Source organism: Sphaeramia orbicularis, chromosome 16, assembly GCF_902148855.1.
Source record: "Sphaeramia orbicularis chromosome 16, fSphaOr1.1, whole genome shotgun sequence".
In the NCBI taxonomy this organism is placed as follows: Eukaryota; Metazoa; Chordata; class Actinopteri; order Kurtiformes; family Apogonidae; genus Sphaeramia; species Sphaeramia orbicularis.
The window spans coordinates 41,582,865-41,654,953 of NC_043972.1; the positions used below are offsets into that span (position 1 = coordinate 41,582,865).

General features: G+C 37.4%; 2 protein-coding genes across 2 annotated transcripts; one reads left to right on the forward strand and one right to left on the reverse strand.

The window, feature by feature from the left end:
• Positions 1 to 2,098: 2,098 nt before the first annotated feature.
• On the reverse strand, positions 2,099 to 54,346 carry fhl3a (four and a half LIM domains 3a). Its single transcript, XM_030159219.1, has 6 exons — positions 54,137 to 54,346; positions 16,361 to 16,526; positions 15,190 to 15,364; positions 10,945 to 11,114; positions 7,707 to 7,893; positions 2,099 to 3,563 (listed from the first exon to the last, which is right to left on the reverse strand). The coding sequence occupies exons 2-6, from the start codon at positions 16,514 to 16,516 to the stop codon at positions 3,412 to 3,414; spliced, it is 840 nt and encodes a 279-aa protein (XP_030015079.1). The 5' UTR covers positions 16,517 to 16,526; positions 54,137 to 54,346; the 3' UTR covers positions 2,099 to 3,411.
• Positions 54,347 to 67,137: 12,791 nt separating this feature from the next.
• On the forward strand, positions 67,138 to 71,581 carry utp11 (UTP11 small subunit processome component). The gene is made up of 8 exons (XM_030156983.1): positions 67,138 to 67,316; positions 67,515 to 67,576; positions 68,191 to 68,293; positions 69,019 to 69,135; positions 69,307 to 69,400; positions 70,859 to 70,989; positions 71,089 to 71,199; positions 71,284 to 71,581. Exons 1-8 carry the CDS (start codon positions 67,257 to 67,259, stop codon positions 71,365 to 71,367), a joined length of 762 nt encoding a protein of 253 aa, XP_030012843.1. The 5' UTR covers positions 67,138 to 67,256; the 3' UTR covers positions 71,368 to 71,581.
• Positions 71,582 to 72,089: the final 508 nt, after the last annotated feature.

The window sequence follows — 72,089 nt, forward strand, 5'->3', positions numbered from 1 at the left end:
TATTAACCCATAAAGAACAAGTGCTACTTTTGTGGCAGTTCCCAAATGAAGTTTTCTCTCTATATTTACCATTCTTTAGTGACTTATCACCATCTATTACAATATTATCATGTGTATTTTGCATTTTTCAGTGAAAATCTGGTATTTTCCTATATTTAACTTACTGATCATGCAGATGTCCCTAAATGATCTGACTATATTCAAAAGTTATTAGATAAAATCAGAAAAAAAAATTGAAAAAAGTGACTTTTTCAACAAAATATATCATTAACTGATCATAAACCAAGTATCTCCATCCACTGTCATTAATCCAACTCCATGGGTTTTACTGGTGAATCGATGTTGTAGAAGATGACAGTGTTTCCACGTTCACTACGGAGCCACTGAACGTCCAAAGGGGTCATATCTGATGACCATGAAAAGATGACAAACTGTATTTTACGCCAGTTATTTACATGGATTGATAGGATTAATGGATCAACAGGTATTAAACATTTTACATCATGGTGGTGGATGTTTGGGTCTTTAAGGGTTAAATATTTAACAGAAAAGCAGTGTAGGAGTGCAGTTCCAGTACTCTCAGGCAGCCTTGTATATACATATGAAGGACTTGTAAAATATGTATGTTTGTGTTCTTTTTGACATTTTTAGATGTCTTTAATAAAACACATTAATGTGACATTGTTAGTGTGTTGAGTTTTGCTTCCACAGAGCATGTTAGCTGAGTAGGCAGCCCTTCAGTCCATCCCAGGACACATTCCTGTTCAAGTGCATTCATACCTGGTATCGGGGCTGGTAGTATGTATTTGGATCTGTCAGGATGGATATTTAATGCCAGGTCTGAACTGGGCCACAGACGCCAACACAGACTTTCATACCCTGCATAAATCTCATTGAACGTCGAAGGCTGCTAGGGAATGTATTTTAAATGCTGCATGTGTTTTAGGTGTCCTTTTACTCATGTATGTGTTTTTATGTGTCTGTTTGTTTTTTTTTTCAGATATTTTTGCCTTTTTTTTTATCCTATTCTTGTCTTATTACTGGGACCTGAGTACACATTTTATTCTTCATGTGCAAAATTGAATGGATGACAATCAATGAACCTTGAAGACTGTAAGTATTCTGATTGCCACATATTTTTTTTTCCACTTATTTTCTAAATAAATGCTCCCCGACACTGAGAAAACTAATTTTGTCTTAGAAAAAGAGGTAGAAAGACCTTACTGTTATAAAATGAGACTTGACAGTGGCATAGTTAAAAGTCACATGCAGCTTATATGTTGTATGTGATGTTACATTCCACAGTTAACCAACCCACTGCTACCCCTGTGACCCGTCTACCAGCCGCCACCTCCACATCTACACGTGTGTGTGTGTGTGTGTGTGTGTGTGTGGAGCTGACCCCCCAGTGAAAGTGCCATGGAGCAACTCCAGATGTGAACATCCTCCTCCTCCTCCTCTCTCCCACACTCTTTTCTCTACAACTTCCACCACCAGTCACCCTCCCTCCCTTCCTCCCTCCCTCCCCCCCTCTCTCTCTCCCTCCCTCCCTCCCTCCCTCCCCCATGCAGCTACAAGTTTTCCATTTCCTTTTTTGGTGAAAAAATCTGAAACTTAGGCAGGGAGGAGGACATTGCACCAGCGCCGACAGGAGAGCGTATCTGGCCTTCTGCGTATGCATGCTTCATCAAGTTGATGAAACAGTCAACTCAGCATAAACAACATGTGACACGACATTCAGACACTTGTATACACAGTGCTTGCTTGCTTTTTATACTGACTCTGTGACACAAATTAAATTATCTTATACTCTAGTAACACGTACAGAAAGTTTTACTCCCCTTTTTATTACACACACACATGGTTTCTCTGTCTAGCACTTTCTCACACTCACACACTGCCAGGCTCTTCCCCCTGTGCTCTGTGGATTCACACACACTGATCTTTCCTAGAAAGACTTTTTTTTTTTTTTTTTTTTTTATAAAACACACCAGAAGGATTTTCTCTGACTGAGACAGTAAACACAAGCCCAGAAGAAGGTATGATCTCATAAACTAGTAATGTATATTTCATTCCAACCACAAAGACACACAAAATATAAAAACTGTCCACAGAAGAACAGTCAGTGTACGTTTATTTAATAAGACTTCACAAATAAAACTAACCACTGTAGCTTTAAGCCATTTCAATTATCATCTGATTTACAGTATGTTCATACTGGTATGACCACGATGGCCTATTTTCCATCTTGAAATGCACATATGCCAACTCTGACTCACCAGCATCAAAGCTGAAATATTGACATGAATGTATACTTTATCATTTTTTCACATAAATGTTACACACTAACAATGAAAATTACAAACCTTAAAAGCAACATAATAGTTACTGAAGCAAATAATCGCAGAGGAAGACATGCATATTCCAGCATTACACAACATGTAATGCATTCAGCTTCTTTTGGGATATAAACAGTGATATAAAGAGTCATTAAAAAAAAAAAAAAGCCAAAAAACAAAAACACAGAAACAAGCAGAAGCTTTGTGTAAAATAAACATTATTACAAGTTTATCAGAAGCTGACGCATGACAAATAAAAGTGGTCTGTGAGTTTTGTGCATGCCTTTGAATTGTGATTTTATGTGCACGTAACAATGGAGCAATATTATCCAAAGTGCAATAGATCATGACTGAATACATTTAAGCTTAATCAGCTTTTTAAATTGGTATTTTCATTTTTATTGATTTTTTAAAAATGTATTTTCTTTTAAAAACGGTCAAGGTTTTCTCTACAACAGTGTCACACCTCCTTCTATGCCGTTATATACAGCAACATGTTGCAACAAAAGATGCACAAAGTTAAGACATACACGAGACAGATAACTGACACGAGAGAAGAAGCAACATTCAAATGCATGAAGCTACAGTCAGTTATAAGAGTTACAATTACAACAGTAAAGTCCACCACAATTTGAAAATACAGACTGACATGTTTCCATACTATACTGTATCAGTGTTCTGCGTCTTCTCCTCAGAGCCTGACCTCTACCTGAACTTGTAAATTACGTATATATAAAATCAAGGAATTTCTTGCAAAGTTACTAGCACTTTACTTTTCTTTGGTTAACATACAAATGATGTTATTCTTAAGGCACTCCATAAACTATCTTTCACAAAATATTTATGTTTTTGTTTAATGAATAAATCTTTGTTACGATTCATGCAAACAATGCAACAGCGAAACTCATCCAAACAGGGACAATATAGAACCGAGCTCTTGATATAAAATGACCTGAGAGGCAGCATTAGCCTGTGTTAACTTCCTCTGTCATATCTTGGGGTTGTGGAAATGCTGTGACAAGGAGTAAAAGGTTAAGTCAATGTGAGAGTGAAGGGAGGGGAAGTGGGGGTCTTATAGGCTGGTGTGGCAGTCACGGCACAGGATCCTTTCGCCGTTGGGGAAGAAGCCGGCCCCCACCAGTGAAACAGAGCACTGGGTGCAGGTGAAGCACGGCTGATGCCACTGGCGATCCTCAAATGAGATGTACTTTCCTCCTCCAAAACCTGCGACACAAAAGCAGTCAGAGTTTAAAGTATACAACTGACTCCGATTCTTTATTACCCCGCCCCCCCGAAGGGGAGTCAAGAGGTATTTGGTTCAGTTTGTTTGTTTTTTAACACTCTAGCAGCAAAACTGTTTGTTGAATTCATACCAAATTGGGTTTATAGGTTGCCAGTTACCCAGAAGAGATGTGATTACATTTTGGGAAAAGTAGGTCAAAGTTAAAATTTGTAATGATTTTTTTCAAAAACACTTTTCCCCATTTACTTATAATGAGCAAAATTTCAAATGTCTGTAGCAGCAAACCTATTGGTTGAATTCATACCAAATGTGGTTTATAGATTGCCAGTGACCCAGAATAGATGTCACTACATTTTGTGCAAAGTAGGTCAAAGTTTTTATGAATTTTTTACATCTTTTTTTCCCATTTCCTTATAATGGGCAAAATTTATAGTGTCTGTAGCAGCAAAATTCTTGGTTGAATTCATATCAAATTGGGTTTATAGAATACCAGTGACCCAGAATAGATTTGGTTACATTTTGGGAAAAGTAGGTCAAAGTTTCAATTTTTTATGAATTTTTAAATTCTTTTTTCTTCTCCCATTTACTTATAATGAACGAAATTTCAAATGTCTATGGGAACATCAATGTCGTTTCCATTTATTTCAAACTTGGCACTTATATAGAGGCAATTCATATGTTGACATCAGGACATGCATAGACATCATGACATCAGCTGGATCGATGCCAAAATAAGCTACGATACGTGCAAGGAGTGGGGTTTGTTGTGCCTGGCACCACTTGTTACCTCCACCAGGAGGTATTGTGATCACTTTGCTTTGTGTTTGTTTGTTTGCGTGTTTGTTTATTAGCAACTTTATGGGAAAACTATTCTAACCATCTTTACCAAATTTTACCCACAAATAGGCCGAGGCCCTGGGACGAACCCATTAAATTATGGGCCAAGTAGGCCAAAGTTCAAGGTCACAGCAAGGTCACAAAATCTACAATTTTCCTATCTCTCATCATTGAGCAATTTTCGAAAATTCATAAAAAATTCAAAACGACTCCGATTAGCCTCCAATTTGATACACCCATAGCTTATAACAATATCTTGTATCTGGCACAAAATTGTCCACATCCACTGTGGCATGTGGACTCTGTGGACATTTCAATTTAACATTGAAAATCCCATTTACGACACATTTTTCATTATAACTCAACAAATATTGATTGGAATTTAATATAATTTGACATCCACATGACTGGTACCAAGCTTCAACTTCTTCTGTTGTATGGAGCCACCTTAAAGCTGTTTAATTTAAAAAGACATAGTCAATCCACACATGCACACCGTTCGGGATGCTTGGCGGAGGTTTGCGTTCTCTGAACGCGTTTGTATTGTGTTAGAATTGTGGAAACCAGAGAAGAAAGAAAAAGTTTATATTAATTTACCATATAATGTGCACGTGAATATTCCATTCCACTCAAATATCTCAGACACCTACTATCATTACTGACAAGCCACCACTGTAAATTAATGACTGAGAGTTGAAAACAAGTAACTACTCAAAGTGTTTAACAAAAATTTCTTAGTGTGTCTAAAAACTCAGTAATAAAGGACCCATTTAATATGAAACCCACGTCAATGGTACAAGTAGTAACACAATAGAAAGTATAGTTAGCGTAGGCAATAGTCAATGACTTTATCTATCTATCTATCTATAGTAAAGTAAAGTAAAGTAAATTTTATTTATAGAGCACTTTTCACAGACAGAGTCACAAAGTGCTTTATCAATTCAAATCAGAATCAAATTAAGTTTACAGAGACCCAACAGAATCCTTCAGGAGCAAACACTTGTGATTGGTGACAGTGGCGAGGAAAAACTTCCCTTTAACGGGCAGAAACCTCGAGCAGACCCAGACTCCTGAAGGATGGCTGTCTGCCTTGACCAGTTGGGGTTAAAGAGAGAGAGAGAGAGTAAAGGAGGAGAAAAGAGAGAGCGATAGAGATATAGAGAGACTGGGGGGGGGGGATGACACATGGAGTACGTTATGATGAATACATAGAGTGTAATCAGTCTGTGGTGGTCCTGGGTCAGGTGGGAGACTAAAAAGCCTTTTTGAACAGGAGGGTTTTGAGGTGTTTCTTAAAGCTCTCTACAGAGTCTATCTATCTATCTATCTATCTATCTATCTATCTATCTATCTATCTATCTATCTATCTATCTATCTATCTATCTATCTATCTATCTATCTATTTTTTAAGTGATACAAAACACTGAAACATGCTCTTTTAGCTGTAAACAGAATCATACCACTCAACTGTAACAAAACACATAATGTACATTAAAAACAATAAGGCGAAAATGGGTCAATTACTGTCTGAAAAACATTTTTAGCCTTCCAACCTATTTCATGACATAGTTACTCTTTTTGTGTTGTGTTAGTATGACTTTACATCATAAAATTTGTATTATAAATAATCAACAGTACCACCTCCTTTAGTTTGAAATAATATATGAAAACAACAGTAACACAACACAGACTGCAGAATTGGCTGGTCTGTTAGGGAACTTTGGAAGGTTTTAGAGCAGCTCAGGGCTCAAATCTGTTTGAAATGACTGTATGATGGTAATAAAAAGAAGCAAAAACTTTCTAAATATAGTGTAGATGGAAATGGATACTGAAGTTTTAGGTTAGCCTTTATTAGGTGATAAAACCAGCACAAAAACTCAGAACCTCATGTGGATCTGCACAAGCGTCTTGTAATTCTCTGTCATACAAATGTCCCTGAACTATTCCTGTCCCACATACTTGGATATTCAACTACTAATCACCTCTGTCTCACCTTCTTTGACTCTGTAGCCTTTGTCAGGATCATGCAGAGGGCAGAGTTGGACTCAAAACGGGTGAAAAATAAACTAAAAACAAGTGGTCCCAGACACAACAAACCCCGCCCCTCGCACGTATTGTAGCTTATTTTGGCATCGATCCAGCTGATGTCATCATGTCAATGCATGTGCTGATGTCAGCATATCAATTGCCTCCATATATGTGCCAAGTTTGAAGTAAATTGAAACAAAATTGAAGTTTTTATAGACATTTTAAGTTTCGCCCATTACAAGTAAATGGGAGACCAAAAAAAAGATGAAAAAAATTCATAAAAAATTTGAACTTTGACCTACTTATCCCAAAATGTAATGGCATCTAGTCTGTGTCTCTGGCATTCTATAAACCCAATTTGGTATGAAATCAAACAATAGTTTTGCTGTTATAGACATTTGAAATTTCACCCATTATAAGTAAATGGGGGGAAAAAAAAGATTTTAAAAATTCATAAAAAATTTTAACTTTGACCTACCTTTCCCAAAATGTAACCAGATCTATTCTGGGTCACTGACAATATATAAACCAAATTTGGTATGAATTCAACCAATAGTTTTGCTGCTACAGACATTTGAAATTTTGATCATTATAAGTAAATGGGAAAAAAAAAGATATTGAAAATTCATAAAAAATTGGGACTTTGACCTACTTTTCACAAAATGTAATGACATCTATTCTGAGTCACTGGTAATCTATAAACCCAATTTGGTATGAATTCAACCGATAATTTGGCTTCTACAGACATTTGAAATTTTGGCCATTATAAGTAAATATGGAAAAAAAAAACATTTTAAATTCATAAAAAATTTGAACTTTGACCTACTTTTCCCATCTATTCTGGGTCACTGACAATCTATAAACCCAATTTGGTATGAATTCAACAAATAGTTTTGCTGCTGACGAACAAACAAACAAACAAACAAACCAAAAACACTACCCCTTGCCTCCCCTTTGGGGGGTGGGGTAATAATTATCTAGTACAATGTAGACCACTTCAGTATCAGTCACCATGGTTACACACACAGATTATGTCTGACACAAGGTGCTGACCCCTTTTTGCTTACATCCTTCACATAAACCCTGTTGTTGACCTCATTCACTGGGGATGTAAAATTAAAATGCTGTGTTTTCCCTTTAGCTACACAGTAATAAACTAGTCAAAGAGAATGGAGAACTATTTGGGGCTAAAACAAACATCTTCAAGGCTCCAGTCCTGAACAACCAGACCAAGTGACGCCAATTGGATGTAATGTTACCTGTGATGGGTTTGGTGCAGGCCTCACACTTCTTGGCGTACAGGCTGCCGAAGCACTTAAGGCAGTAAGGGCTGTCATCTCGGGAGGTGAAGTGTTGACCGGCCAGCTGCGTCTTACAGCTGGTGCACACGAAACACTCCTTATGCCACGGCTCGTCTCGATAGGTCACACCACCTTTAGCCAGGGTCTGAGGACAGGATAGGTCAAAGGTCGAGTAAATTCCTTCAGTTTTTAATTTATTCTATGCACAGATTTGCAAATACAGAACTAATGCTGCCTTCACATGCTATTAGGAAGATGATCCTTTCCACTTGAGAATTTGAAATTACCAGTGTGTTGTGTTCAAGTGCTTTTGTTGTTGTAGCAAAATGAAAAATGGCTGACATACAATTTATCGTGACCTGCTACTTCGGTAAAACAGTTTTGGACGTGTTAATTCATCTGCTACAGCATATTTTTTCATTCGTTCATTCATTCTTCTTCGGAAATTTATCCTCAAAAGGGTCGCAGGGACATGTATACACTGACAGATATAAAGACGAACAACCAATCACTCTCACATTCACACCTATGGGCAATTAAGCTCAACCCTTTAACCCACAGGTGTCAAACATGTGGCCCGGGGGCCAAATCTGGCCCGCTGGAGGTTCCATTCCGGCCCGCAGGATGAAAGTGCAAAAATGAATCTGAACAGTCCAGGTTGTCCAAATCATTTTGGTTTAGGTTCCACATACAGACCAATGTGATCTACAGTAAAAATAACAACACAATAAACCCATAAATAATGACGACAAATTTTCTTTGTGAAAATTTATGTGGAAAAAATGTAAGTAAAAAAAAAAAACAAAAACATTACACTGTGAAACTATTTACATTTACAAAACTATTCTTTCACAATAAAATGCAAATAAATACATAAATAAAAACAAAGATGAACAACCCCAATTGTGCAATTTTAACAATATTCTGCCTGTTACTAAATGTTTGGTGCATTTATGGATCCACTGTGATCTGTAGTTGTGTTAATAATGAGAGATGTAATATAGAATGTATGTAGAAATTGTTCAAATTTTAGTTCCAAACTCCAAAATTTTAACAATATTCTGCCTGTTACCAAATGTTTATGTAACATTGTGTGTAATGATCATGTACAAATAATAAGTCGAGGCATAATATTGTTAAAATTACACTAATTTTTCAAATGAAATTTCTGTTTTTTCAGGTTATTCACATCTTTTTTTGTAAAATGTAAATGTTTTCATAATTTAATTGTTTTTTTGTTTTTTTTGTACTAAAACAAAAAGAAAAACTAGGCTTTGACATTATTTATAGGTTATTAAGTCATTATTTTACTGGTCTGACCCACTTGAGATCAAATTGGGCTAAATATGGCCCCTAAACCAAAATGAGTTTGACACCCCTGCTTTAACCCCTGAGAAATTATTTCAATGATGCTGTGAATTAGCATTTGTTTCAGTGTCATAAAAGCTGCTATGAGTATGTGCTTGTGTTCCTTTTCTTCAGTGGTTTTATTTACTGTGTGTTTTCAGCGTCAGAACAGGGTGGAATAACAGAAAAAGACAAAGAGAGGAATTGAAGTTTGACAAGTTTTGACTAAATAAGGCACTCAGAATGTACAGCCATAAGAGATTTAGGATGTGGAACATGAACTGTGAACTGGAACACACGGAGCAACAAGTATTTGAATTTGGGCCCAATAGTTTTTGTTTTGTTTTTTTTTTCTAAATCAGTCCAGCTGTTTTTTGGTGCCTGGTTGAACTCCAAAAAGCAGTTACACAGTCAAAACTCACAGTAAAAACACAGTTACAAAAAAGAGAAGAGAAAGAAAATAATGACAATAATGCAACCAATAGTAAAACCAAAAACTGACAAAGAAAATGGTGTAAGAAAAAAAAAAAAAAAAAAAAGAAAAAAAAGCCCAAACTGTCTATTTTTAGAGTGAGTCTGCCACGTTCACCACTCTGTGTTTTACCCCCACATTCCCCAGGTGGCAGAGAGTGTACTGAGCATGCTCAGATGTCTATAGAAAGAACAAAGTCTATTCTATCAGCGTGTTTTGATTTTTTTCCTATTGAGCAAATGGTTGAATTTTTATGACTATTTAAAATAAATCATACATACAGAACGCTCACCACAAAGATGTCAGGGGTTAAAGGGTTAACTAATGAACCTACTAATGTACGTCTTTGGAGGCCGGGGTACTCGAAGAGAACCCACACACACAGGGGAACATGCAAATTCCACTTTTTTTATGTAAAATAGTTTTTTTTTTGCAAATTGCATGTTCTATAAATGTGCTAAATCCACTGTTAAGAGCAGCAGAACTTTGAAGGGGTCATATTTTGCTAAACCCACTTTTATTAGTCTTTGGTTCATTTATTTGTGTATTTGGGCCCTAATAGTTCAAAAAGTTTGATTTTGAACCCTCTAGGTGCTGCAAAGCTATCTTTATATTTATTTCGAAAAAATTGAGTGGATTTCTTCAAAACCGTTTGAATTCCTGCATAATTTTACATGTTGTAACTAGTTTCGTCACACCTTTTGCACATATAAGGTCAAGACTTCCCAGGGACGTTTCTCTGAGTACAACATAATTTTTTATCAGCAGCAGCAGCAGTTGTAGTCCATACTGAAAATATGTCCAAACTTCGAGCCAATTACCTAAAATGTTCAGTTGTTGGTTGAACGGGACAGAGCAGTACAGGCAACAACCTGGAGGGGGCGGGGCCTGAAGTGGCTCATTTGCATTTAAAGGGCCAGCGCTCAAAACCACCTTTCTGGTGTCATTACTCAGAAATAGGGTTGAAGATGGACCTGTGGATTTTAATTAATGAAGAATTCAGACCCAAGCATAGCATTTACAGTTTATGTAGACCACAGGAAAATGTTTTAAAATGCATAATTACATTTAAAAAAAAAAAAAAAAAAAGGAAAATATCGCTCCTTTAATAAAAACAGTGTTTATCATTTGCGATTAATCCCTCATTTCTCTCCGCCATGTTGAAAAGTTCACAGGTTATTTTCATCTCGACAACTTGTGCATCAAATTTTTGCCCAGTTCCCCAGTGGAAAATACGACATGAGGGCGCGTTCATGTGCAATTTTCAAGTTTGTAAGTAGCATTGACCGTAATTCCCATAGCATATGAATGCAGCATAAATACCACACCTGCTTGGTTTTTTTGACTAAAGGTGCCACCAAAATACAATTTACTGACCTTTTTACAGCGTGTGCATCGCGGAGCGAACTTGTCCTCATAGCAGGGAACACAATAGTGTTCATCCTTGTCAGGGATGAAAGACTTGGAGCCAATGGGCTGTTCGCAGCTGTGACAGATGAAGCAGCCCTCATGCCATGTAGAGCCTGCATATTCCAGCTTCCTTGTACCTAGGACAAAAAGAAAAACATATTAAATGGAGGTGGGAGAGAAATGGAGAAAAAAGGATGGAAAGAATGATGGAAACAGGGGAAAGAGTGAGGCATTTTTTTTTATTCTTCTGAAGGGGAAGGCCATTTCAGTATTTTTTTGGTGGTAATTTCATTGAACTATGAAATAATATACATGATTGCATGAAGGCATATAAAACTTTTTTTTTGTTTCAGTATGATTTGTTTTATTTTTAAAGATAATACCACAGCCCCCACATTTCTTTCCTACTGCTGGAAACTGGAGGCAGGCGGTTCAGAAAGGGATAATGCCATTTTCCCTCCGTGTCCCCAGCCAATCCATCTTCTTATCCCCTCGCCTGTTGAGTTTTTTATTATACTGTTCGGTTTATTCTATGGTGACACAGTGGTTTGTGCGGGGCTGACATTTTACACTACTGCTGTCTGTAGATTACTAACATGTCACTGCTTCAGGCTGTGTGCTGTGATGTTTCCAGTGACAAACTGCAAAAATCCCCCCTAAATTTCCACGTTATACACTTACAGGAATTAGAGTAGCTCAACAGTATTAACTTCTCGGTAAGTGCGTAAGAGTCGGATGAGTGTAAAACTAAAAAAAAAAAAAAAAAAAAAAAAAAACCCCCACTAATATATGTAAAAGACTTCAGATTTCTAAAAAAAAAATATATATATATATATTTTGCAGAATTTAAGACTTACAAAGTTCATTTGCATTCAATGAACTTCATCCTTAGACAGAAAATAGGTCAACGCCAGCTGGAAACAAAGTAAACAGTATATCCTCTGCTTATACTCTACTGTTGCACTCTCTCTTCGCCTTATATGTCCTCTGGTCTGTGTGTCAGGTTCAATATACATCCGTTTCTTTAATGCGAAGATTTCCAGTTGCTCTGTGCATCAGTGCTGGCAAGAAACTTTGCAACACCACTATATTTATTGTAAAAAACAAATTACAAACAGTTTAGCTGAAATCAAACTCAGATGACGCTCCACATCACCAGGAATAAAACAGAAGTGCCGTTTGTGTCGCAGGATTTTCCATCAGCATAAATTAAGCGAGAACAAAAGAACAGAACCATTGTCTGTGTGAGAGAGCAATGATACAACATCTGCATGACCATCTCTGGAAATGGGAGCATTTCAGCAGCTTTATCAGATCAATCTTTGTAACCAAAACAGCTTAGGAGGAATCCATTTACATGGTTTCTTCATAAAGTTGTTTCTCTTCTCATGACATTGACATAAACCACTTCAGCTTCGCATCAAGGTTTTATACAAAGATAAGTGCTCATGTCTGTTTTTGAGAGTCTAGATGTTTTCAAATGGTGTCAAACGGATGTCTATAAAGTTTTACTATTGAGAGGTGTAAGAAAACTATATCTGAGATGTCCCAGGCCAACAGTGTATGGAAAAAGACTTTTGGAAACTAAAAAGTTACAGATCACTAGTGACACTGGTAGAAAGAAGTGGTTCCATTTCTTTACAGTAATGCAACTTATTACATTGATATTCTGCACATCAGATATTTTTTGAATGTTTGGGGCTCTTGTCCACATGTAAATGGTGGTTTATGTCACAAAAGCTGGGATTTTTAAGGGTTTTCCGGAGTGACAATGCATAAACATTGTTTGTGTGTATCTGTGTGGACATGAAAAAAGAGGACATTAGAAAATGATGCCATCACACTCCAACACCCAATATAGTTGCTTTTTTTAATGAACAAGCACCTTAAAGGGGTCATATTTTGCTGAACCCACGTTTATTAGTCTTTGGTACAATTATTTGTGTATTTGGACTCTAATAGTTCATAAAGTTTGAATTTGAATGCTCCAGGTGCTGCAAAGCTATCTTTATACTCATTTTGGCAAAAATCGATTGGATTTCTACAACCTGTTTTAATTCCTGCTTAATTTGTTACGTTTTATAACTAGTTATGTCACGACTTTTGCACATATAAGGTCAAGACTTCCGACGAACATTTCTCCAAGTACGACATAATTGTTTGTCAGCAGCAGCGGTTGTGGTAAAAACTGAAAATGTGTCCAAATTTTGAGCTGATTACCTAAAATGTTAAGTTGTTGGTTGTATTGACGACCACAAGTGGCTGAACGAGACAGAAAGCATGGTAAACAACCTGGAGGGGGTGGGGTGTGAAGTGGCTCATTTGCATTTAAAGGGCCAGCGCTCAAAACCACCTTTCCGGTGTCATTACTCAGAAATAGGGTTGAACATGGACCTGCGGAGTTGAATTAATGAAGAATTCAGACCCAAGCATAGCATTTACAGAATATGTAGACCACAGGGAAATGTTTTAAAATGTATAATTCCATTACAAAAAGCAAAATATCACTAAGTATCAAAAACAGATCATATATGAAGTCAGTGCTACAGCAGATTAAGGTCAACAGGGACACATTTTGGATACGGACACATGTTCTAATTTGTGGTGAAATCTGTAAAATATAAATAACACACTTGGACACCCCAAACCTACACTTCAGGTAACTTAAGTTTATAACTTACGTAGTTTATCACTTATAACTTATTTAACATATATGCTACTCAAGTTAAATACAGACTAAAGTGTCTGCATCTGATTCATTCAGGATTTACAAGCGTGTTCTCAAGATATTTTATAAAACAAACAACATGATTGATTTAAAAACCAAAAAAAAAAAAAAAGAAGGAAAATAGATGTTTAGAGAAATATTAAATGAGGACATGGCATACATTTGTACGTTGTACATTTGTACGTACTAGTTTAGTGAAGTTTGTGTTGGAGTCTGTGTTTTTCAGGGACCTGTTTTGGCATTGGCCAACTCCATTTCTGAGCAACAACTGTCTCGGTTGCCTATATTCAGGATAACAGCCTGTATTTTGTTTTACCTACAAGTATAGGATCAGCCTTTTCTAAACCCCCCCCCTCTCATATTCACTCCTGAGATCTTTACTGACCCTCTTCTGCAACAAACCAGTGGCTCCCAGCACAATACAGACCAACACAAACTTCATTTTAACATTTCACAATTAATGGTGCTCATTTGTGCACATATGCAGTTGTTGTACATGTAATTTTTACGTTAACAGACACCAGTTTTAAGTTAACAGTAGTGTGTGCAGTACATGGCTGTTACTATACAGGAGCTAAAAAGAGGCATTTAGTGTATAACAGCATCCTTTGGATTTTTGGCCTATTCCCTTACATAGATACCAGTCTACAGGCTCTTATCACACATGCAGGCAGCTGAGTAGGTCAAGGGGGAGCTATTTTTTAAAAAATAGTACGTGATGATATGTTCTTACTTTGAAAAACAACCAACAAAAAAAAAACTATGAAATTTAATGCATTTAAATCCTGCAATGTTTTCCAATACTATTTAGCTTGCTTTTTCCTCTTAAAAGGGACTTTCTTGGCTTTAACTTGTGCCTCATGCACCTATGAGACAAGTAAAAAGGGAGTGTTACACTTCCTGGAATATGTGCTGCTTTATGAGGGTTAAAGTTGCTACAGAGGCGTTGGAATAACTGCCTTTCTTATCTCTTGTTATCATCAGTCTGTTGGCAGTGCTCCAGTCCTGGGGATCTGGTTTGCAGACAACAACTCAAGCAGACTCGCAATTACTCTGTCACATTGAATTCTCGATGCTGCTCAAACCTGGACCCTTGACTTCATCATCCAGGACCCTTTGTCTTTGTGTTTCTGTTTTCTAAGACCTCTTTCCTTTCTCTATCGGCTCGATCTGTTACTTTATACTTTCCACTGGTCTCTGCCTCCTGAAGTTTTTCCACATCATCATTTTCCAATATAATTTGCCTGTCTATCTTCAAATTTGAATTTGTACATGACATGCAAAACAAAACGTGAAGGCCTGAATATTAGTGAGTAAACTGTATACACATTAACTTTATATAATATTATTATAAAATTTTCCATCCTAGATTTTTCATTTGGTGGAACAAAGCAGTCAGACAGACAGACTTTATCTAAATATGCAAAGCTTGAAACCAAAGTCTCCACTTTAATCTCTTCTAACATTCCTGTTTCTGCATTTACCTGGCATGACGATCTTGTCACAGGCTACGCACTTGGACGAGAACTCGTTACAGTAGCAGTCGTTGCAGAGCAAAGCATCATCCTGGCTGGTAAATGGTTCATCTGCCAACGAGCGGTCACAGCGGAAACAACGAAAGCAGTGCTCGTGGTAGTGTCGGTCCTCGTAAAACAGCTCCTGATGAAGGTGTAAGGGCAAACAAGAAGCATGCGAGAGGTCATTTATGCACTTTTTAAGCATGTCCTTAAAACAAAACCCCTGCACTGTTTTCATTTCCTAACACTGACACGGACGAGTCAAATAAGGTAAACACTGAACAATGCATACGTTTCTTGTTACAACTGAAGTGTGGGCTCGTCTGGGTCACACTGACACATGAGACGTCTACACAGCAATAACCAGTACGTTGTATATACACACACTATGCTTTTGTGCATGTTTCTGTATGAAAAAAGGTCTCGTCAAGGATGCGAGAGAACTGATTTGCTACAGGGCATCAAGCGGAGGAAAGGCTGTTTTTATTTTTTTGTCCACTGCCCATGAGGGTGTTGATAACTGATTGGCCTCTTTAGCAGAACAAACTACTCAGAAATGTGGCGTGCCGTATACTCTAAACTCATCTAAGGAGTGTATGTTGTTTGCAAATGAGCCACTTCATGTTAGTGTTTTCCAATAAGAGAAGATTAAATTTTAACTTGATTGTGGCCAAAAAAAAGAGACATACCCTCATGCTGCAGCTTTACAGTTTAAGACAAAATTAGCCCATGGGCTTATGTGGACTTAGTGCAAATTGCCTGTGTAATTACACGTTAAATTAGCCTTTACAGTGTCTTGCCACACAAAATATATAGAACATGCCTCATTTAACAAGAATTATGCATTACTAACATGACATAACTTCTGGTTTAGCTATCCAAAGCCATGTCAAAACATAGTAAAAGATAGCTTTGGGCTAATTAGGGAAGATTCTTGACTGGCTTCATATGTATTTAAACTATTGACATGTGTCTTGCAGTGGGGAATGCCTCAAACTGGAATTATATGCCAGTGTGTATCATAGATTATAGATAGTTTATGCATTTAACACTGTTGATTTTAAAAATTCCATCAAAGCTAGATTTAAAAGTTTGTATGATGATTGCACGTTTGATCATGTCAAAATAATTGCCTCACCCTTGCATCATGGCCAATAAGTTCTTTGCACTCATCACACGTGTTTGAGAACAGGCTGTCGTAACATGGGACGCAGTAGGGACTGTCATCTGATTGGATGTACTTGCGGCCGTACAGGGACTCCTTGCAGTTGTCACAGTCAAAACGGTCAGCCATTGTGAACTTTCTGCAAACACAATAGGAAAAACATATTTGAGGAATATGACAAATACCACAAACAAATCCAAAAGAGGACAAAAGACAAGGACATGAACAGGGGGTTGAGTGAGACATACAAGGAGGAGTAGGAAAATGAAGGCGTGTCCCAAGGAATGATTCAGTAACCTTCGCTAACATGGTAGTTGGACATCAGTGAAGACTTTCACTGCCAATATTTATGTAGTAAATATTTCAGCTTGTACCAGCAATGGAGCTGAGCTCAAACAAAACACGTAGCACAAGTGGGAGCAAGTGGAAAAAGAAAAATAGAGCGCGAGAGAGGCAGCAACATGAGAGACCGTTCAAAATGCCTATTAACTTTTATTGCTGTGTGATGAAAGTGTGATGGATGCACGGGGAGGGGACAAGAGCAAGAGCTGTTACTGTTGTTTTTTTTCTTTGATTACCACAAGTTGCTGTCAGCTCCTCCAAATCTGCAGCCTAGAGATTAATGCAACACACATACTGAGCCTGTGAGTGACTAATTTGCATTAGAAGTCATCACACACACCTGTACAGTAAATATTTATGCGGCAAGAACCTACTTGCGGATAGCGCGCAGACCACCAACAGATAAAGAAACCCCATAAAGCATGTGTATGTGTGTGCTTGTGTATGTCAGACATTTGAAGCTGTTTGAACATGACTTCTGAGTCACAGACAGGGGTTCCTTTCTGCATAAAAATAAAACTACACGACACACAGACACAGAGGTATACTGCAAAAGTATGTTTTTTACTGTACGATAGGCCCCTTGATCAAGAGCACACAACAAAGTGACAGAGTAATATTGTGAGAGCATTATGGCAACAATATCAGGTTGCCAAAACATTACAGCATGACTGGAGGAAAGCCCAGTGATAAGTGATACGGCCCTCTGGCAGTGCACACTGTTGGCTATTCATTCCCACCATCCAGTAATAATAATCACCACTGATATAATAATCAATCACATTTCAGACCGAACCCGTGCTGCCTGTCTTACACAACCACACAAACGCACATGCGAGTGGTCAGACGGCACGCACACATTAGCACAAAAACATGGGGTAACACAGAAAAAATGAACAAAGAATAAAAGCCAAATCACATAAGATCCATCATCAAAGCAAACTTTTCATCCCAGACTCTCATGTTTCATGTGTCTCAGCCCTTTGTGAGACAAAAGCTCTTAATGAGTCAGGGTGAAAAAGTCAGCATCCGACTGATTTCACCTGCTCGTGCTCGTCATATTTAACCTGATGACACAACGCCGCTTCCTAAAACCTGGAGGCACCCTCAACCCCCACCACCACCACCTCCTTCGACAACCTTAAGAAATAAATTAGCATGTGTTAATGTTCGACAGCCCCGCAGCCGCGTGTGTATACAATGTCTCCCTTCACTAAACCACCGTATCTCTCTATCTAAAGGCTGAGAGGAGACATTTTTAGTGTCTGATGTCTCACATTATAGCATCCATCTGGAGGTCATGGCAGAATATCAGAATAAGCAGCTGTGGTTGGCTGAGCATGCAAGTCTGTGCTTTAACGTCAACATGAATATCTGTACAGTCGACGCACCATCCGTCATAAAATTCCAACATTGTCATCAGCCCATAACCGCAACGTCAAGATTAGAACAACAAAGTATAGAGTTGAAAATGTGCACTATGACCTTAATGCTATGTGTGGTGCCAGGTACGTACAGGTATGTGTTGCTTTTGCTTGCCAGGTAAAGGAACGAGACGAGGCATGACTCAAAGCCTGGAAGCCAGGGCTATGACGTCTGCTGTCAGCTATCATTTCCAAAGTAAATCAGCCAAGTATTTATTGTCCTTCTCAAATCTAAATCATCTCAATATTAAAAAGGCTGCAGAACAGAAAGGAGGTGATGTAACTTCTTTACATGTCCTTTTTTATGTACATGTCAAGATGTAGATTAAACTAACAAACGTCTGGGATGGAATACCCAGCATGTTCCTCATGTTGCTTAATCTCCTCATTACAAGTCTCATGCAGCCTCGGCTTGTCTACAAGTGTTTCTGGGCCACCAGAAAGATCTGCGATTGAGCAAGAATAGGTAGTTTGCAAGCAATCAGGTAAGATTAAGCAACAGAAGTCTCACCAAAATACAGATGGGTTGGGAATGTTCCGCTTAATCACAAAAATTCCAAATCCTGACACAATAGAAGGGTTTCACATTAGGTATCAGAAAGGGTTGTTCTGATTTCCAAGTCCTGTAGTGTTTCTATTTCAGAGATTAACTTTGTGTACCAGTGTTTGAATGGCTAATGTATTAAGAGAAGAGAAGAGAAGAGAAGAGAAGAGAAGAGAAGAGAAGAGAAGAGAAGAGAAGAGAAGAGAAGAGAAGAGAAGAGAAGTTCCCACAGGGCTTTGTATCTACTATTGTACATACTTAACTTCCCGGCAGAAGTCTATCTCCATCATGTCCAGGACCTGGTGACTAAGTACCCCACTCTGGGTTAATAACGTTCCAAAATACCAGGGCTGTGACTGAATTCCACCCCCTGGGAAAAGTGTGGGCTTGAAGGAAATCACCACTGCCTCCACAAAGGACAATGGTCTAGAAATACTGCACAGTGTTTAATTATAGTATTGGAGCAAGAACAAGTAAGCAGTAAAGTATTTCTTTCTGTGTAATGAGCCACATGGCATTCATCTATATAAAAAAACACCAGAAAGTATCAAAAACGAAATCAAAAGTAACTGTTTATATCTGTATAAAAGACCCAAGGGCAGTCTTGATAGGTCCTAAAGTAAGTTACTACAAAGAGAGAAGGCATGATTTAGTATTAAACTGTAGTTTACTCATGATCCCTACTTTGTTAGATGTATCTAAAGTGCTTCTCTATAAGAGGATGTCTGTTGCTTTGTCTGCTTTATATTTAAAACACAATATTTCAGAGAGGTGTCATAAAATTCTTGTAAAGTCAGGCACTAATATTTAATTACTGTAAGATCAAATAAGTAGAACTTCCATTAAAATATTGAGTGCACCAGATGTATTTTAATTTGTCAAGGTATTGAGATTTACATTGAACACAAACAAATACAGATGAACAGTAAAGCCATTGTTCTTCCTATGGCTCTCAGTCATGGTGCAGCTCTACAAAAATTCAAAAATAAACACAAATAGGCCAATAAACGTTGCCATACACACATTAAGTCAAAATTAACACTAACATCACAACCCCACTGAACCCCTGCACATAAAAATAATACATTTTCAGCAACATGCCCAATACCCATAATGCAATGCAGAGATAAAAAGGTGTGGTCATGACTAAAACTTAGTGATTTAAATCCATTCAACTGAAACTTTTTTGTACTTTTGACTATGTCTACAAATTAGTAGAATATACTGAACATTTTATAGTAATGGAATATAACTTAAATCATTTAAGTACATTGCAATTAAAGCATTTTAGTAAATACAAAGTCCGGGCTTACAATGTATAGGGGCAAAAATGAACTGAAAAAAATGGTGGCAAAGGGACTATCCTTTTTTTGTGAGCATGATGTCTCAGAAAGGTCTTGAGGAAATTTCTTCCTTCGTCATGTCATGAGTCACTCGGTTCTCTCAGTTCTCAATAAACTGTTCCACCTGCTGTTTGGCTTGGCTTCTTAGCCAGCTGGCTAGCGGATGAGCATGAATGAATGGTTTTCTTAAATAAAGAGACTTAATTACTATGTACAATAACTTTTTAGTTATGTAAGAAAGATGGTTAGTATTTGCTTATTCAGAGTTACAGCAGTGAGGGGTCTGATGCCTTATAAGGGACCCCTGGCTCCACAGAGAACCCCTGTCCTAATTCAAAGGACATATTTTTTAAACTCAGAAGCCTTTCATTTTGTTCAGTGTAAACACAGTCATGTAGCACCACTACAAACTCCTTAGCACATTGTTTACTCTTTGCAGCTCTTCATTATTGTGGGATGTGCAAAAGCTAGCATCTTTTACTGGGGCTGAAAACAGACGTTGTTTTTTGCCCTTATTTGTTTTTACACATGCAGCTATAAGATAACAGAGGATTGTCAAGGCTACTTTCTACTAGTCATCACAACTCTTCCTGATTGACATCCTGGGTGAAGTTCAGGGCCAGTCGTGAGACACCACACAACAACAGGCCAGTGCAGGCGGGCAGACTGTATGCTGTTGCTGGGCAACATAGTCATGGTTGGTTACTGAAGGGCTAGCAGATACCCAGTGCAGCCCAGTCCCACAGGCAGGAGAGCTAATCCCCAGCCCAAACTTTGCTTACGCTCTGCTTGATTCCAAATGAACAGTCCGTTCAACCAGCTGGGAACAAGCCTGACAGCTCTTCCCTTCTTTCCTGCTGTCCATTTGAAGAATCTGCTTGTAAAATATACAAAGGCTAGACAAAGCACTTGACATCATGTTACATCAACAGAGGACAGGCGTTGTCCTGACTATAGCATGTACGTGTCACCACAAATGTCACTTGGATGTCCCTAACAGTCATACCAGAGTGACCAATTAACTCACAGCCTCCATTGATTATACTACTTTTTAAAAAATAATTCCTCAAATAAAACTCTACTATACTTCATTTCTTCTTATGTAAAAAATCGGAAGTGGAGTAACTGTATCCCCTCTGTTAAGATAACATGACTAGCATAGGAAACAGCATCAGAATCTGCCATGTATTGGCAGACAGATTGCGTTTTTCATTTTTTACTGCAGAGTGAGAAAAAGTACAAATGTTGAGGTTATTTTGAAGTACATCTAGTAAAGTCAAATCAATCTTATTACATTCCCTTCATCACAAATGTGTTTAAAGGGACTATATAGTCTATATACTGTATGTGTGTGTTTTATGACCAATACCTGAAGAAGTTCCCTTTGAATAAGGAACCCAAAAAAGAACCATGAGGGATTCCTCTTTCCGAATGCAATGGAATGCAATGTTTTATGTAGGACAGAGGTCTTGTCTAGACATAAGTCTACACATGGCTCCAGTTTGACTGAGAAACGGCTATATATGGGCTAAGTTTAGGACTGTTAAATCTGTGGTCACCAACTAATTCACAAAGCATTTAATAATAATAATAATAATAATAATAATAATAATAATAATAATAATAATAATAATGGATTAGATACATACAGTGCTTTTGTAGGCACTCAAAGCGCTTTACATTGAATCCATTATTCATTCACTCCACAGTCACACACTGGTTGTGGTAAACTACATCTGCACCAACAGCCTCTCTGACAACCACCCAACACTCATACACCAGAGTGAGTGACCTAAAGAAGTAGCTGCTACAAAAACCTCTTAATCATCATTAAGTGTCTGGAGGCAAGATGGGTGAAACGTCTTACTCAAGAATACAACAGCATGTGACCACCAACCTTCTGGTTATTGGATGACCAGAACTACTCCTGAGCCACAACCATTTCTAAACCAAAAGTACAAATGGATGAAAAATTACTGGAAAAACCAACATAAAGAGTTGGGGGTAAGGATTACATCACCATGAGCCACCAGAATAGCTTCACTTGTCTTGGCATTGATTCTACAAATCTGGGATATTTAATCATCTATGTCAGTGGAGACCACTGTCTAATATATCAGTCCAAATCATCCATAGGTGTTCAGCTGGATTGAGGTCTGACGACTGTGTATGCCAAACCACATACAACCATTCTTGTGCTATATGTGCAGGGCCATTGTCATCCTGAAAATGACCAATTCTACTAAGTTTTTCCTTTTATTGTACACCAGTCTGTATATGTATAAGCAAAACATTATCTGAGAATTAATAGGCAACGGAGTACTAGGGCAACTGCTCAGTTTGATAGTGACTACTGCAGCTTTATCTTCAAATAAATACACACAGATGTGCTGTTTTATTGTGCACAGTGAGGACTGATTTACCTGAAAAAGAAGTAGCTGCAACAAAAACCTCTTAATCATCATTAACTGTCTGGATCTTTTGGCAGGAAACATAAGAACAAAGCAGGGGAAGGAGTGTGTTGTTGAGCAGGTCCTTTTTAAAACACACAACTTCCAGTGTCCCAGAGAGAGTGATGAGGAAATAGAGGAGAAATCAAACAACAACCAGCAAAAGACAAAGGATGAAACTAAAGAAGGTGACATTTAGAGGCAAATGAATGCTGGAGCAGGATCTTAAACCAATGACAAGTCTTAAATCAAATTAGAGGAAAAGTGAAACGGCTGTGTTTGGATAAACACATACCATCACACTGCGCTCTGTCTGGTGCCTGGACATCTTCCAGGTGCAGTAAAGCTCCTTGGCTGGATTTGAGTTGAGGAAAAACTACAGAACTGGACACTTGAGTATATCATTTGAGGGCCTGGTTGAGCATATCAAAAATAAAGCACAATGTCAAAAACACACTTCAGAAAATTTCACTGGTGTCTCTGTCCAGTGGCCACTTGAAAGGAGCCTGATGGAGATGTCGTCTGATCTTATTTATTCCAAAGTCTAGTGACCGTAGAAGAGTTTCCATTTGGTGACTAAAAGGCAAAACCACGAGTTGCACGAAACTTTTTTTAATGGTTCAGAACTAATGTTTATGACACAACGTCAAAGGGATTACGTTGATGTTGTTTTTCAAGAAACTGGCGACTGAGGTCACGTCCTTTGGGAGACCCGTCAGGATCAAGCACATTTTCCAAGACTATTCATTCCACATGTAAAATTACATCAACATGACTAATTGTCTTCATGGCCATCATTTAAAGCGGTCAAGTCCATTCAGGTCACAAAACAACAACAGATGCTGAAGATATTTGTTATGTATATGTCAAATGTTTGGTGTGCGGTTCCCGCTGGCTCATACTGCATCAGATAAATGAAGTCCAGTAATCAAACAGACACACTGAGCCAATGAATGTTATCACAGGAAGAAGAGGAAATTGCTCATGAAAGAGAGATAATGCTGCAGCCCTATTCATAAACACACATGCCTGTTCAAAGAAGTACTACTCATTGTGATATAATAACATTTTTATTTAAATGTTAGGGAAGAATTCTGCTTACTTGCTGGTACTACAACATATACTACAATACTGTACATGGCAGTTCAGCATCATGATGTTTATTGCAGATGTGACGCTGATTCTAAACCAGAAAACCAGAACTGCAATCATCCCCATGACATTTAAGCAATCTGTGGTCATAAGAGTTTATATGATGAGGTCGGCACGTAGCCACTGTTAAGACGCTGTTGGTAAACAATGACTCTAGTATGAGTGTTGTTATTTTTGTGTTCTCTCTATCTTGCATCAGTAGAGGAGAACCTGGGCCACCCACATTTTCAGGTTACAAAATGAGCCTGTGACTGGGTCAAATCCAACAGATATTAAGGGTTCCCTATGTAACACAAGTGCATACTTTTGTACTCATTTGTTTGTGTTGGAGTCAGTTTGGTGCTTGGAGCTGGTCATTTGTTGTATTTAACTCACTCTATTCTTCAGTTAATGACTTTCTCTGGAGCCTGAATCCATGACAACATCTTGCAATCTCATTTCTACGTAACGGACTTTAATCACTTATTTCATGAAAGTCAATAAATGACCAGCTTCCAGTTTAACACAGACTTCAACAAAAAACTTCTATTAATCATTTATGGAAATCTAGGTTTAAAATGTGTATTTTAAACCAACTATTAGGAAGTCCTAGAGTACTATGTGAGTTTAAATAAAGCTCAATCTATGTGGAGATGCCAGCATACTCAATTAAAATCAATGAATTTGCAAGCTAACTGGTCATAATTTCAGTAATAATACAAGGGCTAAAGATGACATATTCCAGTCTGACTGGTTTAACTATTGATAACAACATAAGACTAACCTGTGGCTACTTAAGATTTAATAATAATAATAAATAATGGATTGGATTTATATAGCGCTTTTCTAGACACCCAAAGCGCTTTACATTATTGACCCATTATTCCTTCGCTCTTACATTTCCCCTCTGGTGGTGGTAAACTATATTTGTAGCCACAGCTGCCCTGGGGCAGACTGACAGAAGGGTGGCTGCCAATTTGCACCTACTGCCCCTCTGACCACCACCAAATATTCATACACCAGTGTGGGTTGCACTGGAGGCAGGGAGGGTGAAGTGTCTTGCCCAAGGACACAACAGACTGACTAGGACAGAGCGGGATTCAAACCACCAACCCTTCGGTTATTGGACGACCCGCTCTACCACCTGAGCCACAGCTGCCCCGCTGATTTGGTCACGTATATCAATGTGAGCCAATCAAATCAGCTCCTTGAAGTTGCCAAACATTCCCTTAATGCTTTCAACTATTAGTCTTGTTCTACAGCAGAGTGAATTTATTTCTTAGCTATGATGAGAGAGATCAGTTACATGTTTGGTGAGTTTTTACCTTTGGTTGTGAGGATATAAAGGAGAAGAGAGATATGAATATGAATTTGTGTTTGGTCCAAGGTTCAGCTTCATGACAGACTGTAGAGCTGCCAGAAATGGGTCTCAACTGTCACAGCATCTCAGACTGTCACTTGTCTCCAAACAATGGTCATTTAATTAATGTTAGATGTAATCAAGTCAGGTCATTTTGTAGTCTATGGTTAAGACATCACACATAACCACAGAATCACAATCTGCTCATTCTGGAATCAACAGTTTTCCAAAAAAGTGTTGTTTATTCAGGGAACTAAAGCTACTTCCCTCATGGGAGTCCATCCAACAGATCAGACACCTCTTTTCAAAGACCTCAAGGATGCATTGTGGTTATAACTAAAGATTGGCATCTTGTGTCTTTAGTCATAATATCATTAGCATAAGCATAAAAGAGGGTGGCAAATCCTTTTTGGCTGCTCTATGTTCCACAAATATGCTACATTGATAGGTAGCTAGCTACTTCAGTTAATTTTTGTAGACATGCTTGCACCGGGACCAAGTAAGCATATAAGAGGGGAGAAAATAATTTTTTGCCTGCTCTGTGTTCCTGGATGGAGTGCTACATTGTTTGTTATCCAGGCAACATGGTGGTGCAGTGGTTAGTACTGTCGCCTCACAGCAAGAAGGTCCTGGGTTCTATATGTGTTCTCTCTGGGTACTCTGGCTTCCTCCCACCATCCAAATGCATGCATTAATAGGTTAATTTGTCATCTAAATCACCCATATGTGTGAATGTGAGAGCAAATGGTTGTTATGTCAGCCCTGTGAGGAACTGGTGACATGTCCAGGGTGTACCCCACCTTTGCCTGTTGGTAGCTGAAAAGGCTCCAGTACACCCCACAACCCTCTCGAGGACTAAGTGGTTTGGAACATGAATGAATGAATGAATGAATGAATGTTTGCTAGTTTGCTAAGCAGTTAGCTAATTAGCTTACATATGAAGATCCTTCTAATGGAAAAAAGCTCTGATTTATCCTACAAGTCCTTGCATTATCATAAAAAAAATCATTTTAAAAAAGGCAGCTATTTATTGTTAAAAGTAGAGGTTAAAGAAAAGTTTATATTTCTGCCTAATTTAAAGCTAGTTTTAGAGCTTGCTGCAACATAATTTAAAGTAAACCTGGGATTTTATCAAGTTTAAAATTTAACCTGTTTTGGTGCAACCTAAGAGTAGGAGGCTGCAGCAAACATCTTCAATGAGCTAGTCGTGGCAGGAAAGGAAGAGGTGGGGATTCTTATGAAGGCACCTGAGTCTGTTCCTACGTGGGAGCCTGGGTCAGATTTGAGGATAGAGTATAAGCTGCAGGACCAGACACTGGAACGCTAACCTGTTATTGTCCCTGAGCATTTAAACACCGCCTGGTGTGGAGTGGGAGGCGACAGAGGGCTCAAATGAAAGCCAACATCATAAACATAAAGGAAGAAAATGACTACCTGCTGCAGCAAATGTCACCATGGCCTTTGTAATTTGTCCTTACTGGGCAACTTTTAATGACCATGCAAGTGTAGGGATAAGGCCTGATGTCTTTTAATATTAGTCTTGATTCTGTTGTGTGGTGCATTTAAGAAAGAGAAAAGCTATCAGTGAGTAGCTAAAAGAACCTTACGTCAAATGCACTGGACACAGTTATTAAAAGGATTTGATACAGCGATCTAAATGTGTACAAAAGAAAACACTGTTTAGCTATACTTTAAACATAAATTTGTCAAATCTGACATTTGCTTGGCAATTTCGCATCAGGGGACGTGCTTGTATGCATGTACAAATAATAACATTTTAAAGGACAGTGCAGCTGAAAATGTCACATCTCATCTCTCGTCTTCCATGAGCCTGTCTCAATCCCAGTGTTCCACAATACTCCACCAACACCAAACAATAACATTGCAATTACTCTAAATCATACAGTACTGTCTTAACCACCATGAGGGAAAGTTCGGGACTCAGGAATGAATCTGAATTTATTTTTATATCACTGTGTGGATGGCCAAAAGACTACATTTTTGGCCTACATTTGTCTTCCTTTGAAGAAAAAAAATGCTGCCATACATTAGTGCTTCACATCTGGTTTGCATTGGAGAAAATATGCAGTCAACTCCTGTGTGCCAGTGGAGGTTTTGGAGAGTCACTGCTTGGAGAATGCAAGAAAGGTTGTCTTTTTTTCTTCTTCTTCTTTTCTTCTTCCTTCTTTCTCTGTGCTGGTATTTGCCGGTAAATGTTTAGATGGCAGAGAGAAAAATGGAGCGAGAGTGAGAAAAGAGAAAGCAAATTTTGAAAGAAAGCAAGAAAAAAAAAAAGACTCTTGACAGTCCTGCTAGCTGATCTCTGGATACACTTTGAGGTGGTAAACAATGTGGTGAGAAGAAGGCAAGGAATGCAGAAACAAAGGAGTTAAGGAGCATGTGTGATAAAAAGCCTTAAAAGCTGATGCCTGCTGAACAAAAATGGTAGAGTCACACAGATAAGCATATTGTATAATAGCAGAGTGAAAGCCAAAAAAGGTGTTGATAGATCTCAGGGTAACAGTTACATATTCGCGGGGTCTCACTCAATACTTTGGAGTGGTGCTGGTTTTTGAATAAATAATGTAGAGTAGGGTTGTTGTAAGGCCTCTGAGCAGCCATATGGGAGGCAGAGTATATTATTTCTCTTTGAACAAACATAGTCATTAATCCTTGGAACCCCTTTACTCAAGTTTCCCAGGGCAGATTTGTGCCCAAACATGGCTATCTTAGCCACTGTCCTGCTATCTTCACATCCTCCCTGTCATCCTCCACCCTGTGATCCAAGGGATAGGGCATCCCTTTGAAATCTGAAGCTCTCACTGTCAGTAGAACCACATCTCCATTCTGACACCTGTTTTGTTTGTGGACCTGCGCGCAGTTTTCAAGTAAATACACTGAATTTTAAAACATACTGGATGCCCTCTGCACATTCACTTCACATGAGCTGCATAGTCCAGTCTCTGTTCAAGAATCAGCTAAGAGAGAACAAGTAAGGTCAGGGTACTTTCACTTGCAAGCCAGCTGATTCAGTTACTGGTTCGTAAGCCCCTGGAGCGGATGTTGTTTTCGCAAGACCAACCAAGCTCCAGAGAAGGGAACAGAAAGTGCATTACTGATGCAATACCTTCAGTGGCAAAACTTTCTGCCTTTCCTGCAGTTTCGGAAGACACAGCAATATCTTGCAAGTCACTACAATGGAAAATTACCTTGGAGCTGCTCCTATAAATAAAACAAAAAGTGCTTTAAACTGCCGTAGCTGAAAGATTTAAGGGTCAATTTAGCATCCTCTATTTACACAAATCCTAATGTGGATTGGAGGTACATGGATTTGAGCTGTTGCTACGGAGATGTGGACTGTGTAATCTGATAATGGAGGAAGAGGATGACATTTTGATGGTTTTACGTATTTTCCTGTTGTAATCTTAACATTTTAGGTGCCTAATTTTGGCACAACTGTACGTTATAATGTATTTCAGTATGAATTAATGCTACGACATATTTCAAGTCTCATAAAGTTTTTATAGCTTATCTGTAGGCTTTAAACCACACTGATTACCCAAAGTGTGGTTTAAATCATCCTGTTCATTGGGGAAAATCCTTCCGTTGTACAAAATATGTCATATCAACATGTCTGATATCAACATTATACTGTTTTGACTAACCCAGTTGCAGGATGTGCTTAGAATGAATGGCAACAAATCCAGGACTTTGTATTTGAGTTTGTGACAAATCATAGTTTGTCAGGTTTACACTAGAGATAGACGGATAAATCAGTGCTGACAAAGCATTTTACAAACTCAGTATTGGCAGAACTCAGGCTTCACAATTGGAATGACTGGTTTTGTGGAAAGTAAGAGTTATAAAACAAACAAATACAGCTAGAATGACCTGTTTTTCACAATTAGCTTAATGTCAGAGTTGTTGATTCATTGGATTGACACTGATGTTGTGACACAGACTTGTTTAGACAGGTATTTGACTTAATATAGCGGTTATCCTGTTTGCAATAATGTCAGAGATTCTCAAAAATTAGCTGTTTAACTATCAGTTTATTCCTGCTATTATTACACTGCAAAAATCAAAATCTTACCAAGTGTATTTTTCTCATTTCTAGTCAGATTATCTCATCACACTTAAAACTACAAGCACTCGGAGAGCGCAGACCTCTGCCAAGGCTGATCAGTGGCCCCTCCTGTGGGCCCCCCCACGCTAAGGAGGTTATGTTTTTGCCAGGGTTTGTTTGTCTGTCTGTTTGTTTGTCTGTCTGTCCGTTAGTCTGCAACATAACTCAAAAAGTTATGGACAGATTTTGATGAAATTTTCTGGTCTGCGCCCCCCCCCGTGGGCCCCCCCACCCCCGATCACCACCAAAATTTAATCATTTCTTCCTTATCCCATTTCCAACAAACCCTGAAAATTTCATCAAAATCTGTCCTTAACTTTTTGAGTTATGTTGCACACTAATGGATAGACAAACAAACAAACAAACAAACAAACAGACAAACAAACCCTGGCAAAAACATAACCTCCTTGGCGGAGGTAATAAGACATAATCACCTAAAGAGTAACTTTTCAGTGAGATATAAGAACTTATTCTTAGACAATAGATCTTGAAAATCTTATTTCAAAAAATCTTACCAAGATAATTTTCATTTGTTCCATTGGCAGATTTTTTTTTTTTTTTTTTTTTTTTTTTTTTGCATAATTCAAGCAATTTTAAGTGTGATGAGATATTTTCACTAGAAATGAGAAAAATACCTTTGGTAAGATTTTGATTTTTGCAGTGTAAAAATAGCAGGAATAAACTGATAGTTAAAGAGCTAATTTTTGAGAATCTTTGACATTATTACAAACAGTATAACTGACATATTAAGTCAAATACCTGTCTAAACAAGACTGTATCACAACATCAGTGTTAATCCAATGAATCAACAACTCTGATATTAAGCTAATTGTGAAAAACAGGTCATTCTAGCTGTATTTGTTTGTTTTATAACTCTTATTTTCCACAAAACCAGTCATTCCAATTGCGAAGCCTGAGTTCTGCCAATACTGAGTTTGTAAACTGCTCTGTCGGCACTGATTTATCCATCTATCTCTAGTGTAAACCTGACAAACTATGATTTGTCACAAACTCAAATACAAAGTCCTGGATTTGTTGCCATCTAGATCTTGAAAATCTTATTTCAAGAAATCTTACCAAGATAATTTTCATTTGTTCCATTAGCAGATTTTTTTTTTTTTTTTTTTTTTTTGCATGATTCAAACATTTTTAAGTGTGATGAGATATTTTGACTAGAAATGAGAAAAATACACTTGGTAAGATTTAGATTTTTGCAGTGTATTATATCGGCTGATATCAATTAACGTGTACTTGACGCAGTAAAAGTGCTTACATTTGGGGAAAGATTATGGTTTGGTTTACATTTTACTAAATACAATGTGGGCCAGTATTTATCACATTTTAGCCAGATTTATTCTGTTTTAAATCAAGCTCACACATGTTTTCTTCATCCTAAAGGAGCGCCTTCTCTAAATAATCATTGTTATAAAGTCACATATGAACATAATTCTTGAGTTCAAAAACACTTATGTTGTACTGTATATGCTACAATGGCACGCTTTTAACTCTTGCAAACATAGTGGTGTCAAAGCTGATAATAGCTGTGTAATTATTTTGACTTAAATGTGTCCTGACTGCTGTTAACACACTCTCTTCATAACTATTATTAACCCACAAGGAGAGAACGCCAAGGCTAACTGTAAACTAAAAGACATAAAGTGGCCCCTGCTGACCCATCATTCCCAGGTGGTCTCTTGCTAATGTTGCTGAGTCAACACAATAAGCTTGGACATCAAGGTACTGGGCTTCGGTTTCACAGGCCACACACACACACACACACACACACACACACACAAATCTCAGTTTGCCACACAACTGCGCAGTGCACACCCACAACTGCTAGCAATTATTTATAACTCATTCAGACTTGCGGCTCGTGGCTGCTGCAGTGGCACCTGACCTTGAGGTTAATGCCCAGACAAGAAGGGTTTTTCTTTCTTTTCTGAAATACACATCCCGACATCCCCAGACATGAATATTCAGCGTGTTATTGTAAGCAGGTGGATGTTTTCCAATCACTGTGTGCAGAAGACGTTCACCATTAGCAGCAGTGAGAACAATCCACATTCTCGACAACAGCTGCGAATTATCTTTCACGACCGCAGCAGACCAAAATACTCACCCCTCTCCCTGTCTGACTCCGTAACCCTGAGAAAATGGGTTCATTAAAAAAAAAAAAAAAAAAAGCATTACGTTGGCTCGAGAAACCAAGGTAGACTTGCCAAATGTGAAGGGGATGAATATCTTAGAAGTCATTTCCAGTATATGCTGCCATTTTTTCCTTTCTCAGGCGCATCTCCCTGGCAACGCGTAAACAGTGCCCTCATTCCACAGGACTATAAACCTCTTGGCAGTGATGTTTAACTCTCGTTTCATCCTGTGCACTGCTTACTGAGGGCACAACCCCGGAGTTTTATATGGGATGCTGTGGCCATGTGAAAATTGGGGTTTTGTCCCATAAAAAATTGTGAACTCATATTATTAGTGCATCCTAAACATAGAGGTTTTGGTCTGATTTTGGACTTCCTGACTATGTGGGAAGCCAATGAGGCAAATCAAGTCAAATTTGCTTGACATAAATGTAACTGTTCACCAGTGCATAAAGTTAAATACGCTGTATGAACTTTCTGCCACAAGCGGTCTCTCAATCAAAATGGTAATAAAAAAAAAACTATAAAATTATTATCATGACGTAGCGTACAATCATGGGAGTTGTTGTTCACCACCATTGTCAGTGAAAACCTAACTGATGTGACAGTCTACAGATGAGGTCATGTATTATCACATTATATTACTTATTTTGGCTTCATTTTGAGCAGTAAAAAGCATTAACATTAGATTTTAATAGAGTGCTTTACATGTTCAGTGTGAAATATTAGTGACATATGAAGGTGAAGTTGTAGATTGTCACACAATCAGCCCTGCAATAAGCTGGTGACATGTCCAGGGTGTACTCCGCCTTCAACCATAAGTAGTTGGGATAAGCTCCAGCAACCCCTGCGACCCTAGTGAGGATAAAGTGGGTTCAGATAATGAATGAATGAAAGTTGTAGATTGTGAACATTTTCTCTCCACTACAGTGGTGGAAAAAACAAGAGAAGGCTGTCGTTAGAGCCAGTGTTTGGTTTGGCCATTCTGGGAAATGGTGGTGATGGTAATGAACCTTACCACCTAAAACAGGAAAAATAAGCAGTCTGTTCTCAGCTACAATTAGTTATCTTATTAGTTATTTTAAGTTATCAAACATTTATGTTGATTATATGCTAACAAAAACATAATAATAAATACTATAGTCCATTTCTGCAGTTAGATTCTCCTAAATACCCATAAATCTCATTGACCTTGGACATTTTTTTTAAAAAAATAATAGTGACACTGATATGACACCACTGACAAATAAAATGAGTTGTGACACTGAAGACAAATATGGATTTCTTTGAATTTGACAAGTATGACAAAATATAAATGCATAAATGCAAAACAACTGAAGGCATCATCTATTCGGATGTTGTTTTTTTGGGGGGGAAATGTTACATCAAATGGCTTTAAATGCATGTCATTGCATGTAGAGCTGCAACAGATATTTGAAAAATTCTTTTGAGAACTAATTATTTGTAGTTCTGGACTGTTGATTAGTAAAAAAAAATCTGCAGATCAAGTCCCACAGCACAGAACAGGTGTGATAATGTGACCCGATCTGTCATACATTTCTGTTCCTTTTCCTGTCATGAAAACACGTCTTCTTCCTTTATTCTAGTATTTACGGTGACAGCTAAATGCAGGTTCATTTCCTTCTGGGCTACGACCCCTTTGACCATGTGGTGCTGACAACAATGAGGAGTGAGTATGCACACATTTCCTGTTACCCCAAACAGAGACGCCTCTGCAATTTCTCAGAAAAATGGTTGCACACTTTTGCAAACACACAGTCAGAATGAAAAATGGACATATTACGTATAAACACAGTGACACAGTCCTGCAGAGCTGCACAGAGACAACCTTTGCAGCCGTGTGCAAGAGCAGTCACATAGTATTATGTGGCATGCACATACATGCACATGTGAACACATCAGCTAAGGGTAGAGAGGGGGATCAAACAAGAAAATAAACACAGCAGCCAGACTGGGGGACAATGGTCGACTTGTGCAGGAAGAGCAGACACAAGGAGCAGCCACACACACACACACATGGTTTGTTTAGATGTCTTTGTGGGGACTTCCTGTTGAGCGTAATTACTGCTCATATTCTCAATCCCGGGCTTTTCAGCTCACATAAATGAAGCAGATAAGATCAAACAATTTGATGTATTTAGGAAATGACTTTCAAACAAAGTGGTAAGATCTTGGTAATAACAATCCAAACACATGGAGGAGATGATGAATTCAAAGCAGACTGTCGCACTGGGACTGACTACTGCCAAGCCACCCGCCTTAGTCTTCAATCCTCACTCGCGGTGCAGAGGATGGGGAGCTTTACTTATTCAAACAATGATGTCATCATTGGTGAGACTACTGGAGAGAGAGGTTTCAACTGCAAAAGAACGATACAAATCAGTTTCCATTCTGCTGCAGATACTATAAATTTCCCCTGATAATTCTGCCTACTGAGGCATAAAAAGAAACCCAACTGGACTGTGTTGGAACATATCTCTGTTGACCCAATTTTTATGATCCCAGAGAGAGAACACCCCCTTTTTCCTCCTTGTCATTCACTTTGACCTTCAAATATCTCACTGAGAAGTTGCATCACATGTCTGTCGACCGCCTCGTTGGTTCATTTTTGTTTTCTGCAAACCAAACACATGCTGATGAATTGCCACAAAACCAGGAAGTGCATATGTGAGCAGTACACTAGTGGAGGTTAGTGACCTCAAGGGTCATTTTCTCCCCCTTCGTCATACCGCCAGGAGAATGTCCCGGCTCTGAAATGCAGCCGGCAGGCCGTGTGGCTGGAATGAGCTCACTTCAAAGGTGTCCATAAATCATGCTGCCATGTATCCCAGGGCTGCCTCCACTCTCTGCATATCCCCCAGTCACTCCACCACCTACCCTTTTCTCCTTTTCTCTACCATCCTCCAGTCAAGATTTAGGCCTTGTGACTTCACTGATTCAACCCATTAAGTAAAAGGTTGAAGATGGACGTATGTACAAACAGATACATACGATCTCAATGTTCTTTCATTCAGAGATTTTCTGAATCAAGAACCAAAATAATTTTAATCAACTTAAGCGTTTACTGTAGCTTTTCAGTTACGTCTCTCAAAAATCTCATATCTTTTTACCTCATCTCCTATTTACATTTATGCAATTAGGTTAGGCATTGGGAGCATTGACACTTAAAGACAAGCAAAAGACACCTGGACTTGGTTTAATAAAGACATGAGCAAAAATATGAGAAAAATAAGAGCAAACTAAACATCTCTAGTCATCAAATGTATATAGAAAATAAGTGTTAACCTCTGATTAATTACTGTGCAGCTCATCTCACCCAAATGTTAAATTGTTCTCTATGAAACCACTATACTTTATTGACAAAAACAGAAAAAGTGTCTCTTTACGTCATTTTCATGTGATGTAATTAGTTACAGTAAATTAGTCGCCCACAAACTGATTAATCAAGAGTGTTTCTGTGAGTTAAATGCTGTTTTTTATTATTTATTTTTTAGTGTCTTGCGTCAGTGACAAATTACATTGAGATCATTTTACTCTAGAGACCGGATTGGTACCCTTTATACAGTTTTGTTCTATTTAACGATGGCTTACGTGTCATGTAGCTGTTTATTTTGGCTACACACTCTCACATCCGTATTGCTAAGTTTGACATGGAGTATCCTTGCAGCGAGCAGGTCATAATGACTCAATCATCACAGATGGACTGGGGAATAGTAGTGGTACAGCAGATGTAAACACGTAGTGACCTTTAACTGATTAGCCTGGTATCAAGAGAGAATGCTCACAATGGTAGACGTTATATCTGAGTGGATTTATCTGAGGTTCATTTAAGTCGCGAGGAGAGCTGCAAGTTCAGAAATCCTATAGCTAGTTTCTTGACTTTGCCAGAAGAGACCTGCAATCCGTCAGGTCCTTATCTCCCAATGTCACACAATGGGATCTCTTTATCATGCAGCCATGCAAAACACCATTCATCTTCCCCACCTAATTCATTATCTGTGATAAAATGCAAAGTCGCAGCTGCAGTTGTTAAATAGGGAGACAACATAAAAACAGGTGCTTTGGTAAACACTGATAGCGTGGTTGAATTATGTTGCTTCCCAAGCAGACCTGTCTATCTCTCTCAATCTATTAACCAGAACTCTCGTCTGACCCCATTCTGCATTTTTTTCTTCCCCTCTTTCCTATATGGTTGAATTGGTGGATTGAAGAGATGCAGGAAAGCGCTGAAAATAAAACAAAAAAAGTGAAAAGTAGAAGGTGCAACGTTCTTGTCATGGCTACAGTCTTCATTGATAAAATGAAGTGTAGGTTTCTGTCACAGTATGTGTAGATTAAACAGATATATGGCTCTGTGTTGTTTACTGGACTAGCAGGATCCACTAGATGAGGGTTAAAAGCTGCAGGGAGCAAATGTACACACAGTGCTTTGCAGAAAACATGTAATAATCCTCTGACAAATCACCACAAGCATGACGTGGTATAACCAATAACCAGCATCATGCATGACTCTTTCATACTATGGGACACATTTTCTTCTTTTCCTTCTTCAATTATCATTAAACAGTTTCCACTTACCAGAGCTGAGAAAGCGTGTGATGGGATGAGGGATTTTTTTTTTTTTTTTTTTCAAAGGGGGGTTAAATACTTCCATAGTGAAGTCATGGTGCTTGTGTCATTCGCCCTCTGCTGTGCTTTGCTCACCGTCTGGCCCCCATTTTACCCATTGATCTAATTTCCATTGCCAACATTGGATGTGGTTCTGTTTGAAGCTGGATGTTTAGAACCATTAAAGCAACAGCAGAATTGCTAACGTATGGAGGATCTTAAGAAAAGTATAGAGGAAAACAATTTAGTGATGTTTGCCAGACTTTTGAGTGCAACATAGCAAAGACTGTAGATTTTGGATCAGCGTCCAATAAAATGGGAAAATATGGTGTGATTTACACACAGTGTTAACAACATTCATACCTTCTAATATGGGGTAGTTCTGAGATGCTTTCAATTAACAATGGCTAACAAAATGTGAACTCTCTTTCCCTTACAACATACCAAATATGAGGTCGTCTAAAACTATTAAAGGGTCAAAATGTAAAATATATGATGTTTGTGTGCCTTAACCCATGGCGACAAAATTAATCTACTGATCTAAATTGTTTAATATCTGTTGATCCACTAATTCTATCAATACATGTAAATAATTGGTGTAAAATACAGTTTGTCATCTTTTCATGGTCATCAGATATGACCCATTTGGACGTTCGGAGGCTCTGTAGTTACCGTGGAAACACCGTCATCTTCTACAACATTGATCCACCAGTAAAACCAGTGGAGTTGGATCAATGACAGTGGATGGAGACACTTGTTTTTATGTTCAATTATTGATATTTTTGCTGAAAAAGTCACCTTTTCTTCAGTTTTCTCTATTTCTGACATGATAACCCTCAACTTTACTCTGAACTTTCATGAACATCTACATGATCAGTGAATTAAATATCAGAAAACACCAGATTTTTATTGAAAAAATGCAAAATACAGGGGATAATATTACAGTAAATGGTGAAAAATCACTTAAGAAAGGTTGAATATAGAGAAAAAAAATCATTTGGGAACTGCCACAAAAGTAGCCCTGGGTCTTTATGGGTTAATTAAGTCTGAGTTGTTGTCGTGCTCGGAGCTGGTGTTTTGTTGACACTATCCAACTCCACTTTTAAGCGAACCATAATTACACTGTACACTTTTGCAGCTATGAAGGAACAGAATAGAAGCCGTGAAGAACTTGAGGAGCGACCATATGGATTTTAGCAGAAAAGTTCTCTACATACAAATCAGGGTTAAGGCTTCCATAGTGATTGTAAGTACCTGAGACAGTTGTTAGCTTAGAAAAGTGGTCAGCTAACCACAACAACCAACCACTTCTTGGTATAATGAACGTTTAAAATTCAGAGTTGTGTTTTGAAAGCCTTTTGGATGCCATATTGTTTGGAGGGGGGAAGCCACAGTTCACGTCAGGTCACCATTTGTATAGCGTCATTGTGTAGACTGTTCACAGACACGTGTCACATTTGCACTTTACTAATGCGGTCAGTCTGTGTAGGTGGTTTGGCTGACCGCCTCACACATATACATACATCAAACTGTCACTTGAAATTGGACTGTGTTTCCGTCACATAATTTCTATCATTGATGCATTGACTACTGGGACTACGCATTCTTCATTTCTAAATAAGATACATTCAGGGCACCCCGCTTTTGTCCATTGGTAGCCAGGGTGGGGTCACCGTATCACCACAACCTTCACAAGGACTAAGAGGTTCAGAAAATAGATGGATATATACAACACACTAACTGCAATGGGTAAAATGTCTACCTGATGAATTTTAAGACTGAAAATACTAGAGCCAGACCAACTAATTGGCCCATCTATAGTGTATCACCGATTAATCAATATGCAACCGATGTATTTACTTTTTTTTTTGCTGCACGGAGATTCTGTCGCTCCGCTCCTGTGTCTGTGCTGCCTGGAGAGTTAAAGGAATAGTAAAGCGTTTTCACTTTCACTTTGACAATCACGGACTGCCACCCCCGTCTGTGCTCCTCCTGTGTACTTCACTGTTTCATTCTGCAGGTGGGTATTAATACTGTGTATTAATTGCTGTTTACATTTTAACCCTTTCATGCATAGTGGTCACTACAGTTGACAGCTATTCTACAGCTGTTCTCTTGTATATTCATGGATTTTATTGTTTTAGTTCCATATCAGCCAACATTGTGGACACCTATGCATAATCCCATACACTGCAATTCATACTGTTACTGTAATTTTGCTGTTCTTGATAAACTTGATCTGCACTAACATGTTTGAGTGTAAATCAATTGCTTGTTCTTGTTAATTGACTGTAATTAACCATTTTTCTTAAACAAAAAGGCTTTTTTTGGCATATTATCTCCATAAAGTGAATAATAACTAATATTAGAGTATGTTAAAATGTGACAAAAAAAATTAATTTCATACTTTTCACACAGTGTATCAGTAATTACGTTTCTTTGCTTCAAAAATTAAATGCATGATGCCCAGCTGAGTGGATATTTTTGCAGCTCCATGTGAAATAAGTTCATAAAAATTTTTTCAATTGCATTATTTTTTTCATTCCTAAAGAGGAATAAAAACACTCAGAAAAAATATCTTGATTAGGGTCAAAAAACGGTATTCAAAATCTCTCTGACGGGACTTTTTAGAGACAATTTGACTCACATTTTTACTTTTAAATTCGTTTTTGCTTTAGTTGGACCATAAGGGATTATCCAAAACAAGGAAGTACTTTATATTGAAGTAAACATTGGAATGGCGATCAATTAAAGTTCGCTCTCTGACGGGACATTACTGTGTTTTGACCCATTAAGGTTCTCATAATTCATGCATGAAAGGGTTAAAGAACGATTTACCAAACAATTTTTTATGTCACTACTTCTAAAATATAGACTCACATCTTTTCCCAAAAGTCTGCTCTCCCCACTATAAAAACTACCACATCTACAACTGGTGGTTCCCCACAGGTCACATACTAGTCTAATATAAGACTATTATACAGCGTTTTAAAGTTGTGTACATTATCTTTGTGAGATAAACAAAGATGTAACTTTTAATTCACATGTCCACCATTATCTAACATAAGACTATTGTATCTTGTGTATATCAATGTTCTTATTTCATATATCAGCCAATATATCGGATATCGGCTGATATATCAGATATCTGCTTTTTTTAGCCCCCAATATCAGTATTGGCCCCAAAAATCCCATATTAGTCGGGCTGTAGAAAATACCCCAACAGCTGCTTCTTTTTACCACCAAAGACTCAATGATTCAGTCATCTGTACCTTTTTCATCCCAAATTAAATAGCTTCTTTCCTCTACCTTACTATACCATCTGTAAATGTACTTCTTTACCACTGCAGAAAGTTCTAATGTGCATACCCACCAATGCTTTTCCAGCTGTGGCAGAGACAGCAGGGCTGTATGGCTGTGGGTTGGAGTTGGACTACCCTGAAGCCAGACAATTTAATGAAGTGCATTAGTGATTATGTTTTTGTCATTTTATCCAACTGTACTAACTGTTAAAGCAGGCGATGCTTACATCACAAGCCTGAAATTTTTCAATATGTAGTTCAATTATTCTAAATTATGTTTCCATATTTACACTATTTCATTATACTGAATACCACGGAATAGATGTGTCTTCAATAGACCTGGATATGAGGAAAATCTACGATATGTGTTAACATCGCAGTGACAGAAGGACTGCTACTGGTTGTTGACAGCTAACTGGGGTTTGACTCCATATATATCAATTATTCACATAAATGATGAGAATATTCATGTCGCAGATGATGATAAACCTAATCCTCAGCAATATGTCAGTCAGCACTAGTTGTATACATACGTATTCCCCATATACAATGGGTCATACACCTTTCGACCTCTAGTAATGCTGATATTAGGCATTAAATTGCTTAAATCAAGTGAAACTGTCTTTATAACTACTTTTAATATCTTGGTGAGATAAATAAGAAATATATTACTTAAAATGAGACAAAATTCTTGCATTTTTTATTTCTGACAAGAAAACCAATATTGTTAAGCAAAAAAATTTGCATTATTGCCTTGATTTAAGAAAATTATCTTACTAAGATTTCAGTTTTTGCAGTGTACTGTAGCCTATATGATGAGGGATTCTTTACTTTTTTTAATTAAAAAGTAAATAATCCAGAAGCAAATGGGTCTGATCAAGCTGTAACACGTGGACACATCTGGTGTTCAACAGTCTCCGTCATGTAAGCAGAGTAACTAATATGCATGTATTATACATATTTGAGTAGGTTTTTATAAGCACTTTAACATTATGTACAAAAAAATTTGGGAAGATAAAATTTTTAGGTGAAAAATGTCAAATTGCTTCTCAGTAACACGTGGACTTAAAATGGACATCATTTTTTTAAGTTTTACGCAAACATTCAAAACATGTGGTTCTCAACAGAAATTGATACCAAATAGGACAAAACCTTTTAGATATTATGTTCACCTATGCTGAAAATAAATTTTGGAGTAAAATATTGAAAAGTCTCTGTTTTATTGACATGAGAATGTGGTAACACATGGACAGGTTGCCACAGTAACACGTGGACGACTCTTTACCGTTGTATGAATCACCCAAAATGTTGACTTATTTTTTAAAACAAAAAGCCAGATATAATCACAATGCTTTATTTAATGTATTTAATACTAACACAGTTATTTACAACTTGTGCTGGTCCATACTGATAGAAGTAAATTACAAATAAAGGGTAATTTCTCTGTAACAGTTCACAGATAGTCTTTTTAAATGTGACCAGTGTATGAATTCACAAACTTCATCATTCAGAATTTTAATTTCTCAAAGTAATAAACAGTCTTTTGCATGTCTTTTTGTTAATTTAATGCAGCCTATAGCAGAGGGTTCGGAACTTCTCCTGTACTGTATAAGTGGTATTTTAAAAAGGATAACAGTTCCATAAAATAGTGATGTTTAGCTAAAAAATGAGCCCACTTGATAAATGATGTGTGCATATTTACTTTTTCATGGTGATGTTCACTTTCACTTGATTGGACCCAAATATGTATAATTCAAATTCTAGAATATTCTGACCTCCAAAAAAGTCTGTGTTAAGCTCATGTGACATTTTATTTCTACAGGGGATTCAACATAGGCTGATTATGCTAAATAACAATAGAAGAAACACAATAAAAAAAAAATAAAATAAAATAGAACCCAGCATTGTTTGGTCCTTGATGTCTGTGAGTAACTGTGTTGAATATAAATGCTCTGATCTCCTTCTGGTCTAAGTTATGTCCAATTACTATAAAAATCCAGAGCCCAATATATGATCGGCCCCTTGTGAACACACTGTAAAACGCAGCAGTGCTTCAACCATTATGATCTCACTGCACCGTTTTCAAGAACTTTAATTACATAAGGAGGCCAAGTTGCTGACAGATGCATTGGAGAGTCACATGTGTACATATTGAATGCATATGTTGTTTTAAGGGTAAATATTTGTTGGAATTTCTGAAGACGAGTAGGAAGAGGTGGAACACACGAAGTAAGGTACACACCGAAAACTTAGATTTGTCTTCGATTAAGTCCTGCTGTGACAGTTTGATGACAGATGTGCCCAGAGGCATTAGTAGCGTACTCGGGCCACTCCTCTCTCCATGTCATCCTCTCATTCTCTTTATTACGTTTAACTGAACAAGCCAAGTAATCCCTCCTCAGTTCTGTGTTACTCGTCCCTGTCGTAAATCATAGTCATCTTCTCATCGAGGAGCTGGCGTCCTTTTATAGCCACGCCAAGGACACTTTCTGCCATTTATGGCTCCTCTGAGGTGCCGTACATGGGCCAGTATCCCATGAAGGTGAGAGAACACAGGGAAGCATCCTCCTCCTCTCTGAAGTCGACAAGGAACATTGACATCTTTACAAATTAGTACCAAAGTGTGCCCAAGCGGTGCCAAATGCACTCTTCTGTGTGTGTTTTAAAATGGGGCAAATGTTGACAACAGTTGAATTTACAGACTCGTGGCTGTCATAAATCCACACCTCAGTGTACGTAGCAAGTCTGGCTTGTCTCAGCCTGTCTCCTCAGTACACTATTGTCTCTCCAGCAGAACCATAGAGGGTGAACGGAAAGTGTGAGTGCCTGTAAATACAATCGATCATAAAAGATGATGATTGAGGGTCACGCTGGGCAATATATCACATTTTAAAGGCGTATTGATCTATTGTCAAACTCCAGACAAGATGACACAATTCCATTTATATTGATTATCATATCAGTATAGTTTGATTTTGTGTACATAACCGGACTGAACATATTTTTTCCTTTATATGTTGACGTTTTGTCTAGCAGTATATTTTCACACAGGGTAGAGGGGTGGTACCTTTGTCCTGTTATTTGTCCTGTTTATTGCTATTTGCACAGCTGTGTGTTTTGTTAAGCAGGAAAGGAAAATGTGTAATTGCACTTTGTTATAAGTCAGTCTGATAATGTTGAAAACATATCCAAGGTTGTAGATAATGATATATTAATCTATTAAATATAAGCTTTTTTTTTTTTTTTTTTTAAATGGGTGCTTCTATTAAACTGGTACCTAAAAATTAGACAGAGGGGCAGATGTAGACTAATGTTATGAAGCAAGTTTGGAAGCACTTTGGGTCTATTTTAAAAATAAATATATACTGAGATAAAAGAGAAACTATTTTTTCAGATAAAACACATTTTTATATTTTTTTCATATTATTTCTGTACAAAAATCCAAGCGTAACACGGTAAAAAGGACACGAAAATTACGTGTTTCTATTTTTTTGAATATGTCTTTATTCGCTCACAGGTACATTTTGGGAACTGAACAAATTATGCAAGGCAGAGTGTTTCACAAAATGACTGCTGTTGCAAAATCACTCACAATTTGTTTGTGTTTAAATGGACAGGTAACACGAGTGGACACGATGGGTTACACACGAAACCTGGAATGAGACTGAGATTCATGAAAAACCCACATATCTGGATTAGAAAAACCACTAGATTTAACACAGTGTCTTTATTTATTGTGGTATATAAGACCATTTACAGCCATGTTTTCCAGATCAAATGCACTGACACCTAGGTAGCTTTTCATGTCCCAATTTTAACCCCAATATTTTATTAAAAATTAATTAATTTTGGAATGGCTCAGTGCAAGAGTATAATTTTTCTTGCATTTATCTGAGGTCATCATTAGGAACATCCTGGGGGGAAATATGTTTAAATTTCTCTTTTATTATTGGGGTCTAAAAAAACTGGCAAAGTGCCAGGTACCAAAATGAACCCAGTTTCATAGAAGCACCCATACATAATATTTAATCTGCATGATTTTTAGCTGTAAATCTTAAAACAAAAAAAAAAAAGGGTAGGAAACCTCATCATTTGATTTAGTTCCATTTAAATGCACAGATAAACATTAGTTATTCCTGCTTGCAATTTTTGGTCCCAATTGCTCAGCCCTAACTGTGAAAAAACTGCAGTACAATGGAGAGAGTGAGACATTCTGGATAAGGCCTCTCATTCTTGATCATTCCCTTGTTTCAGCTTGCAGAGCAGGCATTTTAACAGTGTTTACTTGTAGTGAGGGGGGTGTTCTCTCACAGCTGCACTCTAAACAAACAGACTTGTATTTATCAAAGATGATATAATACACATTCAGTCTGAACAAGTAACAAGTCTCCATGTAGTTCAACAAGTTGCGTCCTTCCGTGTATTCCCAGGAGCGCAGTTGCGAAACACATAACAAAAAGAACTGATTAAAAAAACTGCAAATACGCATTTGAATAAAAATGTTCCCATACCGAACACCAACACCTTGCCACACACCCACACTCATGACTACACTTCCTCTGCCATGATGTCACAGCCGAGGTTCATTCTTTGCAGATGTGGAAACCAAGCCTATTAAGTCTTTGGGAAGCAATCAACATTAATGCAGTTGGCATTGTGGCAAATTTACAAGCCCTATACACATGCAGACGCATAACTAATGCAGCAGGGGGTGAAGGTGTGGATACAGTAGTGGAGTGGTGGAACAAACAACCTATGCATCCAGTGCCAAGACTAAATAACCTCTAAAAGACATCTGTTATGAGAACAAGGGTCTGCTGAAATATCATGGAGAAATACTTTGTTAATGGCCCGCTGTGTCAGGGGTTTACAATGTTTTGAAAGGTGACATTTCAAGCCTCGGGCATTGTTGCCTTGTTTGAGGCCTGCTGTGTGTCAGTGCATGGTTAAGGTGCTGCATGGTCTCAAAGTATTGCCCAATTAAGCAAGAACATTCAAGAGGCAAGATGATGACTCTTCTGCGCCCACTAAAAATAATCTGCTCTGTGTAGGCGGCTGATTTCCACTAAATAGATGAAGAGCTACTCATAATGTAGCTATTCTTTACAAGAAATCCAGCGTAAAGTACAGAATGTAAGATTAAGAATGTGATGTTAAAGCCTTTACTGAATCTACAGTAATGAAATGAGGTAAAAAGCGATTTAAAAAGACCCATAACTGAAGGTCAGTGACTACATTCCCTTACAAAATTTCCAGTTTTTGCCATTGTTCCAGTTGTAGATATTTTAACTCATAAAGATCCAAATATCCACCAACGACCAAAAAACCATCTTCTAATATAAATGTTTAATACCTGTTGATCCACTAATTCTATCAATACATGTAAATAATTGGTGTAACATACAGTTTGTCATCTTTTCACGGTCATCTCATATGATCCATTTGGACGTTCAAAGGCTCCGTGAAAACACTGTCATCTTCTACAACATTAATTCACCAGTAAAACCCACGGAGTTTGATAAATGACAGTGGATGGAGTTTGTGGTTTACATTCAATTAATGATAGATTTGACTGAAAAAGTCACTTTTTCTTCAGTTTTCTCTGTTTCTGGTATAATAACCCTCAACTTTAATCTGAGCTTTTATGAACATCTACATGATCAATGAATTAAACACAGGAAAATGCATGATTTCTACTGAAAAAAAAAACACTAAATACAGAGGATAATATTATAATAAATGGTGATAATTCCTTAATAGAGAAAAAAATCATTTGGGAACTGCCACAAAAGTAGCACTGGGTCTTCATGGGTTAAAACCTGCTGATATCCAAGTCTTAGGTGTAGGTGTGTTTTCTCTTTATGACCACAAATGTAGGCTTTTCTTTTGGCGGTGCATCTGTACCGCAGCCTTGTAAATCGCTGGATAGTTGGTTTCTGTACAATGAACTACACTGACTGTAAATAGGCAAGAGACTGTGTTTGCATAAACTGCCGTAAAACCCCAATTAAGATGCATATTCCGAATCCTCGCTGTATACATGTCCAAAGAATGCTCCTAAAATCTGCGTAAGTGTGGCGTATCCCACATGTCTTAACAGAAGAATGCTCCATTTGGAAAAAGGCCTAGTTCAGAATATCAAATGTATATGGAATGCAGTGTTTACATGAGCCATATCCAATTCAGAATACTGTCATATTCAGAATAATAACAGAATATTAGTGTGCATGTAAACATAGTAATTCTCTCAAAGTGGGTATTATACAGAAGATGATCCCTCACTTTTCCCAGATATGAAGATGTGGTGTTACAGTATGGTGCCTTAGTCTCTTTACTTTGTCATATTTCTTCACAGAGACATATTGAGATGAAATTACACACCTCCTGCAAAGGACAATTTATTTTCTTCTAACATTCTTGTGCGTCTGTTAACTATAGGTTATCCTATGATTTAGCCATTAGCCACAGCCCAACATAACCATTAGTTCTATGAATTCATATTACACGTTACCATTTGTAGAAAACCACTGCAATTTGTCCACAGACTTTAAGTTTATGGTTCTCTCTCAATCCTCCCGTCTTCTTTGTGTTTGTTATGAAGTGCTTAATTGATTCTGGAGGCCACTTTGCTGACAATATATACCCAGTTGTCATCCTTATTTATGGACATTTCCAATGTTATTCCCTGTGTGGGATTTAATGACTTTCCCAGGATACCATCTCCTCTAGGTGCCAATTTATTGACCAAAGACTAAGATTTAACAATTGTTAGAGATTTACATATTTTTTGGCGCCAGTAATGCTTCCAACCCACAGCTAAGCTTGAATATTTCCTAGGTAATACAAGGCAGACTTATCTGAGATCAGCTGAATCTGAGAACCGGAGACCAAAACCCGTATCAGATACAAGTCAAAGTATGTGCAGGGTTCGTACACATTTTTAAAGGTCAAATTCAAGGACTTTTCAAGCACTTTTAGGGGTCATTTTCAAAATTTTGCAGCACAGCACCTTATTGCTGGGGTAAAACACAAATCTACAGAAATATACATACCTATGATCATGATTAGTACATTGTATTCTGCTATACACATCTAAAATTATGCTTTATTCACCCATAAGTAGCTGGGACAGGCTCCAGCGACCCCCGTGACCCTAGTGAGGATAAAGCAAGTTCAGAAAACGAATGTAAGAATAGCAAAAAGTTTAAGAATTAAAGGAGAACACAAAGTTTTATCCAAAAAAGGGAAGTCACTTGGTGTTCTTCAAACAGTGAGCCAAAGATGAAGATAAAAATGTACCAGGAGTCGACCTAGGAGCACCCAGTAATTTTCTTTTTTGACATAAACTTTTATTTTTCTAAATGTATCACCTCTCTGTAAGTAGCTTTGGCTTGCCATCTAACCTGGCAGAGTTAATGTTAAAAATAAATTAATTAATCACATCACAGAGTTGTAATTGCAAGCACTTTCAAGCACTTTTCAGACCTTGAAAACACAACACTGAAATTCAAGCATTTTCAAGGATTTCAAGCACCTGTACGAACCCTGTATGTGTTGCTCACCAGCACACAAATTGCACCTTCTTATCAAGTCCTGTGAACCTGTACATACCGAACACTTCGGTCGTAGCATGACGTTACCTTCCTCCCTTTAGGCGAGGGTGCAGAGAAACAGTCACATCTGACTCACACGTTGCCTTGACACAAGTTCAGAACATGACCAAATGTGATGATGCAGCAATGAATCCACAGAATTCCTGCACCCAAACAACATCTGTTTCATGTGAGATGGCGCAGAGGAAACAGTGATAAGCTACAAGGGGGACGTTCACTCTGTGGTTCTGTTTATTCAACTTGTAAACGCAGAGAAGAGGTGGTGAAAGAGTGGACCAGGTAAAGGTGGGGTGAGAAAAAGTAGTGCATTTTCTTCCCATAAACCTGTAATTACTTTGTATTAAACTAGTAAGTGTGTGGTTATGAGGCAGCTGCAATTTGATGCTTACAATTTGGAGTTTCCTTTGAAAACAGCATTTCCTTTGAGAGCAGCAGGTAAGTGCTAGGTATAGACCTGTAATTGTATCCCTAAAGGAATGTAATGACCCCATTAGCACAGAGTCAGTTACCCTTTACACCCTTTACACCCTTAGCTTCCCTATATAAATTTATGTCCTTTTTATATGTAAACTGCACATGGACTGAACACTGTAGTAGAGTGTACAAAAACTGAGAAAAAGGAAGGGAGGAAGTATGATGCAGGATGACTGGATTGTGAAAAAAAAAAAAAAAAAAAAAAGAAAGGGGGGGGGGGGGGGTATTACCTCCCACAGGGCCCCTAGCGCAGAGGATAAAGTTTCAGACGTTTACCAACAAAGCATCCATGGAGGAAGTCTTGCGCCCCTCACAATAACACCGCAGCACCTGGCCATCCACATGCAGGAAACCTGAGGTCACTTCCACCCCTTTTAGGGAATGTAGACACACTCCTGCTTCCAGCCACGTGCCCCCCCCAAAACTTAATGAAGAGGGGGCTGGGAAAAAAAAAATACGGAGACACTAATTATGACTGAAAAAACATGAATAAGTAGGGACCTAGTAGAAGTAGTGTATGAGGCTACGTTCAGACAACAGGTCTTAGTGCATTATTCGAAATTTTGGGTGAAATCCGATTTTTTTTTGCGTGCTCATTTGTATTACACGTTAAATACGACTTCCATTAATTTTGAGTATGAACTGAATGCGACCCTGAAGTGACCCTGCATGCGCAAACGTGGTCCTGATGTAATACGTGACCACGCAGGCACGCACTGTGTTGCAGAAGTGACACTCCTAGGATGCAGAATTGTGATGTTTATCGCATTTCAATAACGTAAAGGTCGGACAAGACTGAAGTCGCATTGCAAACTAGAAAAGCACTTGGAGAGCTCAGACCTCCGCCAAGGCAGATTAGTCTCCCCCCTATCACTACCAAAATTTAATCATTTCTTCCTTGTGCCAGTATTAACATTTCCTGAAAATTTCATGAAAATCTGTCCATAACTTTTTGAGTTATCTCACTAACAGACAAACAGACAGACAGACAAACCCCGATGAAAACATAACCTCTGCCGTTACACTTGGCAGAGGTAATCACATACATATCAGATTTAGGACCCCATATGAAAGTGGCCTAGGTTGGATTTGAAAAATTTGGATTTGTATTGTTCAAACTGTCTTTAACAGATCGGATACAGGTCACATATGAGCAAAAAAATCGGATTTGGGTCACATTTGCCTGCAGTCTGAACGTAGCCTTAGATTAGGTTGTAAAGCCACCAAAGCAGAAAGAGTTTCACTTTTGCTCTCATGTGTAACATATATATTTTCTAGTTGTTCTGAATAGTGGAAAGGCAGATTGGGTTACGTACTTTAATTCACTTTGGAATAACGCTGTGATATCCAAAATAAATTCACCACAATATCCTAATACAAACACAAACTAAAGCTATAATATGTAACAATTCAGCATTAATGTATCTAAAAACAAGCATGTGTTATGTATTTTGCTTCATAACATACTTATTATATCAACGTTCTTTGAAATTAAGAGGACTCTGTAAATCTATTCAACATCCCATTTCATCATGTTGCCTGTGAAAGCTATCTATTATTAATGAGATTAAAATTTTACAGGTTCAGTATGTGACTCTAGGTCATGCTAACATGCTTACGGGAAGTTTATGTTGAAGTAATTTTTGAGTTGGTGTTTCTACAACGCAATATTATGACTCATGTGAATATAGCCATATGCCACTTTTAATTGGCGTGTTATCTGTACGCATTATAAGCTTTCTGCATGTATGTTTATGCCACATCAAATACCACGTACTGAGGGTTATGGTTAGGGTTATGTGAACCGGAGATCTTGGCGTAAATTGACATGCAGTCAAATGGTGTTGAATAACACACGAAAGGTCAAAAGTGCATACGTATAGCATGCCAAATGCCATAAGAACTGGCGTATCATACAATGTGATTTAATGAGATCAGTCTGTTTCTAAGACATAATTATTTTTAGTATATTTTTGTATTTTCTTTATTACCCTGACTGAGACTCTGCTGAAAAACCACCAAATTCAAAGACACTGGAATAATGAAGGGATCATATACTTAGTACTCACTAGGCTACAATGGAGTATAATTCATCATATATGGCCAACAGTTTCAAACTCAGTGTCTTTTTACTTGATTATAGCCTTAGACAGAATATGATGCTAATTTGCTCAGTGTCCTTTGGCAGACAGCTTCAGAAAGGCAAACGAGAACTGATTTAACACAAATGTGAACGGTGCTCCCTAAACACCTGCAAACACTTGACCCCCGATTCTTCTCCATTATTGTTGGCCTGGTTTCAAAATGATGCCAACTCCCAACCCAGCCACGAGCAGGCCGACTCATTTAGCTGCAGTCCTGCTGCAGTTTGGAACTGGCTCTGGTCCAATCAGCACGCAGGACTAACCTTTGGAAAACACTGAGACCTCTAAAGAATGTGACCATGGTCAATGAAACAGAGGGAGAGAGGAAGAGGAAAAAAGCAAACAAATACATTATACAGCCTGTGGGCTCTGTCAAGGCAAGCTTCCCAGATGCTAACGAGGACAGAATGACTGGTTTTTGGCTGCTAGAGGGATTATTTTTGCCTGTTACCATGACAAACAGTTTGCGTAAAAATAACCTGTCAATGGTGGATGCACAGCAGGATGCTTCAGAAACCAAATTCCTCTAAGGTGTAATTTCTATAGAAACAAACTAAATGTTCTTAAACCAGTGTTTCTGCTCAGATTGGGATTAACCTCAAATGGATTACTGTATTATACAAACTATAAACACATCTACAACATTCAGTGGAGCAGCGACAGTAATCACATGTGTGTGAACGACACCTCAAATATCTGAGTAATGTGACATTTATCTCATATAAACTCAATACGCTTTGAAGCACCAACCAAGCCAAACAAATGAGTATGTAGCTATTGGGAGAGTTGGAGCCAAGGTTATTATCGTTAACGAAAACTAACGAAATGACAAAAACTAGAATTGTAAAAACATTTTCGTTAACTGAAATAAATAAAAACTAGAATTAAAAAAAAAAAAACGATAATTAACTGAAAATGTATTGTGTGCCTACAAAACTATGACACTTCACAGTCCGTCACTTGTGGTCACTTATGGTTTCCAGTCGTCTTCTGGTCCCCACTCTACCTGGAAACGTGGAGACTAAAGTTGGGAGAAAGCAGCAGAGTCCTGTCTGGGATTTATTTGAATACGACGTAGAAGAAGAGAAAAGATATGACAAAACTAAAATTAATACTAAAACTAAACTAAAACTGAGCATTTAGAAAAAAAATCAAAACTAATAAAAACTAGCAAACCTGCTCTAAAAACGAATTAAAACTAACTGAATTCGAGAAAAAAAAGTGCAAACTAAATAAAACTAAACTATAATGAAAAATCCAAAACTATTAGAACCTTGGTTGGAGCGCCAATAAAGGGGGGGTAAACATGACAAATTCATGGGGCCCAGCATTTGTGGGGGGCCCAGAGAGAAGAAATTGTGAGAATTTCGTGTTAGATCCGATGTGTAACAGAGGTTAGAAGTCGGGAGTCGGACGTTCAAAGTATGTTAAGTTTCAGTTTTGTTTCACACTATCTTAAGTGACGTTATGTACGGACCACACCCCCACCACCTACATACCCCTGACAGATTGAGAAGATTCTGAATTTATGACGGGTCCACAACGTTTATGGTTTCAAGGGGCCCACAATTGGTAGCGGCGCCCACATGGGAGAAGTTAAGCATTTCAGGGTTAGCTCAGATGATTTGATGTGAGGTATGGAAGTGAAAGACTGTACTGCTGTTGACAGGACCAGCAATAATGATCATTTAGCCAAAGTCCAATCCCACCCTAAAACTCTATCAATATGAGCTGTTGAACATTTTCACCACTTTATCGTGTCAGACAGCCTTTTCTGAAAACAAGGAGTTACGTCGCTTTCCTCAAAACCACAGCAACTTTACCTAGAAGAGCACATAACTTATAAGTGTCGCTGTGTTAACCTGGACATTAACTACCATGAAAAACACCAAAGTTAAACTGAGGTGACGGCAGACTATCTTTTCCTGTGTCCTGTGAGATAAAACTGCTGTTTTTGTCACAGGAGTCTGGGGACATTGAGGGAAGCTAAGTTAGATACGATGGTTTTGGTACATTTAAAAAGGGCTGTCTAATACCAAAGTAAAGCCATGAAAACACTATAGTACACATACATTCACAGTGATTGTTTTTTAGATGTCTAAAATACTGTTTTACTGTGCCTGTCCACTGTTCCCTGTTCTCCTTTCTACTTATCCAAATTGGGGCCATACTGGCTACAGTCCGATGCAAATAATACAACCTGATACAAACCACTTCTGAATTAACCCCTGAAACAGTCAGAAAGCTAGTGTTATCTCCAGGATTTAGTAGAGTCCAAGAAGTGGCAACAACTGAGTGAATATTTACCAAAAATCAACTCAAGGAATGAAAGTTTTGAATAATAATGACCAGAAATGTCGCTTAAAAACAAATTGTACAATATTTAGTTCAGTTTGCAGGATTCAGAGATGTTCCTTAATAAGTTTAAGGGTCTGGTCTCTAGATTAAAACCCTTTAAGACCCAAACATCCAGCACTGACCAAAAGCATCTACTGATCTAAACTGTTGATCCACTAATCCTATCAATCCATGTAAATAATTGGTGTAAAAAATGCAGTTTGTCATCTTTTCATGGTCATCAGATATGACCCATTTGGACGTTTAGAGGCTTCGTAGTTACCGTGGAAACACTGTCATCTTCTACAACATGATTCACTAGTAGAACCCATGGAGTTGGATCAATGACAGTGAATGGAGACACTGGATTTATGTTCAGTTAATGAGAAATTTTACCGAAAAAGTCACCTTTTCTACATTTTTTCTGTTTTGATACAATAAACTTTGACTTTATCCTGAGCTTTTACAAACATCTACATCACAGGTGTCAAACATGTGGCCCGGGGGCCAAATCCGGCCCACCAAAGGGTCCAGTCCGGCTCTCGGGATGAATTTGTCAAATGTAAAAATTACACGAAGAAATTAACAATCCTTTTAGTTCAGGTTCCACATTCAGACCAATTCAGTCTCAAGTGGGTCAGAACCAGTAAAATACGATTATAATAACACATAAATAATGACAACTCCAAATTTTTCTCTTTGTAAATGTAACTATTTTCATGTATTTACACTAAAAGTATAATTTCACAAAAAAGTGAATAACCTGAACAAATATGAACAACCTGAAATGTCTTAAGAGACTTAAGTACAATTTTAATCATATTCCACCTGTTACTCAATGTTTTGTGTGTTTGTAGATCCACTGTGATCTGTAAGTTAGAATGTACATGTGTAAATGATAAACTGAGGCAGAATATTGTTACAATTACACTTATTTTTTCAGTTTGTTCATGTTATTCACATCTTTTGAAAGGATAGTTTGTAGATGTAAACCTTTTCATAATGACAAATTTACTTTTTTCACTCTAAAACATAGAGGAAAGTTTGGAGTTGACATTATTTATATATTATTATGTTATTATTTTACTGGTTTGGCCCACTTTAGATCAAATTTAGCTGAATGTGGCCCCTGAACTAAAATGAGTTTGACACTCCTGATCTACATGATCAGTCGATTAAACATAAGAAAACATTATTTTCACTGGAAAAAATGCAAAATACAGAGGATAATATGATAATAAATGTTGATAAATCACGTTAATAGAGAGAAAAATTCATTTAGAAGCTGCCATAAAAGTCACACTGGGTCCTTACGGGTTAAACTCATATAAGAAGAGATAAAACACCCCCCCAACCAACTGAGCCCACATGATGCAACAGGTGAAAGAACAGATAATCGTCACGTCTATGAAGGGGGTGATGCACTATCAAAACAAACCCAGTAGCTGCAGCTCAGACACACCCATCCCAGACGTACACGGCCATATCCCACTTCCTGCTGCTGAAGAAAAGACAAGTTTAGCCCTGGGGACTTCGCTCTCTGAGGTCTCGACACACACATGTACACCGCTCAGCTGGGAGCTTCAGTGACACAGTCCTTAATCCTTCCTCTGCAATGTTCAGTGGGTCACACAATCCAACACACTGGTACTGACTGAGAGGGCTTGTTTACATGTTTTGGCCTTACATGTGAACGTTACCACCACAAGCTCAGGTGTAACACAGCGCTTTGAGAGGATGAGGGAACATTTACAGAGGTATAAACAAAGACAGCAGAGAAGAAATCACATAAGAAGATGGAAAGTGTCCAGAGCCCCCCCACACACACACACACCCACCCTCCTCACTTGTCACAGGAAGTGGGTCCTCTTTTGTCAGGGTTTACTTTGCAGGCTTCTCCCCGGGTGATTAGTGTTTGACTAAGGTGTAAAATATTAAGGCTTGTCACACTGTCATGCCCACGCCTGCTTTCATCTTTTACCACAGAAGTGCAGAGCAGATCCAAGTTTATGCAAGTTATATAGTGAAAATAATAAAAAAAAAAAAAGTGCAAAAAACTCTGTAATACAGCTGATACTGACAATACTTTAAAATCTAATTATCACATTGTGAAGATTTTAAAGTTTAGATTAGATTACCGTGCACTGAATTAACATTTTTAGTGGTTTTTAATACTTTTACCATTCATTTTTAAAAACCATAAATCAGCCACTATAACTTTTTAGACACTTTCCCATGACATAAACATAAAACTCTCACTAATAAGAAGCAAAAAAAAAAAAAAAAAAAAAAAGTGAGTGAATTTTCATGTGAAGATCCACTTAGTGAAAATGTTTTAAAGAAGTCGGAAAAAAAGAAAAAAGAAAAGTGTTAGTCCTACCAGGGGGTATATGTGAAGGCACCTTTGCTGCTTGTCAGTGGTAACCCGCAGCAGACACTCACAGCCGGACTGGGATCAGTTTGCAGGTCGCTTACTCCGGCCGCTCAGCAGCGTCGGCAGCCAGCTGGAAAACTTTGACTGTTTTTCTTCTCAATGTAGTCAAACCTCTGCGGCGGAGAGTGATGCAGCTTGCCGGCTACTTTTGTCCTACTACTGAGGAAGTTGGTGGTGAGTCACAAGATCCCGCCCCCCTAAAAAACATTCCTCCCTCCCTCTTCTCCAGAGACTTCAAACGGGTGAAGTCCAGGCGGTGCAGTGGGTCGGATGGGTCCCAGCAGGGCCCACCGCCTCCGAACCCACTGGAAGTCCAATCCACTCACATACTGTGGGTATTGACGAGTAGTGGGGTTCTGACAAAGGAAATGTGGCTTCCTTTTTTTTTTTTTTTTTTTTTTTAATTGAATCATTTGATGCGTTATATACTTGAATCACAGGTTGTAATCCACGTTCTGCATGAAGAACAAAAACATAAAATAAAATAAAATAAAAATTAATCCTTCTATGCATGAATTACGAGAACCTTAGTCGAGATTTTTTTTTTTTCCTGATTGTTTTTATTCCTCATCAGGCATTAAAAAAACAATGCAATTGAATTTTTCTATGAAGCTATTTTTCATGGAGTTGCAAAAATGTCCACTAAGCTGGACACCATGCTTTTAATTTTTGAAGCAAAGAAACACACTGGTATTCTGTGTGAAAACTACACTGTAAAAAATGACTGTAGAATTAACACCAGAAAGTTGTAAAATTGCAACATAAAAAAACTGTAAGTGACAATACAATGTAAAGTTGTTTATTTGAAAAGATTTTTGTGTTAATGATTGAATCAAATATAGCTGTAGTTTTTGCAGGAAGAGTATGTGAACAAAACCAGATTTGTATGAAGAAATGATGTATTTCTATTGTTTTTAGAAAATAAAACTGTAAATTCAAATACATTGTGGTGTTGTTTAAATTGCAAAGACCATAATGTTAAAATAACGGTGTATTTGCTTTTTATATATATGTGTATATATATATATATATATATATATATATATATATATATATATATATATACATAGATATATATATCGGGTGGGGAAGCAAAATTTACAATGAACATTTAGTTGTTTTTTCTCAGCAGGCACTACATCAATTGTTTTGAAACCAAACATATATTGATGTCATAATCATACCTAACACTATTATCCATACCTTTTCGGAAACTTTTGCCCATATGAGTAATCAGGAAAGCAAACGTCAAAGAGTGTGTGATTTGCTGAATGCACTCGTCACACCAAAGGAGATTTCAAAAATAGTTGGAGTGTCCATAAAGACTGTTTAGAATGGAAAGAAGAGAATGACTATGAGCAAAACTATTACAAGAAAGTCTGGAAGATACTATTAAAGAAGAATGGGAGAAGTTGTCACCCGAATATTTGAGGAACACTTGCGCAAGTTTTAGGAAGCGTGTGAAGGCAGTTATTGAGAAAGAAGGAGGGCACATAGAATAAAAACGTTTTCTATTATGTCAATTTTCTTTTGGCAAATAAATTCTCATGACTTTCAATAAACTAATTGGTCATACACTGTCTTTCAATCCCTGCCTCAAAATATTGTAAATTTTGCTTCCCCACCCTGTATATATATATATATATATATATATATATATATATATATATATATATATATATATTTTTTTTTTTTTTTTTTTTTGTTTTTTTTTTTGTTTGTTTTTTGTTTTTTTTTTTTTGTTTTGTTTTGTTTTGTTTTGTTTTGTTTTTTTTAACTGAATCATCTGATGTATTATACACTGGAATCATAGGTTCTAATCCACGTTCTGCATTAAGAACAATAAATGAATAAATAAATAAATAAATAAATAAATAAGATTTGTCAAGGATTCACAGTGAACTCACACTCAAGATTCAAGAATGTAGTACTTAAATGACATTCAAATAAAAATATAAAACACACTAAATAATATGTACAAATACAAAATTCTGAGTTTTTCGTAATTGAAAATCTAGATATAATTCAAGTCATTTTCATATATATTTATTTTATTTTATTTTTATTTTTTACTGAATCATCTGATGCGTTACACACTGGAATCATAGGTTCTAATGCATGTTCTGCATTAAGAACAAAAATAAATAAATAAACAAATAAAAATAAGATTGGCGAAGGATTCACAGTGGACTCACACTCAAGATTCAAGAATGTTATTTACATGACACTCAAAATATTTAAAACACACTGAAGAATATGTACATCTATAAAACATGATATAAGAATGTACAGATTAAAATTTAGTGCTTCTCTTCCCAAAATATCAGACTTTTTAATTTCACACTTGAAAATCAAGATATAATTCAAGTCATTGTAAGATTATTATTATTATTATTATTATTACTTTATTAAATTTTTTAACTGAATCATCTGATGCAGTATACATTGGAATCACAGGTTCTAACCCACTTTATGCTTGAAGAACAAAAAAAGAAAAAAAAACTTTATGAGGCCTTGAAAATCACATCAAGATATTGTAAGATTTGCGAAGGATTCACAGTGAACTCACACTAAAGATTCAAGAATGTTTATTGTCATTATATGCACGTGTGTGTGTGTGTGTGTGTGTGTGTGTGTGCGTGTAGCGCTACTTTTGTGTCAGTTCCCAAATGAATTTTTCTCTGTATTTAACCTTTCTTAAGCGATTTATCACCATTTATTGTAATATTATCTTCTGTATTTTGTGGTTTTTCAGTGACAATCATATATTTTCCTATATTTCATTTACTGATCATGTAGATGTTCTTTAAAACTCAGATTAAATTTGAGGGTTATTATATCAGAAACAGAGAAAAATGAAGAAAATGTGACTCTCTCAGCAAAATATATCAATAACTGAATGTCCAAAAAAGGGTCTCCATCTACTGTCATTGATCAGACTCCATGGGTTTTACTGGTGAAACAATGTTGTAGAAGATGATGGTGTTTCCACGTTCATTACGGAGCCTCTGAACATCCAAATGGGTCATATCTGATGACCATGAAAAGATGAAAAACTATATTTTACACCAATTATTTGCATGTATTGATAAGATTAGAGGATCAACAGGTATTAAACAGTTTAGATCAGTAGATAGTTTTGGTTGCCAGTGGCTGTTTGGGTATTATGGGTTAAATAACAAATGATAAAAATATATAACACACCAAAGAATATGTATGTCTATAAAACGCACTAAAAGAATATTTACATCATATAAGAAAAAAAATGTAATAACACAGTATGTGCAGTTTGAATGCACATCACTTTCATTTTCATCAAACCAGTCAGTGAACATCATATTCTACTGGGGGGCGGGGGGTCATCATGAAGAGCCCTCTCCCATCACAGTCAACAAGCAGAAGCAGTGTGTCTGAAAATGACAAAAAATAAATACAAAATGCTGTAGAGAATTGCATTCCAGGATTGCTAAACATTTAACCTCAAGTGTGTTGGACAGACTGGCTTTTACCATGTCATAGGTGTTAACTTCACACTGTAAATGTGCAACTATAAGTAGTCATGTTCTGGGTTATAAAATATCTGGAACCAGTGGCATCAACAGATCAAATTAAGTGCCTCCCCTCCTAAAATATCAGGCTTTTGATTTCACACTTGAAAATCAAAATATAATTCAAGTTGAATTTAGGATCTCTCCTCTTAACATGTCAGACTTTTTAAGAAATTTTAAACACTTGAAAATCAAGAATTAAATTGAAGAGATTTTGAGATTCTCAAAGGATCCACAGCGACCTCACATCACAACCATTCCATAAGCCATCATACTTTACTGATTGGGGAATTGTCTTCCTGAAAACGCCACTCATGTAATGTGTGTTCTTTATTCTCTTCCACACATTTGCATTCACTCAAACTTTAACTCTGGTCACCTGGGGCACCACAAACTAGGACTGTGATACAAGGTAGGTGATACAACCCACTTCTGAATTAACCCTTGAAGTGGTCAGAAAGCTTGATATATCTTCAGGACTTTGTAGAGGCTAAAATATTGCAACGAGTGAGGGAATATTTGCCAAAATTCAACTTGATGGATGCAGAAGTTTTGAGTAACAGTAACCAAAAATGTGACTACAGTAACACAAATATATATTTACACTATATGTGGTTCATTTTGCAGGATTCAGAGATGCTCCTTAGGTTTAAGGCAGTGGTTTCCAACCTTTTTTGGCTTGTGACCCCATTTTAATACCACAAATTTCTGGTGACCCCAGACATCCAAAACGGAGACGTTTTTTTGCTGAAATTAATTTGTTTTTGATCATGTAATAGTTTGCTATACTGTGTTGCAAATTAAAATTAATTTTAGATGACATTTAGTCTATATAATGTATATTATTATGGACGGAGGCAGAAAAGCCAGGTGTAGATTACTGTACAAAGTGAGAATGTTATTTTCCTTAGTCAGGATATGTACAGTCAGTCCAGCTCGGATTTACAAGGCTGACAATTAATACTGAACAAACAAGAACTCAAACTATGAATTATGAAAGAGCTGCAGCATCTGAAACCGACCACAATGAACATTTGAAAGATAAACAGTACCACAGTGCGTCAGTTTCAGCTTCACAGTTTGTCATGTCCTTTATGTATTGGGATTGTCTCTCTTGATTACTTTTATCTTATATCAGTAATTTGTTTTCAATTTTTTTTAATCAATTACTAGAAATTTCAGGCAACTTCAACTGAATTCCAGACAACCTGACATGGGCTTCCAACCCCAAGGCTGAAAAACACTGGTTTAACGGTAAAAAGCATCAACCATATCCTGTGTTTTGTCTAAAAATCATGTAAGAACAAGTGAAATATGTGTCTGATACAAGTGCATCGACATTATGCAACAGGTGAAAGAACAGACAATCATCATGTCTGTGACGGGGTGATGCAATATCAAAACAAACCCAGTAGGTTGATAGTGGTTCAACAACAGCTTTCAGTTTCTTAGATCCAGTCACTTCACTTACATATACAGGTAAATGTCAAGTATAGACTTTGTATTTTTCTGTGATCAGGAAGAATCATGCAGAAAGAGTGGAAAACAATAGTAGGTGCTTCACTGGGTCAAGAACATAAAATGTTATATAGAAATCTATAAAGTAACCAGGTGCTCATGAAGGATGCATGAAAAACAAAAGAGCATAAAGACTGCTACAAAAAATCACATACTGTCTATCAGTTAAAACACATATATTATATCACATTTAGATACCAATATCTTTTTCACTTGAAGTAAAGACCAGAATAGTAAAAGAGTAGAATTTCTTTTAATATTGAGTTATCAGAGTTGTCAGCCAGTATGTCTTTTATCAAAATGTTTTATCAAATATCTTTGTTTGAAGTATAGTCTCACACAAAATCATACCCTTAAAAGAGCCTACATGTATATACAGGCATTGTTGAATACCTGAACCCTCACATCATTCATATCTTTCTATTTTACAGTACAGTATGTACTTTGCTACCCATTGTTGACCACCCCTTTCACACCCTTGATATCAGAGTGAAGACCAACCCTGGGTTCAGTTTCACACGTCATGATACAGTATAAGCCCTGATGGTTCATTTTTGTCATGACTCACAAAATGGGAGTGGTGTTACCCTGGATGCAGCTGGCAGCTGTTACGTTGGACATGAAACAATCTGTGATCAGTTGAGTCAGTAGAGTTAATCAGTGTGTACTAACAGTAATAAAATACACATACTGTTGACCAAAGCACTACTCCGTGTGATGAATTCAATTGTTCTGGTGCTGCTGGGTTTACAGGAATATGGGTGAAAAAAGGAAACTGCCAGTAACCAGGTTGCTAATCCCCATTTACTCCCTGTGGTCAGTGTTTTCTGCTTTATCAGCTGTGACTTTAGCAGAATGACATTTGACTATGACCGATATGAGATTTTTCCAGCTGAAATCAGTCTGTAGGCACACAGAGGGAAGACCTTATGTAATTTCTTATTAAAAAAAATATCACAAATTCAGTCTCACAGTCAAATTATTACCCTGCCCCCCCAAATGGAAGGCAAGGGGTATGGTTTTTGGTTCGGTTTGTTTCTTTGTTTGATTTTTAACACTTTAGCAGAAAAACTATTGGTTGAATTCATACCAAATTGAGTTTATAAATTGCCAGTGACCCAGAATAGATGTGATTACATTTTGAGAAAAGTAGGTCAAAATTCTAATTTCTTATGAATTTAAAAAAATAATAATAAAATTTCCCCATTTACTTATAATGGCCAAAATTTTTCTATGCTGTCTATGTCTATGTTGACATCAGCACAAGCATAGACATGGTGACATCAGCTGGGTCGATGCCAAAATAGATTACAATACTTCCGGGGAGCCGGGCTTTGTTGTGCCTGGCACCACATGTTTACAATGAAATGGCTTAGGGCTTATGTAGGCAAATTTCATAGGAAAATGTGAGTTTCTATTTCAGTCACTATGTCCATCTCAGATACTTTATCGTAGCATTCAGCAGTAAAATCATATCAAAGTCTGCAGAGAGAGCTGAAATCCTGTCCATTCAGTCGAGATCCATGGGATCTAAGTTTGAAAAAATTATGAATGTCAGTCAATGGCAAGTGAAATTTTTAAAAATCTTATACAAGTTGGTTTACCATTTACACATGCAATGAATATCAATTAAAAGATAATTTCACGAACCAAGAAAGTTGCAGTTTTTGGCAAAAATTGTAAAAAGCATCTACTAGTTCTGTGTTTAACAGCTCCATGGACTGCGTCGCCTGTCACACATGATACATGTCACCAGCACCGAAAAGTCTGCTGACTTGGCACATTTGACCTTAACCTTCAAGAGAGAGATAAAAAAATATATAAACGGTAAAAATCACTACAAGTCTAGTCATGTTGAAGCTGCAGAGACATCTTCAGTGACCCTGAACTGTTCATGGAGACAGACAGTAACAATGACGTCATCCCCATAACAGTACGCAGTTGGTGGATGGATGTACCGTGGTGTCACCCACCTGATTCTGAGGTGCAGTTTTGAAGCCAGGAGTTTGGAATTTGGCTGTCACCATGTTGGTTTTTGGAGATGGAAGTGACCATATTTGGACAAATGGGGTGGAGCTGCAGGAGTTTGAGGGTCATGGAAGAGCTAATACTAAATACTAACTAGCTTATTGAGTAAATAAAATGGCCGCCTTAAGAGGAAAAAGTGTTTTATGAAGGTCATTACATGCTCTGGCATTGGTCCCTGAGTACCTTCAATGACAGCTCATTGCCCCTACTGTGTGCTATGTGCTAACTGATAGTGCTAATTGATAATGCTAATGCTACATATGTTTACTGTGTATGTATTAGCGTGGGTAAAATGAAAAGGCTGAATTTCCCTGTGGGGATAACAAAAACAGGTTAGATTTTTAGCTTTAAACCACATTTACTTCAAATTTCTGACCACACAATAGTTCTTGGTTACCACACGAGAAAAATATTCTGCCGTGATATGTCGAGAAAATGTTGCAAGAACAAATTTCTCTGTTCTCGTGGAGTATGTAATAATTTTTAAATTAACAGAAACTCTCAAAGTCCTGCTTCAGCAGACATTAAAGCCTATTTGGCCTGAGATCTGAACTGAGAAAAAAATCTAAAGATGGACCACCAGATTATTTATTAGAGGTTCCAAATGAAACAGTTAACAATGGAATGATGCTTATGGGGTGCTTACTGTGTTTTAGCCGGTTGTTTTTTCGTAAAGCCAACTCCATTTTTAAGCTAACAGTATCCAGTGGTGCATATTGTTACTGCTGTAGAGGAGCAGAAGAAACAACAAAGGACTTGATAATGTGTGTAATGATTTTTCCAGAAATAACTGACCTAGTCCTACAGTCCCACTAGTGTACAGGTTATCGTAGATGCAAGCAACTGAAAGAGCTGTAAGCTTAGAAATGGAGTTCCACAAATATCAGACATCCAGCAGAGACTTCACTAGCACATACAAATCTTGCATTTTTAGCCTTTAAATTAAAAAAGACACACTGTAGTGGAACATTTTGAACTCTTATTTGACTGTAGATATACAGAAAACAAAGGAAGACATAAGCCAGTTTCCAGCAAAACAGATCTGGACCATGACTAGAACCTGGGATATTCTGCTTCAGATCTGTGCCCAAAAACATAGTACTTTGAGTTGCTGTTTAAAGTACTATGTTGAACTAATGAATTCTGATAAGCAGCTGCCTCGCAATCATCTGACAACCATATACAGTACAGACAGACATTCATGGTAGCATGGAAACTCCACTCTGGAGAGCTTAAAAATACTTTACATGCCAAAAAAAATGCTGCTAAATGTTACACATCAAATAGTTCATTAGTCATGAATTTTTCCCACATAACTGCCAGCATGTGACTCTTGTCTTTCATGGTCCTGTGACAACTAAAAGTGTGGTGTGCCCCTCTGGTCCCCTCAAACCCTTAATTATAAATTCTAATTTTACTCTGTGGGGTGTGGTTCTGTCATACTAAACTCAACAAATTAGAAGATAGGTGCTTGTCGATTCATCACAGGGGAAATGGCTTCATGACTCCCTGACTAATTTCTTCTTTCTAAAAAGGTAAAAAGCTTCGTATTAGTTGTTTTTCACACCCATGAGGCACATCCCTGTTATAGTTCTGAAAAACAAGTCAAAAGGTTAACGGGTAAGTGAGTCATTACCCACAACAACGATGACACAAATGAAAAAGGGTTACTCAATAACCTAAAATACTTTTAAAGAAACTACATGTAAAATGCTCAAGACATTTGATGAAGTGCGCATACAGTCATGGTGATAGCCTCAGATGACTGTCATGCTCTGCAAAATGAAATTTCAATGTAATTGATTAAATACTTAACTCTAATGAGTATCATCACTCTAAGAAGAAGTCTAATGAGACAATTAAACTTTTTTAAGTCCAATGTATGTAATATGTTGGTATGAGTTAAAACTGTGTTTTCATCATGTACATCATGCACATGAAAAACTGAAACATGCAACATTGTTTCATGAAGTCGTCTCATGAAAAAGTGAATTGATTGTAGACACTTGGAAATGCTTGTGTGTTTGTAGTATACATAACAAAAATAGGGATTTCAAGAAATTAAGATAGAAAAATGAAATCTTGCAAAGCATGTTTTTCATTAGATTAAGGAATCTGATTTTAAGAAACTCTATCTTTGTCCTATTAAACAATCCTACCTAATATTGAGCGGGATTTAACCAATAACAAGCTAAAACAATAGATTGCATAACATCCCTGCAGAAGAAGGAGCCCAATTTGCTTACATTTTGGCCTTATTTCTCATTTTAAGGTTGACTGTGGTCTTCCAGTGGCTGGACTTATTCTAGTTTTGAGAAATCTAACAAAGCAAAAAATTTGCTTTCGACACTTGTAGACCTTTTTGGCATAATAGAAAACAGTTTGGTTGTACTGAACAATACTTGGCTTCATTGGAGTAGGGTTGTTTAGTGCAAGCATAGTACAAGAGGGAGACGTGGACTTGTGTATTAATTCTAAAGAGATCATCTCAAAGTAGTCCAAAGACCCTGAAGAACCCTTTAATACAATCTGTGATAGCTAATAGCTTTTTTACAGAGCACTTGAACCATATATTGTGCCTCCTCTGAACCCAGTCCACTTCTTGCCACTTTACCGCTGTGATTGTCTGGTGTATAAAACAACTCACCACTATATACACTTAAAATCTCAAGCAGGGAAAATAAGCACTGTACTGGCACTTAATTGTAGACGAGTTTTGTTTTACAAGAATTTGCGGTTAAGAGCCTATGGTGAGAATCCCACCCAGGAGGGCACCTTCTCTAGAGCTCACAACTGGGCATTAAGTGGAGGGAAAGTAAGCCTGGGAATGACCGCTACCAGCATTTCTTACATGTCTGACTTCATTTACCGTTCTATTTGATGCAAAATCTAACTGATGCAACGAAACAATCACACACGAGGAACTCCAAGCTCAGGCATATTTTTGGCTGGGCTGGACTGGCGGCTTGCTGCAGATGAGGACCAACATGGTCAGGGGAGACATACCAAAGCCTTGAGCTCAGCCCAAGTGCAGTCTTACAATATGTCAGCAGTGTTATTTTTACAGGGTCATATTAGAAAACCAAACGGCTCTGCATCTGCCCCACAAGGGCATTCCTCTACTGCTGACCCTGAACAAACCTGTAACCTCTTGTCCTCCTGCTCTTGCATCAGCTTGTCATAACCCTCCTAACTTCCAAAGTAGTCTTTAGTCTGTGGTGAGTCACCGTGTGTTTCACTTGTAATGATAAATACTGATATGTATTAAACAGGAAGGAGCCCAGTGAGTGGGAATGTAGACGTTTAACTTGTAAATTCTGGCTGCTGTCTGTGTTTGTCTGGTTAAACACATGTTAGTGGCTGGAGCGGATCAGTAAGGCCTTAGGCTGAAACCTTCACAGCATTCGGGGTCATTAGCCATCAGACTGATAAACAAGCCTATGACATAATGTGGAAACACTGATCCCATTCAGAGGTCTCATCACCCACAAAACATTCTGCATGCCGGGCAAAATCTCACACATATAAAACAAATTCCTTGCGGTTTGTTGAGGGGTGGGGGTGGGGGGTTGATGGGGGAGGTAGCGAGCTGCTATGGGGGGAAAAATGGCTGTTTAGTGGTGGAATATCACTCTCTGTCCTCTTGGCTTCTTCTCACTTCCACACAAGGTTAGGAGTCTGGGTGAGATTAGGAGACTGGTGCCGCTGTGGCTTTGTCTTTGTCTCTCCCCAAAATATCATGTCAGGAAGTGAATGGTCTTTTTCCCCAGAGAAGGGTGACGACCCCCTCATCCTCAAGATCCTGCAGCACTTCTTCTTCTTCTTTTTTTTTTTTTTTTTGCACAAAATAGATTTGACTGAAGAATCATGTGTATTTCCTGGTACTGAAGTGAGCTCAAGATTTGATTTTTGAAGATTTCCTGATTTGATTAGAAAGGACATAAAATGAAGCTCATTTTTTGGTTAGAGATCCTATAAAAGTTCAAAGAAATATTATATATTTTCCATGTGATCTCTTTGAAGTCTATTGGTCAGGACATAAATCAACATAGAGATCTAGAAACAAAGTGGAAACATGCAATAAATGTCCCAACTGGAAAAACATCAACTTATTACCAATTAGTGTTAACTGGGCTCTCTGGGAAATGAAGGCCTTCATTATAATGACCAAAATTATTTGGTGTATGAGCAAAGCAGCCAAAAAATATTAAGCAAGTAGAGCTGTGATGACCCTTATATTTTAGGTGTCTCTTCTGCTTAGACCAGCGATGATGCAGTTTCAGATACCATCACATATGTCAGCCCACAGCTGTTAGTGAGCCTCATACTGCATTCAATATTTACTAGAATATTAATAGACGGGATTTCAATGCTTTGAAATATGGGGTTATCAGATAAGAATCACTGTTTAGGAAATTAGGTGATTAAGTTGTTCAGATGTCATTATGTTCCCATCCATTTATTTAGTTCTACATGATTTATGAGTCTAATACCAGCAGTGGAACAAGTTCACTACAAAAAAGGAAGAAAGCAAAAAGCTTTCTTTCTGGGAAATGAGTCTTATCTTCTGCAAAGAAAGTACTCATTAGAAAAACAATCTCATCTTATGAAAATATCTAACTTTCTCTTAAGATATTTTAGGTAATACTGAGTTAGATATAGTCAGTATGAAATTAAAACAGCAGTGTGCATAATGTCCCAGAACAGAGACATGATTATTCCTAATTTTATGAATGAGACTACATGCACGAATCTTAGTTTATCATTATTAAGTCTTTCTTTAAAAAAACTCTATTTTTTTTCCTTGTATTTTTTTTTTCTTTTTTCTGTTTTTAAAGCCCATTATTGTCTTTCCCTAGATTTTTACTCTGCTTCTAGGATTTCCTTGTGTTTAATACAAGACAGTTTTGCTATATTTAACTTTACAATACAAATACAGCACATTAAGCTAAGACTACAAAATCCTGTATTATTTAAGTACACACACAAAGGTCCATGTGATTGTTATATGACTATAGACAGGTCAAAAAACAAGAGACAGGGGGCATCATAAGACATGGCCTTCAAAATCACAAGATCTCAACCCAACTAAATGCCAATAGAAGATCATTTTCCAGCACCATCGTCAAAACACTAGATGAAGGAACAGGTTTAAGAATGATGTTTTTCTGTTACTCCAGAATTTGCCTATCTGTACAATCATTGTCAAGAACCAGTGAAGCTGTTCTGGAGGCACATGGACCCACATCTCACTGAGACATTGTATGTTGGGTTCAATTTGTCACCTGTCAGTATGTGCCAAATAATTAGTATTAAATATTAAAATAATACTACTAATAAGATTTTATAATGTAGAAGGTCAAGCTAAAGTGAATTACATCACTAAATGAATTAAATCCTTGGTCATCAATCAGGGAGCTTTTTACTGTATAAAATGACCAGATGTTAGACTAAATTTACAAATAAAATAAGCAAATGTATCAGAGACCAAATGCAATGAATGTACTCAGTTACTTCTCAACAATGGATTAATACCTTTACAGTAATTTAACAGTCGATTTGACATTTTAAGTCACAAGAAGTGGACGTGCTTTACGTTTTATTATGTTATAGTGCAACACTGCCCCCTTGTGTTTTTTACGTATCCGCACATTACAAACACCGTTTAAAAAAGATTCATAGATGCACATTAATTAAAATATTTTTATGTAGGGGTTTAAAAAATGTTATCTTTAAAATATTTTCCTGTCACTTCACCTTCGTACAAAGCATTTATATATTTTTTACGCTTCCGCAAAGTTGCGAATCTGCGGCAGAGAAACGTCAAACAGTTCAGTCAGATGCAGGCAGGAACCCATGTGTTTCCGTTATCAGAGAAGTAAAGCAGCACACAAGTCTGTGAACCTGTAGAGCTCACAAAAGCCACCCGGCTTTTTAGGTTACAATTTTAATCTCGAAGACGCTGTTTAAACATGTCGTCGTTCAGGAAAGCCTTGAAATCTCGACAGAAAAACCACCATGAAAGATCTCAGGTGAGTATTCAGTGTTGTGTTGGCTAGCTGGGTAGCTAGCATGTTAGCCAGCTGTACTGTAATGAAGAGCCAGAGTACAGTGAAATGACTACAGACTGTCAGCAACAAGCTTATAATTGTGACGTTATTGGGGTGAGACATTATGTTTTAAGCTTAACTGCGTATTTCTGTCCTAACCATGTCAATTTATCTTTCCAGCCTGGATTCAGGAAGCATTTGGGACTGCTGGAGAAAAAGAAAGACTACAAACTCAGAGCAGAGTGAGTTGAATTAAAATGAAAGAAATGCTCAAATACAAGTTCTGCATCCACATCCTTACTTAAGTAAAAGTGTAAGGAGGTAAATGTAAGTGTAGTTGAAAAGTAATTGTACACAATGAGCAGGAAAATAATAATGCTAGTGTTTTTATTGATGGTTTTGGATTCATTTTTCTACTGTTTTATGTGTTATCCTTTGCTACTGAAGATGTTTAATATGAATTTTAAATATTTTACATTCTACTGATTAGTTTAATCTACAGTATATATCATATTTTAAAGGGTTATGATATGTTTGTAATGATGTTCTCATGGGAGAGCCACATGTCTATAAAAGCAGGCCTTCAGCTTTGTGTTCATCTTAAGAAAGATGTATTTTCTCAAACCATTAAGGAACAAGTAGATATTCAATTTATCATTAGTATTCATAATCACATCATTTGGAAATACATGGCTTGCACTTCACAGGAAGGTGTTTGAAAGGCTTTACTTTTCAACACAGTTAAAATCTATCATGCGTGTCAACAGTGTGTCTTCTATATTCAAACAGTAAAACTCAATGTCAGTATCAGTTATTATTCACCACACGCAGTAACTTTGTCTCTTTTGCCCTGTAGGGATTACCACAAGAAACAAAACACAATCTCTGCTTTGCGAAAGAAAGCTCTGGACAAGAACCCAGATGAGTTCTACTTTAAAATGATCAACACCCAGCTGCAGGTGAGAGATGATCAACACAAAGGAAAGCAGAATGCATGTACTCCCCACATCATTGATCTATTACATGGGTGGGCAATTCATTTTTTATGGGGCCACATGAGAAACTTTGACAGTTGTTAAGGGCTGGATCAATACTCTTGCAGCTCTGCTTAATATATGTCTTTATAAAAACAGTAAATGAAACAATTCAAAGAAAATGTGGAGCACAGAATACAACTATTTGATTAATATTCCCAAAAACATTTTCAAAAATGTGCAGAACCAGCTCCACATTAATTTTTACATGAAAAACAATAAATCCATTCACCTTTGTTTGCATATATCACTTCTTTTTCTTTTTATTTACCTCTGACTTCAGCGAAGAAATACTGACAGTCCATGTCTTGTTAAAAACTCTGCATTCTGAATCAATCCTTATTTTTTCAGCGTTAGCTGACCAACAAACCAATCAGTGCAATAAGTCTTATACTAAGTACGGAAAGTGCACGTGAAAATATATTAATTTGGCAGATCCTTTAAAATAAAAGCAGTGCTGTTGTATTGTTTACATCTATTACAATGATATATATTTGCATTGACTTTTAATTTGCCTATAACCTCATGTGGGCCAGTCAGGGTCAGCTATCATGGGGCCCGCAGGCCGTATAATGCCCAGATCTGATCTATCATGACATTAGTTTAATGTTATCAGCACATATTTTTGAAATATAAATGCTTATTTACAGGATGGAGTACATGTTGCAAAAAAAGGCACAGAAGAGGTGATGACGGAGGAACAAAAGAAAATGATGAGAACGCAGGATATTAAATATGTGGAAATGAAAAGAGTTGCAGAGGCTAAGGTGAGTTTTTTTGTCCTTTCCTGGAAAGTTTTTTGGCTCAAATGAACCATATCAGCATTTTGAGCATTATTGGTCCTCAATATATTCATTTATTTTGGTGTTTCACTTAAGTGCTCTCAGGTCAAATGCCATCACTTGAGACTTCTTATAATTTCTGTTAACTGCTTTCAGAAAATTGAAAGGCTAAAAGGAGAGCTCCATCTTCTGGATGCAGACAGCAAGCAAAAGAACAAGCACACATTTTTTGTTGACTCCAAGAAAGAAGGTAAATATAATAATAAATGTTCATAGTGCCCAGCGAATCTTCATAAGAAGAGATACTTTAGTTACAAATGTTAGTTAGATATTTTCTTGTGATCAGACAAGTAGAATTGAGGAAAGATGTTTCTGTACCGGCTGACGGTTTCGGCTGCAGCTTCAGCCTTCATCAGAGCTGTCAAATGCTTCCTGGTGTGATGCGTCTAAAAACAGCTGATCATCCCAGGAAACAAAAGCAAACAGCCGAACAAGAAACCAAACATCAGCTATAACAGACCACTGCGGAAGAAATAACCACATCATGGACTGGGACAAGGGAAAAATCATTTAATCTGAGGCCAACAAATTCAGAAGATGGCTCAAGGAGGCCTTCAAAATAAGAAAACGTGGGAGCAACACCATAAACAGGGACGAGGGGGCATACACCCTCCCGCATACCTTGGACACCGTTCTTCACCGGCAGCAGAGGAGCAGAGAACGGACATGGTTGGGTTGGGAAATTTTATCTTGAAAAGTTTCCTGGCCCGATCAGCTGTTTTTAGACACGTCACACCAGGAAGCGTTTGGCAGCTCTGATGAAGGCTGAATCTACAGCCGAAACTGTCAGCAGGTAAAAAAAACATCTTTCCTCAATTCTACTTGTATGATCACAAGAAAATCTCTAACATTTGGAAGGGAAGACATGACAAACGTAATCAGTCTACTTCAGTTACAGTTATAAGCAGGTTGCTTGCACAGGTCTTGAAAGTCTTAAAAAGTATGGAACTTTGAAACGCTTTTTTCCAGAACTTGAAAAGTCTGGAATTTTGTGTGAAAGTCTTAATGAAGTATGGATAACAGTTTCGCTCTGTTGAATTTTAGAGTATGCTCAAAAGGCACGTAGTCTTGTAAGATAAATAAAGATGCATGAGGAAAGCATATTAGTTACTTCATTCCAAATGTACAAAACAAAGTAATCCTACTTCAGTTCTTAGAAGTAAACCAGATTGTAAGAAAACATGAAAAACGTATATATACATGAAAACAAAATATGATTTTATTCGCATAATCGAAAAGGAGTGGGAGGAAGTATAACTTAGAGCACTTATAAAGCATATAAAACACTTGATATGATTTCATTAACTGGTCAGTACTGCAGTGATTCTAGTGAAACTTGTTTTATGTGATATTCATGCACTTTTGTGACTTTCATAGGTTTTGAAAATGTTTCTGTCAGTAAATCATAATTTACTGCGAATTATGCATTCATTCATTTATACATTTATTAAATGAACTTTTCTACTACACACAACAGATATAATCTTAACCAAAAAACGTAGGGACACAAGTATAAAAGTCCATAAATACAAAATAGCAGTTTTGAAAATGTCTGGAAAAAGTCTGGAATTTTTATTTGGGTAAAGAGGAAGCCCCCTGTATAAGGCTGCCTTAGAAGTTTTCATGACTTTCTTCTGTGTTTCCTCAGTGCATTCATTTGACCTAGCAGAGCACCTCAACACAGCCCCTGAGCTTGTGAACAGAGTGTACAACAGACCGACTCTGCACACGCTGGAGACAAAAACCATCCAGGGAGCTTCAGATCCACGCAGTATAATTGTAATAATGCATGTAATGATCACAGCATTTTTTTTTTTTTTTTTTCAGTAAGTGTTTTGTGTATTCATGTGATTATATGTTTTCATACTGTACCTGTAGAAGCTGAGTAAGCAGAGGAAGCACCAGTACAAGATCCTGTCCCAGAGGATTGACAGGGAAAAGAAAATGTTTGTCATCAGCCAGAAGATTCAGACTCGCAAGGACCTTCAGGTGAGAAGGATAAGGTTTCAGCTTCAAATTTCAAATTATGAATTTTCAAATAAATAATACATTTTACTGTTTCCCTCGGCTTAGGATAAAACCAAGAAGGTGAAAGTAAAGAATGAGACGACCAGTTCTGCAGCTGTCTACAAGTTTGAAGCCAAGAGGAAACGTTGAGAGAAAAGAGATCAGACTGTGGAAAAACTCAACACTTCACAATATGATACCAGCAATACGGTGTATATCTGTACAAAGGAGGTGCATATTTAGTCTCATTATGACAGAAAAGAAATTCCAGTTGCATTGTTGTTTTTGTACAGTTTTGCACATATTTATCTAAAACCACAACTTTTAGTTTTCTTGAAATAAACTTGAAGAGAATTCTGACTGATGTGATGGATCATGTTTTGTTATTATTATTATTATTATTATTATTATTATTATTATTATTATTATTATTATGTTTTTAACACTTTTATTGATTCCTTTGGCAGCAGAGAAAATGGTTTAATACCAGCTCTGGAAGAAATTAAGAGACCACTACAATTTCCTCTGAAATCAGCATGTGTGACAGCCATTCCATTCCTGTGTCTGTTGAATTCCAACATAAACACACCTTATTCTACTGAATAAACACCTGATCCATGTGTTACTTAAGAAGGAGAAGTATAAAAACCACTACTGTGGCCATCACTATCTTCTTACAGTAAGTAAAACAGTGCCATTAGTCCCACAAAAGTAACTGGAATCCAAAAATAACTACTGAAAACTACTGGACTTCTGCTCTGACAATGTTCCCAGACTCCGAGGACTGTTTTTTCTATCAGGACAATGCTCCTGGCCTCAGCTAGGTCAATAAAGGTGTGGATGACGGACCACCAGATGAAGACCCTGTCATG

What these genes read in the sequence shown, in the direction of transcription:
- fhl3a (XM_030159219.1), bottom strand. Translation starts at nt 16,516, where the DNA reads ATGGCTGACCGTTTTGACTGTGACAACTGCAAGGAGTCCCTGTACGGC. An exon ending in TTATTGGCCATGATGCAAGG is followed by an intron (nt 15,365 to 16,360) that starts GTGAGGCAATTA and finishes CACCTTCATCAG; the next exon opens with GAGCTGTTTTACGAGGACCG. An exon ending in TGACAAGATCGTCATGCCAG is followed by an intron (nt 11,115 to 15,189) that starts GTAAATGCAGAA and finishes TTTTTGTCCTAG; the next exon opens with GTACAAGGAAGCTGGAATAT.
- utp11 (XM_030156983.1), top strand. Translation starts at nt 67,257, where the DNA reads ATGTCGTCGTTCAGGAAAGCCTTGAAATCTCGACAGAAAAACCACCAT. An exon ending in GACTACAAACTCAGAGCAGA is followed by an intron (nt 67,577 to 68,190) that starts GTGAGTTGAATT and finishes TTTGCCCTGTAG; the next exon opens with GGATTACCACAAGAAACAAA. An exon ending in TGTTGACTCCAAGAAAGAAG is followed by an intron (nt 69,401 to 70,858) that starts GTAAATATAATA and finishes GTGTTTCCTCAG; the next exon opens with TGCATTCATTTGACCTAGCA.